We start from the raw sequence: 60,948 nt of genomic DNA, 5'->3' as shown, positions 1-60,948 counted from the left end.
ACAAAACACCAGGGTCTAAATGTATTTCAATTAAGTGTTTTATAGTTCACAATAAAATTAAAACTCTTACTAGAGGACACTGATACTTAGTGTTAAACATTATGTAAGATAACCATTACCTTCGAGTTTGGATCTCATAATGTTTTTAGTAAAGGTTGTACTTACTGCTCATATTTGTCACTGAATTAACAACGATGCATCTTCCATATGTAGATCTGATTTAATACATGGAACGCAATTTAATGACTTTAAATTGATTCAACTTAAATCATTCAGTAATTAAATGTTAAAATCAGATTTTTATTTTATATGCACATTAATCAATATAAAAGTGTAAATTAATAATTTCAGTCTTAATTTTTAATAACGGTTTTATTATATTTGAAGTTTGAAATACCCAGTGATATCCACACAAAGTTTTTTAGTTTCTCCATGTTTTGCTATTGTCGCAATGTCAGTTACACACAAATCTGAGTCAAAAGCCGTTACTTCTGTTGTTACGACTGCTGTATCAGGTATTTTCGGATTTAACTGGGGAGTCAAGCTAAAATAAATATCCACGCATTTTAAAACCATTTTAATTGTTTTAGTCTTTTTCTTCATTGGAATATAAAAAAAAATAGTTGATGTAACCATCTTTACTTATTTGGAAATCATATAATTTATACTGATTATGTTGTAAAACAATCAGTGTAAAAAATTATTGTAAATGAAATCTTCAGATGAGAAAAACAAACAACAATGTATATCGATTAAAAATGACTCGACTTTGTTTATAAAGTACCATGTGCCATTGTTGTCTTTTGTTGTATGCACAAGCACGTGACATGTAGTGTTCTCTAAACATTTGACAGAAGACGTATCTGGCAATGTTGGCTCCTGTATTTTCTGTACAATGAAGAATTATAAAAATATATTTTTTGTTTTTTTTGACCAAACACGTATAAAAAAAGCAGCGTAATTGCTCTGACTTACGAAATGATTCGAAGTGGACAAGGTTGTAACAGGTAATGTAAAGTTTACTTTGAAGCATATTTCATCACCCTTTTCTCTGCAAAAATAAAAAGCAGCATTCGATACTAGCGTTATTTATATATATTTATCACAATCAATAACTTCATAAAGACTGAGTATTCAGTTCACTCACCCTTTGTCATCGATGTGAGAACAAACTGTATGAAGACCTGAGGAACCTGTTATCTGTATATTGGTTTGATACGTATTGTTCGTTTTTCCCGGATAGTGGACAGTCTGTGGACAGTCTCTATAGGTTGACTGACCAGCGAGTTGTCAGAATCTACATTTGGACTAAAGTGAAATAAAATTGTTCATGTTAAATATGTCTATAAAGTATATATTATTAAATTTAATTTTGTTTCAATTAAAGGTATTATTTAACGTTGCATAATCACGTTTGTGAACATTTGTTTCCAAAAATAAAATTTTAAATAATTTTAACTTTATCAGACAAAATCTCACTTTATTCAAAGTCTCTCTTTATTCAGACTTCACTTTATTTATTCTAAAAAGTTTTATTGAGCACATACTTAGTACAACTAATTGGAATAAACATACATTTTCCCTGACTTTCCTATGATGATCAAAGGTATGTTGCATTTGGCGCCAGCAGGACACTGAATGACGTCAGGAAAAGCTGTGTCCGTGAATATAGGTTTTGTTGAAGGTTGCTACATAGGTTAAAAAAAATTTAAATACTTGGTTGTTTAATGTAAATTAAAATAAAAAGCAAGAACAAGTCATGTAGAAGCAGACTTTTAAAGGAAAAAAAATGCAACATAAAACTTACTGGTGTCGGTCCTGGGGCAGTAGGAAGAACATTGACATCTGAAAATAAGTCAGAATGAAACAGTTTATAGATTGCAATTTCTTTTTGTGTAAACGAATCACATTTGTGTGAAAATAATTTCGCCATTTTATACTAACTTGATTCACATTTTGCATCATTGAAACCTATTGGACAAATGCAAGTCGATGATTGAGAAGAAGGATCAGCTTCACATTTTCCCTCGTTTTGACAATGCATCTCCTGGCAAGGACCACCTTCCATGAAATGATATTCAAAAGTAAGCTAAATTCTGGTCTATTTATATATAAAGGCATAATTTACAAATGTACATGTTTACATCTAAAACGCTTACCAAATGTTTTATTGCTACTAGTGACCACTTGTATGAAATAACATCTCAAGTCTCCAGATTTGCTAAAATAAATAAGGAAGTTACGAAACTTGGGTAAAAAAATGCACACATAATTCACATGTACGTATAGAATTTATTTATTAATAACAAACCCTTGGTCTTCGACTTTGATACAAATTGTGTGGTTTCCAGGAATTTCCGGTTTTACTGATAAATCAACATGGCATGTGGAACCTTGAACATTTTGTGAATGGAATGCATGGATATTGGATATCGATGAAGATACAGTGTTAATAACCTCAGGACTGAAATTCAAGCAAAAATCATCACACAATAGTGAGATAAATCTAAAACATTTTTTCTGCATTTAAAATTGTAGGAGTATTGATTTAAAACAAATCAGGATTTCGTAAAACATAGAAAGAGAAATTTTGTCAAAAGAAGGTATAATTAAAATGTTTTAATATATATTTTTAAAGTTTGACACTTACCATTTATTTGAGCCATGAGCTGGTTTTGTGTAGAGAGAAATATGACAGCTATCTTTGCTAAATTCACACTGAAGTACAGTACCATTGGGAAATGACGGATGTGTAATTTCTGGGGAATTCTGTTTAAAAAAAAAACAAATAATCTAAAAAGATACCATTTTTTTTTAAGAATTAGAATATATTGATTCCGTGTATCAAAGGATCTATTATAAAGACTTACAGGGGATGGTGTCGATACTGCTGGCTGGGTTTCATTATGAACAACCACCTTGAGGCAAACTTCATCCACGTTTCTGTTTCAAATTGAATGTACAAAATAATTACCAGCCAAAAAATACACCGATTTCAGTTACTGCATATGGTAGTTTAAGTACACAGTAAAACTAAAATCGATTGTAACAAAACCGTATTTTCTAAGGAATAAAATAATCGTATGTAACTCACGTTTTTGAGTTCCGGGTTTGGAAACAAACGTTTCTATTTCCTAGAGACGATGGTGTAATGTGAAAGTGCGCTATCGTTTGATTTACAGGATTAGTTTGATGTTTCAATTCTGTTAAACCAGGGTTAATACCTTTGTCTACATGTCCAAACAGAATTGAACTTCTGCAGAAAAAAATATATAATTTTATTTATATTGCCAAGATTACGATTATTAAAACCGAGTTAAAATGAAAAATAAAAAAAATTAAAATCTAGAAAAAATCCATTGTCAAACAATATTGTGGGTCTTTTAAGAAATTGGGTTTTAAAGGGTGCAAAGAATATTATCATAACATAATTTATCTATAATTCGATCGGGTTTTAGCAATTCTTATCAATAATATTCTACGAATCTAGAAATGTAAGATTATTTACTATTCGGTATATCTAGAATTGATAAGTAAAAAAGTAAGAATATAGGTCAGTTAATGTTTATTCAGCATATTAAATATCATTGCATACTGATTGATGGGACTCCCATTCACTGGAAATGCTATTGAACAGTCTTCTTTCAATCGACACGTGATCTCTTTTGGCAGCATTGTATCGACGAATTTCGGAGATTCCTAGAAGAAATTAAAACAATCATTATTTAGTGGAATTTCAGGTTTAAAAAAGGATTGCAGTGAAACAAGAATGTACGAATTTTTTATTTACATTTGTTGAGTCGTTTGTCAGCCGAGGCATTGGAACAGGATTTGCTAGGATGAAAAATAATCACATGCTCAGTACTAAAATCTTTAAAATATTCGCAAAACGGAAAGATCTGCGAAATTTTATAATACAAAATCTTAACATAATTTTTTTTTTAATTTTGTTAATATCCTTATAAATAGCTAATGAAAATATATAGTCCGTGTTTTGAACAAAGCTCTTCCCCCAGACAATACCAGTGAGGGAAGGTCTAAGATGAACATATTTTGTCTTTTTTATTCAATCTTTATAACATCTTAGATGTACCTTTTATGCAAGGTTAGAAACTAATCCAATTGCAATATATATATCAAACATCATTTGCAATGTAATACACTAACCCGAGTTTTCACAGTGGTCTCCTTTGAATCCTAGTTTGCAGATGCAAATGAACCCATTTTTGTCCGATGATTTGCAATAACCATTTCCGTAACACGGGTTACTGTTACAGCTGGATTCTAAAAGTATATTCTAAAACTAGCATGATGTTGCAAATCATTCTATTTTAATTCATGTACATCTTAAACATTATGGAAATTCATTTTAAAATGAAGGTTTTTAAAACGTATTTTGTCAACTCACTTGTCATATTTCTCACTGAGTTCACTATGATGCATCTTTTATAAGAAGAACTAAAAAAAAAAAAAAAAATAACTAAAGTAGTTAATGCGTAAAATATATATATGCATTTTCAAAGTAAAATAATGGTAACAAAAAATGTATTTAGATTGACTAAGAATATTTTGGTTATTTTACCCTGTCACGTCCACACATAATTTCTTTGTTTCGCTTGGCTTGACAATTGTTGCAATGTCGGTAACGCATAAGTTTGGGTCAAACTGCGTTTCTTCTGTTGTTAAAACTGCCATACCAGGTGACAACGGAGAGAGCATGGGAACCAAACTTCAAATAACAAAACTTATTTCATACATTGCTGAATACAATTTTATGTTTAGGTATGGACATTTAGAAAGAGATTTTTTTAACCATTCATAAATATTTTCAAAAAATTTAAAGATATGTTTGTGCCTTTTTTAAATATTACCATTTGCCATTACTGCCTTTTGTTGTGTGTACAAGCACGTGACACGTAGTGTTCTCTAAACACTTTACAGACGACATATCTGGTATTGTCGGTTCCTCTATTTTCTGGAAAATTCATTTAAAAGGGTCAAAACTATTTTCAAAACTAGTTTTTAAGCAAATTCAATGACAATCTTAACAACTAGACTTACTAGTGGATTTGCAGACGACAGTGTTGAAACCGGTGATGTAAAGTTGACTTTAAAGCATATTTCATCGCCCTTTTCTCTGCATTTTTAAGCAAAATATTTCAAGCTTAAAATAAATTAACCACAAAAAGAATAAACACAATATAATATACATTTTCTTGTTCGAAATAAACCTACCCACTATCAACTATGTGAGTGCATACTGTATGAAGTCCCGTTGTACCCGTAACCTTAATGTTGGTTTGATACGTAGAGTTCTTTCCTGGATAATGGACAGTGACCATAGGCCGACTAATCAACAGACTGTCTGTACCAACGTGCGGGCTAGAGGAAACAAATTTGTACATATTAAGAACCAGAGAGTTTTGAGATTTAAAAGTTTCGATAAAATCCGAGTTATGGTTAGTACATCTTTCCTGGCTCTCCTCGGATAATGAGCGGTACACCACATGTAGAACCAGAAGGACATTGGATAATGTCAGGTATTGCTGTATCCGTAAATATGGGTTTTGTGATTGGTAGCTGGAAAAGAAAACACATTTATTCATTGATTAAACGACATTTTGTTCAAATAAATATGTAAATTTAAAGCAACGTGAGAATGATGTTAAAAAGTATGTTAATTTGCAACAATTAAAAAGATTAGTGTAGTGAACTACATGTACAGGACATATGACTAGTAAATAATTCTTACCACTGTTGATCCTGGGATGGGCGGAGAAAGACTGACATCTAAAAGAAATCATGACATTACCCAAAAAAACACACAATGGTAAGAATAGGCATGCAACATTTTTTATAGTAATAATAAATGGTCGCCCGGATAAACAAGGATTTTACACTTTTACACTTTCTCTTTAACGAACATTAAGTTGCTTTCTAATATTTTTTTTTACAAAAGAGTTACATTGATGACGAAGATATTTTCTTTTCTTTTCTTTTTTAATATCTTTGCACTCGATGACAGTGCACAATATTTGGAATTAGACAACAGTGCGCACCACTGACAAAAAGATTTTTCAAGTGTTTAATGTTTTTTCAAATACTTAAAAACTAGCAATTTGTTGCCATATGTTTGTACAATATCACTTACATGACGTCTTATCTAAAAATTTTGGGCTGTTGGATAAAAACAATGATATAACAGCATATACTTTTACATCTAAACCTGTGCAAGGTAAAAAGAAAATGGTATCCAGTTATTCTAGAGAGTTATTACTTATTCTTTAATAAAAAAATTTGCACGATAAAATTCCGCTGTTGGCTGTTTTGGCGTTATGCTAAATTGATCATGGATTTCCAAATACAAACTTGATAGACAATTTTCATCTGGATATCCTATAGGACAAATGCATGTTGCAGAATTGGAAACAGGATCTGCTTCACACTTTCCATTGTTGTAGCAATGTTTTTGCTGACATGGGCCTCCTTTCAAGAAATATGGAAAACATAAAAATTACGTTTATCTTCTGCAAAATAATGTGGTTTTGACAAAAATTATGACAAAGAACTTACCAAACGTTTCATTGCCAGGAGTAACAACTTGGATTTTATAACACCTTGTGTCCCCTTCATTGCTAAAAAGCGCCAGAATTGTATATATAATTGCAATTTAATACATGTAATTATAAACACATTGAAAACAATCGTTAAGTGATAAATCTCTTCACAAACCTTTGATCTTTGGCTTTTACACATAGAGTGTGATTTCCCGGTTTATTTGGTTTTATCGAAAGATCCACATGACATAATGGACCCTGTGGATTTTCTGAGGTAAACGCAAAAACACTGGAAAGGGAAGATGGTGCTGATTCTTGCACCTCGGGGCTGAAATAAATATAATAATCATCTAAAAGTAAGTAAAGAAAGTAAATGACCGTCTTCATGACAAAACATTTTCGCTCTGAATAATTATGTTAAGTAAAAAAAAAAATGAAAATATCAGTCGTGAATAAACCAATGGTATCTTTATAAAAATCAAACAATTCAATTCAAAATCTTTGAACAGACCATTTGCTGGAACCTTGCACTGGTTTTGTGTACAGAGGAATGTGACAGCTCCTTTCACCAAATACACATTGAAGAACAGTTCCATTAGGCAGTGAAGGTGCTGCAATTTCTGGGGAGATCTGTTAAAATGCATTACCGTTCACATTTGTTCAGTTCTAATATCATTCAATGTCAAACAAACTAAAAGTAAAGCTTTTGGTGACAATTTACAAATATTATTTGTTTTCTTATTATTAAGCATTATAAACGTACTTGGTTTGGCGTTGCTGTTGTTGTTAGAGATGCATTACGAATCACTACTTTGAGGCAGATTTCGTCAGTATTTCTATTATCAACAAAATATCCAACATGATAAAACTAATGAAATAATGATAAATATTTTATTGATGCCACTGGTTAAACTGGCAAATAAAATTCCAGAAATTCCTACTGTTTACACAAAGTGAAAATCAACAATGTTTAATATAAAAAGAAACTCACGTCGTAAAGTCACTCGTCTGAAAACAGACGTGTTTGTTCCCCGAGCTGATAGGCGTCATATGGAATTGTGCGATGGTCTGATTCAAAGGACTTGTTATATTTTCTAGCGTTATTGTTTCAGGAATGACGCCCTTATCCAAATGTCCAAATAAAACAGAACTCCTTGAAAGTTATGAAAAACAACAAGTACTTAAATACATCTATTTTCGACTCCCATAAAAAAATCATTTTACAATAAGAAATCAAACATCATCTTAAACTTTTAGCAAATTAAAAAACGAAAGAAAAATTTGCAACATCTTATAAAATATTAATGTTTCATAAATTGTTCACAAACTGGTTGAGATGATGTCCGGAAATTGGAAAGCTAATCGTACAGTCCTGGGATGTATAACATATCATTTCCTTTGGCAACATCGTATCAACAAATGTTGGACTTGGCTGAAAGCAACATTCTGTTATGTAGAATTATATACTTTTTCACAATTACATGTAATAAATTGATGAAGTCAGATATAAATATGTAAATATAATGCTTACTGATGTCGTTGTTGTATTTCGTCTTGGTATGGGTATTGGGTCAACTGAGTAAATCAAATATGTCAATTAAGTACACATACTGTTCATTAAAAGCAAAGCTATATATTTAATAAGTTAAGGTACTGGTCACACAACAAATAATTGAAGCTTATTAATTACAATTAGCATAATATAATTACAATTGATCACAGAACTCCAGGTTTTGACGTAACTGAGTCAATAGGATTTCTAATGTCTTCCATTAACATTTTTGTAGGAACAGTGAGGATAATTTTATACCTTTTGTTTCACAGGTTTTTCCCTCCCAGCCAGTGATACAGACACACGAGTACGTGACATAATCAGTAGTTTGGCAAATTCCACTCCCATGACATGGGTTGGGATTACATGGTGATGAACCTAATACAATACAAATACATGTTAAGACACTCGAGCGTAAATATACTAGCATTCATCTATTTTTTAAAAAAAAATTCAAAAAAATATTTTACAAACTTGTTAGGTTTTTGACTGGATTTACATCAATGCATCGTTTGTCAGTACTGTAAATAAAATTTTAAAGACACTTTAAAAAGAAATAATATTGTTCCATATCTGTAATTGACTGTTATGTGACTATATCGTAGTAGAGGTTTGTAAAGCTCATAAATATTTACTGGGGTATCATAAACATTGTCTTATCTTTTAATATCTTCACCTTATATTAAGAGCCATAAGTTCATTCATTTATATTTCTCGACAACGTGTAAATAATTTGCATTATAAAAAAGCAATTGATGAATTATCAAACACACGCAGATTCAAAATATTCCAAAATATGGGAAATAAGATAAAAAACAACCTGGACGTTTCTAGACAAATGGTTTTCTGTCCCACTGGTCTAGCCACAGTTGCAACATCTGTCACACACAGTGATTGGTTAAACGTTGTTTGTTCTGTGCTTAAAACTACAGTTCCGCTTGTCACTACTGATTGATGAGGAACTACGCTATAAGATTATCATAAAAAAATTAATAAGTTTTTTTAAGTGAAAATGTATTTGTTTTTTATTTAACATGTTAATTGCAAAACATTTCAACTCATTTTACTCACTCAAAACGGTTATGACTATCCTTTTGAACGTTTAAATGCCAATTCATTCACATTGAAAGAAAAATAACAAACTGCAATACTCGGGAAAATAGAAACTATGAATCTTTATTTTTTTCGTTTGACAGTTTACTTTTTAACGAGTTTTAAATATGACAGTTTTTGACTTTCTGTACTTACCAGCTACCATTTGCTGCCTTAAGTGTATGAAATAGCAGGTGACAAACTTGATTTTCTAAACACTTTACAGATGACTGATCCGGAATTGTAGGTTCTGTGATAATCTGAAATACAAAACAACAATTACATGTATAAATCTCTAACATATGAATTAAAAAGGTTGCACAGACAAAAATGAAAACTTGCTAAATTTTGCAACTACGTACGTAATTAATGTATCATAGCACTTAACATTACAATTAACATTCACTAATAACATCAATGTATGAAACAAATCAACATACCTTTAAATTATTGCCTGAAGTTTTATTTAAACTTGAAGCAGTGGTGTTGACTTGAAAGCAAATTTCATCTCCCTTTACTCTGTTTAGAGACACATTTTGTAAAATAATTACGTATTTTGACTGTTTAACTACTAAATGAGAATAGTAAGTTGTTAGATCTTTTCCCTATACACTGCTTTATTCAATAAAATATGTTCAAATGACTTATATATATATATATATATATATATATATATATATATATATAAAATTTGAAAAACGAAAGACAACACAGAGTTACTCTGTGTTGTCTTTCGTCTTTCGTTTTTCAAATTTTCTATATATAAAACCGGACACTGCGATATTTTTTGGATTTAACTATATATATATATATATATATATATATATATATATATATATATATATGTGTGTGTGTGTGTGTGTGTGTGTGTGTGTGTGTGTGTAATGTGATTATACTATACCCAATATGTGTGCAGACTTGATGCAGGCCCTCTTTGGTACTATGAACTTTTAATACGGTTTGGTAAGTAGTATTTGTAGATCCAGGAAAAGTAAATGTGTGTATAGGTTGCTCGATAAATGGACTGTTAGAGTTCACTTTTGGACTACAAAAACATTATGAGGAATACATGTAGTTATGTCACTTTAACAAACGCTGCAGTGACGAAATTATTATTTTATAATACGTGTTTGACATACATTTTAAAATACCGCCCAAATATAGTGTTACGAACTTACATGTATCGCTTAACAAGTGAAAAAATTATGATTCATAGAAACAATAGTATGTCACTATGGGTAATACTTACATATCTCCTGGTGGTCCAGAAATGATGAGGGGTATCCCGCATGTTGAGTTTATTGGGCATTGTATTACATTTGGAATCGCAGTATCTGTGAATTCTTTTTGAACAGGTGAGGGTGACTTAAAAGATTTCAGTACAAATATTTTACACACAAAATGTCACATAATTCTTTTATTTAATACATAAGCAAGTAAAGTATGAATATAGAGAGACTTGATATTTATAGAAGTTAGAAAAGATAATATTTATACTTTAAAAATTGCTTTTTAATTTTTACGTGTACTTCTTATAAACATTCATGTTTGAATAATTCCGTTAAAAAAATTCCTTATACGGGTATTTCAAATTAAAACGATATGAGTTGATGGATATCCTACTGAACAAATATATTACTTACAGTGGGACTCGTCGTAGATTGCGTTGGTTTTACTGGACCAACTGTAACAATTAAAACCATTTTACTTTTAAACGAGAACACTATTAATAAAAAGTAACATTCATGTAGAGACTTAAAGGCTTAAAATGTCTGACATGTTTCAATCTCATAACAAGAATCAGTTTAAAAATTATTATTATAATTATTTTTTTAAAACAAATTTTAGGTTTTCTTCACATGTATGTACTTTGTTATTAATAGTATATAATTAAAAGAACATTACATGTTCTGAAATAAAACTGTTCAAGTAGCAGTGTATCTGCTTTTTAGGAAGTCAAAAACTTTTTTAAATTAAATGATAAAGCTTTTCTTCATCATACATATAATATAAAAATTTCACCGACAGTTATAATTACGTAAAACCAGTTTGAGTCGACCGTTAGGCCTGATTCTCCCTCTAGTGTTCACAAACTTAACAATTTAGAAAATAAGCTTAACAGACATCATAACCATGCTAAAAGAAATTGCTATACAACCTTTAAGCCGCCTTTAAGTCACCTTTAAGCAAGTGCTTATAGGTCCTTAATGTCCAAACTTCTTTAAGCCACCTTTAAGCCACCTTTAAGCATCTTTAAGTGGCATTTACGCTCTCTTTACACTGCCTTTACACTGTCTTAAAATGGCCTTTAAGTCAATATTGATCAAGCTGAACAATAAAAACAAATATTAAATGCAAAAGCTCTTTTATAGAGATGGGAGGGTGTCATCTGAGTGATAATATAATTTCCAAGGAAGGGGGGGGGTGTTCCAGGCGGTTTTAATCGTCGTTCCATTAAACACAGATCGCTATCATCAGCACCGCTCCGATGGACACAGATTGCCGTTATAAAATTCTTTATAATTTTTTGGGGGTTTCAAAATTATTGTAGGGATGAGCGCAGTCTCTGTATCTTAATATGTGCATAAAACTAATTAAAGTATGTTTGTTTCCTATTATAAATTAATCGGTGAAAAAAAATCGATAATCGGTTTAAGGTTTGTATTTTTTTATTCAATTTTCATTATTTCTAACTCTAGATCTGCTAGATACATGTTAAAGATGAAAAGACTCTCAACTGCCTTTGTTATATCGGGCAGGATATTACTGCTTTGTTTGTCTAGACATAGTTTTGTTCGTTTGTGTATATCTAATTAGAGTCTATTGTTTGTCCACTTTAAGAAAACCCCCTGGAACTAACACAGAATATACAAGATATACACAACAGTTGTGTCGTGTGCCCAGGTGCATGTTTGTGTATATCTTATTAAAGTCTATTGTTTGTCCAACTTAAGAAAACCCCTGGAACTAACACAGAATATACAAGATATACACAACAGGTGTGTCGTGTGCCCAGGTGCACGTCAGGGTTTCTAAAGGCGTTGAATCTTAGTATGTACGAGTATACGATAAGTCTAGTGAATAAAAGATAATTTACATTTGTAATTCATTTTCAAAGTATTATTTCCTAGCTCTGGGTTTCAAAGATGTTACGTCTACAAATTAACGATACATGTATGTAAGAGTAAAATCTTGAGGCTAATTAATTAATGTACCGGTGATCATAAATAGGGGTTGATTATTTAAATATATGTATAAGGGTAAATATGTCAAATATACCCGGCCTGGCACATCATACAATTGTATGTACAAGTCATTTGCAATTGCCACATGCAGTAAATACGTCACCGGTAATTGGTAATTGTGTTTGTTATAGAATTGATAGTTTAAAAATCATGTACATACAATTACATGTAAATATTTAAACATATTGGAACGGCGCCGCGATCATAAAAACCGGGAAATTGCGGGAAATTGAACAGATACCCTAATAGTATCAATGCATTTAATAAAAGAAATGATTTCATTTTCTTTCTTACATTTTTATAGCTATAAATTAGACGAACGTATATCTACTCGATTTAAATTTATTAACTAAGAAAGCCTACTATAGTGAACCTAACGATTTCCATTTAGGTATAATATATTTTTGTTCACTGAAGATCAAGTTCCGTATTTCATTCTAAATACATGCATGCATGTAATTTATAAATTAGATATAATTGATTGTTACAAACTGAATGGTTTGTCAAAATCTTTTCAAGTAAACACATTCAATACAGTGATTCAATATCCACTGATATATAGGATATAAAAACGCTCATATAAATGTAAGTTGCCGTGGCGCAGGGGAGGGTGGTGATGCTAGTAAACTAAGGGTCCCGGGTTCAATTCTCGCCGTGGCCGATTTTTTTTTTTTTTTTTTTTTTCATTTTTCTTTCTAGAACAAAAACCGTTTTAATACCTTTTCTTTCATAAAGTTATTACATTTTGTTGGAAATTTAGCACAATATTGAATTAAATTTTTTTTAATGGCTTAAAGGTGGCTTAAAGGTAGCTCAAAGGTGGCTTAAAGGTGGCTTAAAGAAGTTTGGACATTAAGGACCTATAAGTTGTCCTTAAAGGTGGCTTAAAGGTGGCTTAAAGATAGTTTTTAAGCTGCCTTTAAGCCATCTTTACGCTTTCTTTAAGCCACCTTTAAGCAACACATATAGCTTAAAGGTGGCTTAAAGATCGTCTTTAAGCTACCTTTAAACACCTTTAAGCTATCTTTAAGGAGGACTTAAAGATGGTCATTCATCCTGTGTTTATTCATCATTTTGTCATAAAACTTACTTTTCTGACAGTTAGAATCGGATAAACCAACTGGGCACAAACAGATAGCTGTTTTTGCTGTTGGGTCCGCTTCACAATGTCCCTTGTTGTAACATGGGTGACTCTGACATGGACCGCCTTAAATTAGAATTCAATAAAGGAAACACCAAAATATTTGCACGAGTCGATATACAGCTTTAACCAACACACTATACTGATAATTGTTACAGTGTATTGATTCCTAAATTAAAAAGAAACTTTATTTCATTAATAAATATTCAGCAATGCGACTTTGTTGCCAGTAAGTTTAAAATAAAAAAACCTTAAATTTTTTTAACTCTCTATCTTACATTATGATTAAATTTTACACTTATCCCAAACCGAGTTCAAACCTACTTAATTTACAAAAAAAATATATCTTATTATTTGTTTTGTCGTTTTCACTAGAGCAAACAGTAAGAAAAAAGTACTAACAGATGAAATAAAGATATATGAGTACATGCTTTCTACCAATTAATTGAAAACAATATCTATGTTATTTTCAACTGACATCCTCTATTTATACCTGCTATTGAGTTAAATAAAAGTGAATATTCGACTTACCGTAGGTGATGTTTGTTTTGGTAACAACATTTACGGCATAGCACCGTTCATCGCCATCATGACTGAAAGAAATATTCATAAAATACCTTTTAATTTGCATTGATTTTGTTTTATTTAATTGAATTCTGTTTCGTATTTGTTTGAAGATCGATTTATATTTTTGATCGATTCAGAAGTGGATAATCTTGTATACGTATGTAATGCAAACGTTAAACGATTATAACAGTGTAGATTTGTACAGACCCGTTATCCTTTGCTTGAATACATAAAGTGTGATTCCCAGCAACTTCAGGTTTGAATGTTACGTCCACATGGCAAAGATTATTTGGTCCTATTGGATGATCCGACGTAAATGAATGAACCTTGGTTATTGTCGAAGAAACCATGTTCTTAATATCTGGACTAAAATTGTAAATTTTTGTTTATGAGTTTATGTATAAATTTTAACTAATGTTCTTCATTTCCTTTAAACGCGTTCAGTGTTTTAATGTTTTCCATTAAGTGTTTACATATTATATAAACTCTACATTTTATTGTATTTATCATATAAAAATTAGATCAAAACATATATGAAAATACAATCGTAAGTTTCATTTGATGAATTAACAGTTTTCTAGATAATGTAATATTTACCAGTAATTTGACGAAGGGGTCGGCTGAGTAACTAGGTGAAAGTGACAACTTTGGTGATCTGCTTCACATTGAATAACCGAGCCAGAGGGAAGGGATGGATCAACAATCTTCGGAGTCATCTATTATATGAAAACATATTTAGGTTTTATAATAAATTTATAAGATGTCGTTCGAAAAATTAAAATTCTTCATGTATTCACAGGTTTTGATACGATATATATGTATAATTATAATAGGGTTATTGATCGCAATTCAGGTATCTATGACTTTTAACATTACGTGTTTTGTACTCGTACTTTCTTTTGAAAAAGTTCCTAGCTCATTAGTTAGATAACCAATCATGGAAAATAATTTTGATACCTTTGAATATAAATACTTTTTTTATTTAACTCATGTTAACTAGATAAATAACCATGTTTTGTTGTAGCCACTATTGAAATAAAACCACTATTGAAATAAATTATTTCAATAGTGGTTGGGAATGCATTTCATTAGAAAAATCACTTTGCAACCATTATTGAAATAAAACCACTATTGAAATAAATTATTTCAATACTGGTTGGGAAAGTATTTCATCTGAAGAATCACTTTACAAACACTATTGAAATACAACCACTACTAAAATCAAATATTTAAATAGTATTCCGGGATGTATTCCATTTTGAAAATCAATTTACAGACACTGTTGAAGTACAACTACAATTAAAATTATTTTTGCAATCGTAGCTTAGAATGAATTTCTTCATTAATTTTTCTTTGAAATTACATTTTTTTCTTTACATTTCTCTTTCTACAAACATAGCATGTCCTATGATATTGTATATTATTTGCACAATTGTGAACATCTTGTTAATTGCCAGAACTTCTATTCAAACCCCCTGTATATTGAATAATTATTTATTGATAAATATTATCATAAATATCAGTATTAATATAAATTATTTCAATAGGGGTTTGGGGTTACTTCTCTACGACCACTATTGAAATTATTATTTCAATAGTGGTTAAGGATGCATTTCATTTCAACCACTATTGAAATGATTTATTTCAATAGTGGTTGGGGATACCTTTCATTTTAACCATTATCGAAACAAAGTATTTCAATAGTGGTTGATGATGCATTTCAGTTTTATGTCTATTATTATGTCTGTTTCCTTTCCTTTCCTTTCTGCTAGGGGAGTTTCTTAAGAAAAGAAGTATGTCTTATGAGATGATGAATTCCTTTTTGATTATGATGTTCTTTGATTTACCTCTGTATGGTCATGTTTCCCATAACACCTGTCATCTGGAACCGAAAGTGTTATACACAGTCGGAAAAATAGGCATTAAAATAACATCCTACCACTATTAAAATATTTTATTTCAATAATGGTTGTAATGAACCGCATCCTTAACCACAATTGAAATAAATTATTTCAATAGTGGTTGTAATGAAATGCATACCTAACCACTATTGAAATAATTTACTTCAATAGTGGTTATAATGAAACGCATACCCAACCACTCCTGAAATAATTCATTTCATTCAATATTGGTCTTAATGAAGAACATCCCCAACCATCATTGAAATTATTTATCTTAATAGTGATATTCATTATTACATAAATCTATAATGATATATAAGCTATAATTTATTTTTTAATATGCAGGGGTTTTGAATAGAAGTTCTGACAATTTACATCGTTGTCTTCTAGTACAAATAATTTACAATTTCCATAAAACATGATATATCTATAATAAGAAAAAGGACAAGAAAAAATATAAAAACAAGTCTATATGTTAATTTGCGAGGATTGGTTATTTCTGCACAACAGTGAAAATCCAAAAAAAAAAGTACATTTACATCATAGTCTTGATTACTATTACCATAAAATATGCAAGGCTTTAGTACCTTAATTGTGTATTTGCATTGTTTGTTAAATAAAAACATATGTATAAGCATGTTTATCTGCGAGAATTGGTTATTTACTTCTACACAGCAGTGAAAAGTGTACCATAATACAAAATATAAATTTAATAGTAGTTGAACCTTAATGGTGTCTGTAAAGTAGTTCTTATCATGAAATACATCCCCAACCTTTATTAAATCATTACTTCAAAAGTGGTTGTATTTCAATAGTGGTTGCAAAGTGATTTTTCTAATGAAATACGTCCCCAACCACTATTGAAATAATTTATTTCAATAGTGGTTTTATTTCAATAGTGGTTGCAAGGTGATTTTTCTAATGAAATACATTCCCAACCACTATTGAAATAATTTATTTCAATAGTAGTTTTATTTCAATAGTGGTTGCAACATGTTTTATAAGTCACTCACTTATAAGAAATACTAGTATATTTCAAACAGATCTTTAAACAAATGATACCTCATGTGCATCTAATACGCAGGTTGCTTAAAGCGTAATGACAATGTATCAGTTCTAAAAGTTTACACGTTTATAATTGTAAATTGTGCGGAGTGTTTTTTTGTGAAGACGGTATGTTAAAATATGAATAAATTGAATGCTAGTAAATTAAAAGTAATGAAAACTCAAACTTACTGTTGGTGTATTAACAGTCGTCATCAGAGCTATAATAAATAATGAAAAAAAACCATAAATCTAACAATCAAACTTTAGAGATATCGTTAATTTATTTACATATTAATTAATTTAAATCAATCTTTTACCTGTTTTATTCGCCACCACTATTTTAACACAAAGTTCGTCTGTATTTCTGAAAATAAATATCAAAGACATTAGATACAAAACCAAACTTTATAAGTATTCTTGTGCGTATGCATGTGTATACTCATTCAACTTTATATTTTTATTTTTCGTTAATATAAAATACAAATTGATTTAGTGAATAAGTTGACATCAATATAAAACCTCTGAGGTTAACCTACATCTGAAGATTCGAAGATTGAACGCAGACATATTTGTTTTCGGCGTTTGTTGCTTTCAAATGAAAGTATGCTAGTGTTTGATTCGTGGGATCAGTGATGTTCTCTGTGATGATTGGTCCAGGAACCACCCCTTTGTCAAAGTGTCCAAATAACAACGTGCTTCTGAAAAGGGATTGCCGAAAACAAAGACAAAAACCCATTAATTAGTAATTGAAACATTATCAAGAAAAGCTCATAAAAGTTCTGTATTCTGCTGATACATTAAAATCAAATATGCAATTAAATTTGCATGAAGTCTTACTGGTTCATAGGAAATCCATGCACGGGTATCGTTATGATACAGTCTCTCGAAACGGTACATTTTATTTCTTTTGGCAACACTGAATCCACAAACTTAGGCAACAGCTAAAGAGTAACAAGAAAACCTTTTTCATATCTTCCGGAGTATTATAAAAAAAAATATAAATTTCAAAATTTGTTATATTCATCCTAATGGTTAACAACATACACTACAGCCAACGCGGATCCCGTATTTTCCCGCGATACCGTGATGGTGTTTTAATCTTTTCCGCGATACACCGTCGCGGTATTGTCATCGCGGTGATCGCGGGGTCACGATTTTACCGCGATGGTGTAAGACACCGTAACAGGCGTGTTATCTGTATTAGGGATTAAACCAAGAAGGAGAAAACAAGCGCTGTTTTAACTATTGTTAGAATTTAGATATAAATATTATTAGAAGAAAATTCATTATTCTCTTTGAATTATTTTTAACAAAAACTTCGAGAAAACTATTGCTTCATGTATTTTGTTAATGTTGTTCAAGAGTCCCAAACATAGCAATGTATTACAAAATCATGCATCTACGTGTACTTGAAAATTAGTAATATTTTTGCATATGATGAGTTGAAAATATGCCACAGATTTAAAGAAGACAAATATTCCGCGATGTACTATTATAAGGTCGCTACCGTAGGCATCAACGCAACGTGTGTGTTTTCCCACAATCTTACTCTTATTTAACTCATTAAATATTTTCCGGCCTCTCTCTCTCTCTCTCTCTCGTTTTAAATAAATACGATTATACACTGTATGTACATTTAGGACGATCGATGTTAATTATAGTCTAGGCAACGGTATGGTCAATCATGGACAATTATCACCTTGCAGGACAAGTGTTACCTGAAGGAAATCCCGTAACATGGGTCCCGCGTCTAATGCCTTGAGCCATTTAAATGACAAAGTAGGTGTTAAACTTAGGTAACGCTTGCATATTCCGGCCACTTGGAGTATCGAGAGTAAAAGAACAACAGATTATGAATAACTGGGACTGCAGTTTTACTCGAGGGATCAAAGGTTTTGAGAGATCAAGAGGGTAGATTTACTTGGTAATATTAGTGGTTGGAGGACATGGACCAGAGACTCACTTCGAGCAAATAATGCATAATTCAGACAGGTACATTGACAATCAGTCATCCCTGTGTTTACGGGTGTGTAACTATTACATAACACTTCCTGACCATGGCAGCACCCGTGCTCTGACCACGTGCCGTGAAGAATTTTATTGAATGTTGAGACACTCTCCCCCCCCTCTCTCTCTCTATCATTTCAAATAACTAATGTTTTATGTGAACTGCTAAAGTATGTAGTTCATGTAGCCGTAACGGCATTCTGATTGAAATGCACATAATAGTACACGTTTTCGTAACGGGCGTTTTTAGAAAAATCATACCAGGGACGTAGATATAAAAGTCCCTGATCATAGGCGCCTTCTATCTTTACTGCATGAGATAAAATAATGCCTGATTCAGACAGGTATATAGAAAATGACAAGTACAGCACAATTTATAGAAAAGTTATCCCTGTGTTTACGGGTGTGTATAACTATTACATAACACTTCCTGTCTGTGACAGCACCCGTGCTCTGACCACGTGCCGTGAGAAGTTGAGACAACTCTCTCTCTCTCTCTCTCTCTCTCTCTCTCTCCAAAATCAAAATATATAAAATTCTAAGAAAATTGAAATTTAAAACTTTCTTAATTTTTACATGGCTAGAGGAATAAATGATATACCACATATCGCGTAAAGAAGATTTTTTTGTACTTATGAACACAAACACACATCTTTGTTCATTTGATTCCCATAATGATTCAAAACTTACATTCATTCAAACAATCACATTTTTACCATTTTAAAAAATACAAATACTAGATGTGTATATAAAATTTACTTTAGCTGTGTTTTCAATTACTCTCTCCATTCCTGATTAACCCTGATTATAGTCTGTTCGTTAATTGTACTTCAATCGAGTGTACGGTATATCATTAAAAGGTAATTTTATGGATGTATTTTGTAAATACTGTGTTATGAATACGCAGAATAAGTTCCTTTAATTTAAATTAAAAACAAATTTTCATTTGTTTGAAATTAAATTATTCTATCAAGAAAATTTTGCTGTTTGAAAGAACGGACTATTACTTCAATTTAGCGGACCCCTAGTCACACTAATTGCTGCAGGTCACCCACCCCAAAATTCGATATACACATACGTAATGTTACGCAATTTACCCCCCTCTGTTGGTCAACTGACACTGCGAAATTTTAACATGTGATGGATACCCCAGAATAAATGATCATTCATATTTTTAAATCCCGGGTTTTGAACGACAAATATATAAATATTGGGCGACCCACCGAACATCATACTTTTGCTAGATCGGATAGGAAAGTCAAATTTTAAATACACATGATTTTAACATTAGCATTTTCGTAAACTGATTGAACCTTTTTTTTTATTTAAAAACGTTTGATAAACAAGTTATACAACTTATATTAATAGCTTTCGTTGGCACGGATGTTAATGCGAGGAGGTCATCGATGTGGAAGAAAGCCGGAGTGCCCGGAGAAAACCCACGTGTCCAAGCGGGCAACCAGCATGTCTATTCAACTAATGTCGATCGCGGGGATAGAACTCGGGTTGCAGTGGTGATAAACGAGTGCACTTTAAAACATTCAATATCTACATGTATTTTGTTATTCATTAAACGAATTGTATTTAAGAGAAATGACCAAGTGTAAGGTATGTTTTAAAGGTAAGAGTTAAATATAATTAATTGATAACCAAGAATTGTCAGCGATGAACGTGCCAAGATTAATTTATATGTAAGGCCATCGAGTAAACAAAATAGTATACAAAATTCTGTATTAGCATAATTACACCTTCTTTTTATTTCTCCCACTTTTTAAAAATAATAATAAATTGTAACAATCAGCTCCTTTTATAAAATAAAGGAATATGAATTAATATTCATTAAATCTCTCAATCATATTTCCCGTATGAGAAGATATTGGGGCAGGTAACTCGCGTTAAAAAACAACAATAGTTTTCACCTGGGACTGGTTTCACAGTACCGCGATGGTGTGGCCAAGGTGAGAAGCCGTACCGCGAGGATGCGCGGTTTTACCTGAGCTACCTGTGCTTAACCGCGATCAATTTCATACCACGAGGACTCGCGGTAAATACGCAAACCGCGTTGGCCGTAGTGTACTGTATACAGGGAAATATTCGCCCCCATTTTATTTTCGCCCCTTTCGTCTTCGTTGTCAGGACGAATTTAAGACTGGGTAAATTGTATGTTTTCTATGTTACAAATAACATCTCTGTAAACACAACTGCAACAGGGCGAATTCAAGACTGTGAGAAACCGTTTGCAAGTGTAGAATAGCGAAAATAACACGGGGCGAAAATAACCCTGTACAAAAAATTGCAAGAGTTGTAAAACAGGTAACTTACATTTGATGTGTTTGTATTATTTTTCTCTCTTGGAATTGGTGTTGGCTTAGCTATAAAGAGTTAAATATTTAATATCTTTAACAGCAATATAGCTAAACTACATATCAAATTATAGCATAAAATTGTATTTCGAATCACAACGTGCCCATGAGCCACATCGGTCACGCGAACAACAGTTCCTTGGAACACTCTATTTCGTAGTACATTCTATTTCTATTTTAAACTTTCAACCCCTTTCTGTGACTTTAAAATTTTAAATCTACATGAGGGTATTTACGTGGTGATCTGACAAATCAAAGCATTGTATTTCTCAAGAAGACGACTTTTAAACATTTTCCATATTTATTTCTACGTTAAACTTTGAACCCGTGTTGGGTCCCCAGTATTAGTACAGAAGTCACTATTTCAAAAATATTGAATCTATATTATCCAAGATTGCATGAATACTAATCTCACAAACTGTAGCAGTGTAATTTTCGAGAAGAACGCAGCAATGTCAAGGCGTCCCGATGCTAAAATACGGCTGGAAAACGATATTATTTGAATCATCGCGAAATTACTTTGACCGGGAGTATTTTTAAAAATCTTTGTTACATTTAATGAGACCGATGTTAAACATTATATTTGATGCATTTTTGTGACGTCATATGTTCTTTGTAATCACGTGACGGGCGAATCCTAATATTGCAAGTGATCTATTTGAATCGCATCGGCGCAGGTGATTAATGACATTAAATCATACATATTATTAAGAAAAAGCTTTTGTTAAGTCATATACTTTGAAGTTCTTGCTTGGGAAAGAAATAGATACTTCGTTTATGGAAGATATTGTTAAAACAGTCCACAAAATCATCATTTTAAATAATGCACATTTTTTCTAATCAAAAGCGATTTACAAAATATTGGGGTAAAAAAGTTGGTTTCCCAAGCGCAATTCACATTGGTACGTATATTCTCTACCAATTTTACGTAAAATATTCTAAACTTGTTTTGATCTTTCACCTGCGCCAAGCTGGTTTTACATGCATTAACATTTCTTCATTCAGTTGTTTACACCTAGCAGGGAGAGTCTCCAAACCACTAGTTTATAAATAGTCTTTTACTTAAAACAAAGCTTTAAAACTGCCAATTGTTTGATACTGGTTTTTAATATGAATGAATTCTGTACGTCTAGCATTAACGGCAGCATCTATGTAAAGGAAACATGCGGTTTAAAAGTGGCTTGATATAATTCACTTTTAACGTCTAGATACATTCTCTGAGAACTATCGACAGAAATGCAGATAATGACGTCAAAGTTAATTATGACGTCATATCGTATAAAGTACAGACAAGTGACTTTCTACACATCGCTGTAAAATCCATCGGGAAGCCTTAACATGCCCGCCAAGAAGTTTAAAAATTTTCCCTATTGACTTCAATGTTAAACTTTGAACCCCTCCTGAGGCCCCACTATTAGTCCAGGGGTCAAGATTTTACCAATTTAGAATCTACAATAGCCAAGGATGCTTGCATAGTAATCTCACAAACTGTTGCACTGTAGTTCTTGAGAAGAAGATTTTCAAACATGTCACCAATATATTTCTAAGTTAACTTTGAACCCCATTGGAGCCCCAGTATTAGTTTGGGGGTCACGGCTTCTAGAATTAAGAATCTTTACAATTTGAAGATGCTTGGATATTGAACTCACAAATGGATGCATTGCAGTTCTCGAGATGAAGATTTTTTAAACTTGTTTTCTTTTTATTTTTATGTTAAACTTTGAACCCCTCTTGGGGCCAAAGTATTAGCCCATGGGGTAACGATTTTACCAATTTAGAATCTACAATAGCCAAGGATGCTTGAAAAGAAGTAACGGTACCGGTTGCATTATAGTTCTTGAAAACAAGAGGTCCAATCGCTCACCTGAGCAACACTGGCTTTATATGGGCGTTCAAAGGATATTGTGCCATGTGGCTCCTCAGTAGATTAACCGAAAATGAATATCCGAATTTTCACTAATTTTTGCATATACTTAATCTCTGACATATTTACCTTAATGGAATACAATTTTCACCGAAAATAAGATCATATGCAATATAAAAAACTAAATTTTCAGTTGGTGTTCACGGTTAACTTCCAGTTCCCTTTATTTTAGCCCCCCCCCCCATCACTTTATAAAACGATTAAAATACATGAGAGCATAAAGGTACATTTTCTCCCTCCACTATTTACTAGTTATTGTATTTTTAAAAAATTCTATATGTGAAAGAAGAAAAGTGTACCTCAATGCACCAGAATGAATGCGCTCAATTCCTCAAATTAAAAACATTGAAAAATTTAATTGGCCTTCTCCATTATAGACGATTGTCATTTACCAGGCATTTAAAATTTATTTCGTATGACGTTTCATATCCTTACTCACTTGATTGAAGAATAAACTTAACTGAAAAATGATGTCACATATGTAAAAGAGCTAAAATTCAAATTTCGTTCCCTTACTCACTTGATTGAAGAATAAAATTAACTGAAAAATGTTACATATGTTAAAGAGCTATAATTCAAATTTCGACCCCTATTGTGACCCCACCTTACCCCCGGGGATCATGATTTGAAAAAAATTGAATCTACACTACCTGAAGATGCTTCCACACAAGTTACAGCTTTTCTGGCTAACTAGAAGATTTTTTATGATTTTTCTCTATACATTTGTATCTAAAAATTTGATCCCCTATTGGGGCCCACCGTACCCCCGGGGATCATGGTTTAGACAAGATTGAATCTACGCTACTTGAGGATGTTTCCACACAAGTTACAGTTTTTCTGTCCAATTGATTTTTGAGAAGAATATTCTTAAAGATATTTCTCTGTATATTTCACCTCAGGTGAGCTAAAAATTATTTATGTTTCTGCTACATGTACACACACTTAGTATTTCCATCAGCAATATTAATCTCCGTTTAGACTGAATAGACAAGAGAAAATACTGGCAACTAGCCTAAAACACATTGCAGTAATCAACTATTACGTAAAGACCATTCCGTATTGCCATTTTAATTTGTATTTTAGTTGTTAAAGTACCGTACCTGTTAATGTTTCTTATTTTCCGCAAGTAACAGTCAGCTGTCTTACTTTCCGGTGTCTATATTTGATTGATACGTAAAAATTACAAAATACAGGCGATAGTTTTCCCCAGTTACAAACCGTTATTCATGAAAACGAAACGAAAATCAGAACAAGCTAAAACCACCGTCAACGGTGAAAATGTCAACGCATTGGAATATTTAATCTCAATTTACTTCACAAAATCGGCATTAATGTATCTTGCATGTTTCAAATATTCCTTCTGCACGCAAACTGCTCCACAACAACTAAATTCATTTTTGTCTGATTGACCCATTTCTCATACGTTCAAAATGGCCGCTTCAAAGAGGTTTTTGAGATATGGAATACCGAACCCGAAATAAAACTGATTGACCCCTATTTCCTCTGTCTTATTATTATTTTCGTAAATTACTCAAATTTGAAACAGAATAAGCCCTTAATTTTGGCAATTTATATTTTGCTTCCCATAAGGATAATTTATGCTAAACTACGTCGAATTTGACTCAGTAGTTCTTGAGTAGAAGATTTTTAAAAATGCACCCCCCTTTTTCTACAGTTTCAAGGTTTTCTCTGCTTTGAATAAAGATCGGTCTTTCATTTCTGCAATTTATATTTGCCTCACCATAAGAATGCTTTGTGCTTAATTTGGTTGAAATTGGCCAAGCGGTTTTAGAGAAGAAGTTCAAAATGTAAAAAGTTTACAGACGGACAGACAGACAGACGGACGGACGGACAGAGAAGATTTTTAAAGACAGACTCCTTATTATAATTGTTTTATCTCCCTTTTAGAAAAGATTTAGTCGTTTATTTTAACAATTTAAAATCCTCTTTCCATAGGAATGCTTTTTACCACGTTTGGTTAATTTTAGCTTAGTGGTTTTAGAGAAGAAGTAAAAAATGTGAAAGTTTACAAACGGACGAACGGACAGACGGACGAACGGAAAACGGATGATCAGAAAAGCTCATTTGAACTTTCGGTTCAGGTGAGCGAATTATTTACCTGTGTATTCACAATTGTGGCCAATAAACCCCAATTTACACATGCATTTGTATTCTTTTTCATTTATTCGTTGACAAAAACCGTTCCCATTGCAGGAATTGGCATTACAAGGTGATCCTGAAATTATGAAAAGTTATCAGTGCCATTTAAATATATTTCTAAATTTAGAAAAAAGTTAAATCATGATTAAGAGCAAATACATATAGAGCTTAAAAATCTAATCTTTTACAATATAGAAAGTAATAAAATCATTTCAATGGAGTCGATAGAAATAAAATTATTTATAAAATGTCTTTACAATAATTCTGCTTTAAATTTTCAAATGTGATGACTTTTCGTCTAGCCTGAATGTGTTTGCTTTAATGCTGTTATGAGGTTGGTACTTAAAACAATATGGCGCTGTCACTGATTTAATTGTTAAAATGATTACTTAAAACAAATTGTTTATGCTTTTTCTTCTGCTACTATACATTAGATGACACGATTTATACATAAACTAATAATCCATCATCAAATGTCAACGATTTTTTATTCTAAAAACAGAACCAATTTTTAATTTCTTTGTCATACTTTCAAACTGATAATTTTAATAATAATACCACTTACCTAGCACGTGTTTGCTTACGGTAATTGTCACACATCTTTTTTCTCTGTCAGAACTATCAAAAATGAAAGGAATCAGACGGCAACGAAATTGATAATAGAATATTTAATGACAGACTTTGTAGCAAAGATTTTGCCATACCTAATTGTAGGGCCGTCAATCTGAACACAGACACTCTTGTTGAGGTCTTCTTTATGAGTCCGAACAACAACATCAGCCAAGCAATGGTTTCCTAACAGGTAGGTACTCAATACTCGCGCATCAGGAATAATTGGCGTTACTTTCGCATGCAAACTGAAAAATACAGGAACTCAAAGAACTTTTGAATGAATGAAAAAAAATATAAGATGAAGTTCTTTGTTAATGCAAGCAAATGTAACTTTAAAAATACTACCAGCCACCAGTGCTGTAGTTGTTCAGATGTAAAATCAAATGACAGGCCGAGTCTTCTTCACATTTCACCGATGATCCGTCCGGAATCGATGGTTCCCGTATTTTCTAATGATATTCAATAGCACAAAAACAATTTTTGTAAAAATTGAAGGTGAATTTTCTTTTCACAACCAGATTATTTTGATTTATTATTATTATTTTTATTGTCCTATTCTATTATTATTCATTTTTATTTTTATTTTGATTATTAAAATGTGCAGAAATACAAATAACTGATGACAACTTACAAATGCAGGATTGCGATTATTTTCACGAGAGGGCGGTTGATACCCTACATCAGTAACATTTATCTTAAAGCAAAGCTCGTCCTCTTTATTTCTGAAAAAATTAAAATATTTATTTATATATCTTTTCTTTTGATTACATGAAGTATGGATTGCAAGCTAAAGTAATTGAAAGATAATGAAAATACGGACCTGTTCTTCACTGTGTTTATGCAAACGTTCTGTATGCCCGTTTCGTTACTTTGAAATTTAACCCCAACAATGTAGCTTCCATTTGTTGATGGAATTTTATGCGACTCTATTGGCGTCTTTATGATAGGAGAATCAGTCTGTACTAGTGGCCTAATGACATAGAATGTAAGAAGTCATCATTGATTTTAATCTTGATGAAAGTTTTGTTTAAAATGCAAAACAGTTCTTGGTTTTAACAATATTCAAAGGTTTAACCTTTGATCATCTGCGTTGCCATGAGAGCTTCCAAGGCACAAATTACATTTAATTGACTGAATCAAAATAGGCAAAATCTTATTGATAAAATCATTCGTTTCGGATCAGGTAAAAAGCATACTAGGAAATTGGTTTTACGTAAATTTTGTTTTTAAATAATATTTATTCATATGCAAAACATTGATTGCAAACGTTTATGCTGTTCTTGTTTGTTTTTTAAAGCACGCAGTATTATTATCACATTTAATTTTTGGATATATATTAGTAAATATAGTTTAATTTGTTCAAGTATAATTGTATACATGAACATCAAATTGATTGACGCAATTATAGACATTGTAAAGTCCAAATATTATTTTTCATTACCAAGAATATACAATCAATATTCACCGCTTGTATGGGTTTCCCTTCAAAAAGAGACTGATTCCACATTCTGTGTTCACTTTACAAGGAAGAATGTTAGGTATCGCTGTATCTATAAACTTTGGACTAGCTTCAGGATCCTGAATATGGAACAACAGAGCGCAATTTCAGCAATAAATATGCATTACATCAAGGTATTCTTAATCTTTATTAAGTAAACCTGTTCTTATTTGAAAAAGTGTAAATGTCTCATAAGAATAATTTGGTTATCAGGCATACCATTTCCAAACACGATAACCATTCTTTATTATTACTCTTTTAAAAAATTCTTGTTCCAAAGATTAAAACAGTTAAACAGTTAAGAGCCCCTTTTTCTCAATCTGTCTTTTTACTAAACATTCCTTAAAAAAAAAAAGAATATTTTAATGAAAGCAAAAATTACAGCGAAATAAAAAAATATAAAATGTTTACAAATAGACAGACGTTTGGTTGATAAAATTGATTTAAAAACCATTAAAACTTTAATCTTCGGGGAGCTTATGAAAGCCAAATCAATAATTTGTTTTTGTATAAGTAAATTAACTGTTTATACATTAAAATTATTCAACATACAGGTTTTGTAAAGTTCTTTCAGATATTCTTATATACAGCTGCTACAGTTTCATCTTACTAGCATATAGAAAGAATTAAATGAAATACATACAGGTGAAGAATATTGTGTATGATTTGTAGGCAAACTTCCTCCTTCTGAAATTTAAAAATACTTTAATCAAGGTTCAATAATCAAAATAAACATATTGCTTTACCAAACTTTATTTTATAGCATTTTTACTCAATGACATTGATATTTGCATGTCTTTTTATAGAATCGTTGAGAAAAAGGATTTTTGAGTACTGTAAATTCCTTATTTTACGCGAGTACTTAATTTCGCGATTGAACCGTTTTTCATCAAGAAGCGAGAAAAAAAAAATCGCGAGTGTCGAATTTTTATCATTGTTTCTTATAATAAACATATATCCGAAAAATAAAAGCGAGATTTTAAAATTCGCGAGATGTGCTTCTCGCGATTTTACGTGGATATTAATTCCTCACGTTTAATTAGGAATCTACAGTATTAAAGTCGTCCTATAAGAGTAAGAATCACTGATAAAACTATGCACGACGGATACTGGATTGTTTATATGTACAGTAAGACCTCTACAGCAGTAAAAACACGAATACTTTGTTTTCGAGTTCTGTACAATACTCAGTATGTGGATTAAAAGACTCGAAATCTCGAAGTATTTCGAAGAATGCTTATGTTTTTATTTCAGTTTTAAGTCAAACATTTCTACAATTTAAGAAGTATTTACTCAACCACAAGAAACATTGAATTTACATCTCTTGAATAAAGAAATGATTTCAAAAATTATGTAACATTTTCATTGTCCAGAAAACTAACTGAACCTACCCAGAGAACAGAGAGGACCCGTATGACCTCCCATACAGACACAGGACGTGTTGCCTTGCACATCTCCCTCGCAATACCCAGAATTCAAGCAAGAGATATATTCACATGATGAGCCTGAAACCAAACGAGTATATTCATAATAGTACTCGAGTTTATATGGTTAAAAACAATTTTAATTCAAAATACGACATACCCTGAGTTTCGTTGTTGACAAAAAATTTAAAGCATCGCCTCTCTCCATCACTACTGTAATCAAAGAATGAAAGTATATGTATTTGTAAATCTTATACAGCGTACAAAAGGCAAACGAACAAACAAGTGAACAAAATAGCTGTAAACATCTAAAAATAAAATGTTTTACTTTTTATCAGATATCGCCAGACATAGGTGATCCGTTTGATTACTTTTCTTTGCATTCGAATTCACTATCACGTCAGTCTTGCAGATTCCATTCGAGTCTGGTACCAACGAATTAATAATATGAACACTACCTGGTAATTCTTCTGCGAATACCTTGGAACTAAAAAAAAAATTAAGATAACGTTTTATTTCAATTTTAATTTGGGATACTCAGTCATACATGTTCAAGTTTCTAAATAGCGAAATGATTTTCTAGTGAAATTTAATAATCTACATATTTTTCACATTTAAAATATTGGTAATGTGATTTCATGCATCATTGACAAAAATGAAAGAATAAAATATCTACTTTACGTTAATGTTAACGTTTTACCAATTTCCAGTTTTTGCTTTGTGTTCTAGCAATATATGGCAATCTTTATTGACATTGCAATGAAACTCTGTGTTAGGAAGTGGGAGGTCTTCAAAATGAGGTTTACTCTAAAAAAAAAAATTTGAACCATTATAATAAACGGTTGAAAATTGCGAAATTTAATATGATTAATAGAGTTTTCAAAATCATACCCTATCTATGGCTCCAAGGGTACCGTTCGAGTCTGAAAAATATAAAAGAAAAGATTAATGCCAGTTGTAATTTTATTCTCTAATGATAAAATATTTCCGATTTTGCAATAATCATACCAACCTTTATCAATTATTTGAATAGTCATGCAGTGCTCCATTGCTTTGGACGACCTGAAATTATTTAAATTGCATGCTTTGTTTACAATATTCATAGGTTTAATTTTTTAAACATTCAAAGTGTTAAAAAGTATTTATGACCCATATTTGTTAAAATTTTGTTGTTTATAATGTACAAAAGTAAATACCGTTGAAACTGCAGGCAAGCATAATATGAACCATTTTCTCTTCCCATAACTTCAACTTCCATAATTCTCATTTCTGTTGGCAGCTTTGCAGGCTGATAAAATTTCCTTACTTCCATTGCCAGCTCGTTGGATACATAGCCAAAATTCAGATCTCTTTAGAATAAAAATTAAATGCTTAAACGCTTATGAATATCATTACAGAGTGACATTTTTTTCTTAGCAGGTGTTTGTGTTGCAGCTAGTTTCCTTACCTTACATTTAGGTTTCCAGTAATGGTCACAGGAAATATGCATGTAACTAATCGCTCGCAGATCAAAAATGTAGGAACAGCAAAACTTTCAAACACAGAAGAGGACGTATTTGTCACTTGATTACCTACTGTATTGAATACAATATGCATTCGTCAGAACATTTTGTTTCAAGATTAAATTTGTTAAGAAATTTAATTATAAAAGTTCAATTATTCCACTTACACGATTGGCAGTTTTTGCCTGATGTTGTAATTGGACATTTACAAGTGGCTTTAAGGTCTTTAGTCTCGCAGAATCCACCATTTTCGCACAGGAATCCAACACACAATGTCTTTTCTTTAAAAAAAAATACTCGATATAGCTATGCTCAAAGTTTACCTCTTATATTAACGTATAGTTTACCTCTTATATTAACCTATAGCTGTCATTTATTGTTATAAAGATTAGACTCATTACGTAAGGTTTAACGCTCTGCAACAAATTGTAATCCAGTTACTTATGAAAAATAACCTCTTGAAATAATTTGATATTCATACAAAGATTTTCACCGCAAGATGGTGTTATTTCAAAATCCCTCAAGTTGGTAATTTTTTTTTAATAATAAGTGATAATTTTTCGAAGTATTAAAAACATACTTCAAGTCAGATGCCATTAAGATATATTATACTGCATGTTTAAGGAGTTTTCAGATGTAGCATTTTATTAATCGAAAATTTTTTTGTTGTGCAGTCCATGTCTTTTTTCATCGACTTCATCGTTTATATTTAATTGCAGTATATATACTACATAATTCGTATTTTTTTATACATGTTTTTTACGATGCGATTCCTACCTGGTTCCTTATACGTGACGCCAAAGCACCGTTTTTCACCTGGAACGCTGTAACATGATAACACTTTGTATATAAAACTCTTTTTCACATAGCTGTTTTTGTTCATAATTAAGATATCACTGGATATTAATATAAGACAAAATATAAAATGCTAAGTATCAAGTCCTAGTAGATGTGCACTACCTTGGAAAAGACACGTCAAAGCAATACAGATCGCTGCTGTTGTGGTTTGATGATGGTTTAATGGCGACATCAGCTGTGCAATTATTTCCAATTGCCTTAAAATTTGTGTTCAAGTTGAACACATGTGTGAAATCGGAGTTTCCCTTCGTTTGTTGTATTTCTGGACTTTAAACAACAAAATTGTTTTAGATTAGTTGATTTTCTTTGGTTAAATTTTTAAGATGTACAGCAACTTGCATGGAATAAAAAATTATACAGTATCTGTTTGATAATGTGCAGTACATGCATACCAGCCTTCATTGAGACCAGGTGATAGACTTAAAACAATGTGACATGTCTTTGACGCTGGGCAGGCAACTTCTGTGTTGTTTGGCAAAGTTGGAGTTTGAAAATGTGGCTGAAATATTTGATGATGTAATATAAATATCACATAAATAAATGTATGCGACACTATGATTATTTTGATTTTAGATTTTATAAAATTCTGCATACCAGGTTTTTATTGGATGTGGTCTTTGTTTCTGAAATTAAAAGTAGGCAAAAGTTTAAGATCACAGTCATTCACATCAGCTGACTCCCTTGTAACTTTTTTTCTGTTTTAATATTTCATTTTAATAATATAATCCTATGTTTTGTATAATGACACCGCCAGCAAAAAAATTCATTGTTCTATTGAACTTTGTCAAAAGAGGCATAAGAACTGTATTTCCTTAAAATTGCAGAACAAATTGATAAAATAAACAGAAAATGATTCAAATATAAGATAAATAATTAAGTAAAAGATTTGCTTACTATTGTTTTCCACAACAACATTAATACACCGTTCATCTGTTGTTAGTCTAAAATATTAAAGATAGAGTAAACTATCAAGAACATTTACAACATTCCGGTTATATTGTTACAATACTTCTATAATACATTAAAGTATTTTTATCTTTTTATCACTTTTTTATTGAAAAACATTAATATTGAATGCCATTTGCTTTAAGATATTTTTTGTATAATAGTGACAATAATGCCGAAATAATTACTTCCTATCAGGTGATGTTTGAATGCACACAACATGAGTTCCAATCATGTTTGGAGTCACAGTAAAATGACCCAGATATGAATTTAAAGATAAATGTTCAGTGTACAAAACAGGCGTTGTAATAGTAATGTCGCCGCTATAGTGTCCAAGTTTTACGTCTGGTCTGAAATGAAATAAGGTAACCATTGAACGAGACTTATCTTTTCTAACAAATCATATTTCATTCATTAACTTCAAAATATACACACCTTGAACTGCCATTTGTGCTGACGGAAAATGGAATGTCACATTTTTCCTTTAAGTGGCACATTATTTTTTCAGGCATTGCCAAGTCAGTCAAAATCTAGAAAATAAACAAGGATTTGAATGAAATCAGAATCAAATATATATGCTTAAAGAGCAATAAGCTGAATCAATGAAATAAAAAGACAGTAACTGTTCTTCTTATGAGGTAAATATTGTTAACTTACAGTGCTATGAACATTGGTCATTAACGAAACACCTCTTTCTGAAATTATCAATTTTTAAAATTAATAATATTATCATTTAGCTTCTAAATTTGATATTTACATTTTTGATTTCATTGTATTATATTTGATTGCTTTTATTTTTAACAAAAACAAAAAAAAAATCTCACAGTTGCGTCCAGAAAAGCCGAGCACGCATATACATTCCCCCGATAGCGTGTTACTGTCGCAGAAACCTCCATTCTTACACTTCACGTTAATACATGCACTCTTTACTGCAAGATATCAAGTATCACAAACGTGATTCAAATAAAAAAAAAAGAATTCTAAAAAATCAATTTCAAAGAGCAATGGTGAAAAACGAGATCTGGCTTTACCTGATAAAGTAGAGACAATTTTGAGCTGGTAGCACCGCGTCTCCCTCGTTTTTCTAAAAATTCATCATATTTTGAACAAAAGCACTATATCAAATAGTGCCATTTTTACACATATTATGTTCAAAAAACAATAATTCACATTTGCTTTATAGTTTCCATTGTGATGATATTTAACTTTATGAGACTATTTACATGTAATGCAAATAAAAATATGTCAGGCAATTTATACGAAACTTATTTTTCATAGAAATAACGATTTACTTATTTTTCATAGAAATAACGATATACATAAACTAGAAATAAAAATCGCATACTCCTTTGAATTACTCGATTCCAAAACTGAAAAACAGAGTTCTGTCACCCCGGTGTTGGGTATCTGAATGCCGACGTCACTCATACAGGGGTTTACTGACTTTGGTTCTTGAAACACGTAAACGCCTTCCTCAAAATTCATATTACTTTTTACAAATGGACTGCAAAAAGAATGGTAATTGTAAACTAGATTATTTGAAAAAAATAATTCTTAGTTTCATCACTGAATTTTCAACTCAATGAAAGATTTTCTCATTGTGAAGCTAAATGCATAGAAATTTGTTTAAATGTTATAGAACACTTATATATATGGAAAAAAAATTAACCAAACATATCTTAATTTTAACAATGAAGAAATATCGATTAATGGAAACTATAGAGCTTACCATGAATTAACGCCAAGTTTATTTGATGTCCACAGACTTAGGTGACAGGGGCGACCGACTTCACATTCCATCTCTGTGTTATTCGATGGCGTAGGGGGTATAAAGTGTGCAAACAACTAGAATTTTAAAACAATGTTAAAAATATTAATTTTTTTTCTTTTATATATTTACAGAAATAATTAAGACGATTTGGAAATAATATTTCAATTTAGGGACAATTTACCTGAGTTTTATGTTCGAATCCTAAAATCAAACAGAAATTATATAAGTGATAAAGATTGTTTCAAGATGCAAAATTATCGACTTACAAATAAGTAATTCCATTAAGTAAATGACTACCTTTGACAACTGTTATGTTAAAACATGCCTCGTCAGATGTCAATCTAAAGTAAAACACAATGATTATTAGTTTTCATTCGGTTGACACTAATTTGTTTAAAATAAAACATCTAAAAAGACCTACTATCAAAATCAAGTAGATTGATTGTCGAAAAATCAATAAGTTTGCCATATGATATATTGTTACTCGATAAAACTTTTATAAACACCTCTGTTCATTGTAAATTTGTAAGCAGACTTTTTTTTGTCCTGTTGTTTCAGCTTTTACAATAGTTGTAGTCTGGTACACTTGTGTGCTGTTGTGATGTTTATCAAACTTGATCTCTTCGATTTTTATTCCTGGTGCCAGGTAACCTGGTCTTAATAAAGGACTGTAACGACAAAGCAGTTGTTTAAAACATATAACTAAAGTGTCAGCTTCTACAATCAAGCAGAATGAATAGTTATTTTCACCTGAGAATGAGATTTTTAAAACATTTTTCATCGATTGAAAGCAAAATATATGCATTTTCTGATGAATTTCAAGTTATTCGAGTTCATGATCAGGACAATATTATAGTTATACCACTGCATCATGGTAGCAATTTTAGCTTCCACTCACTTTTTTGACGGACTACCGGTGACAGTATGAGGTATTTTACATGGATTGGAAACATAACATGTTATATTTGTGGGGTAAACGGCATCTGTGAATTTCGCCTAAGGTGAACATGAATAGAGATAATAAATTAAGAGACTAAAATGTTTACGTCATAATAACATACTTATGACCAAAAAAGTTTAGATATAGATGCATATTACGAGGAAAAGATTTTGTATTTTGCTTTTCATCTGATTTACCTTTATATATAAAATTAAATACATATAAATGTATGACAAATTTACTCACCCCATTATGTTGTACATCGGTAATATTTTCAGCTGATTCTAAATGGGATGAAATGAAAATAAAAAATACAAATAATGTATGTTAACACAACAATAATATGTATATGTATCTACATATCAGTATCTTTGCACATTCTTAAACCTAGTAATTTCTCTAAAAACCTAAGATTTTGTTACCGTGTGTACAATTTGGTCCACTGAACCCCGTCTGACAAAAACATGTCTCATGTTTGCCATTCGTGAAACAAAATGCTCCGTTTTTACACTGAGTGTTAACTGAGGGGCATGGACCTATAATGAATCAGTGAATGTTTATTGTTTTAAAAAACAGTATGAATGGAATAGATGATGAAAAATAATATGATACAAATTCTAAACGGGGTCAAAACATCGCAACAGTTTACTCGGGTACTATAATTGTATATCATACTAGAGAAAAATATCTTTGAATTCTATTTAAATTGTTCAATAGTTAAAGCAAAAAACAAAACCATTTTTATTTCAATAAGTATGTAAACTATTAAATTAAATTAAGATGTAATCTGGATTTCCTTGTTAAACACATAGAGATAAAAGATTTATTTCAAAATCTTGTTCTTCGTTGCAAACCTTTGGTACAATTATCTCCGTAGTAGCCTGCCATACAGATGCAAAACGGCATTCCATCTTTATGGAGACATAAACCACCATTTTCACATGGATTTGGATCGCAAACACCTACAAACATGTTCTTAATTATGATATATATTAAAGTTTGTTTTCGCCATGCAGCGAGATTATTTTCTTAATACGAAAGTGGAATTTTAATTTAAGGGGATGATAGACCTAATTTTATATCATTTTACCAAAAAAACTTCACCTTACCTTCAATATTTTTAACGACATCTACAAAGTAACACCTCGATTCTCCATTTTTCCTGTGAATAAATTATGGTCTTAAAAATTCCAAACAACAGGTAGTTTTTTGAGTAAAAGATATTTTGAAATGAAATTACCATGATTTTAAACAGACTTGGTGCTTTCCTTCCGAATCAACATCTGTGAAAACAACATCCGTCACACACTTATTATTCATCTCCTTTGTTGGAAACGCTTTTCCGCCAAGTGAGTTTGTTACAAGAACCTGCTCACTGAAACAATATATTGTTTAAATCTTACACGTAAGTAAAAATGATGCAATGTTAGATTCTGAAGTATAACAGTACCTTTATGAAGAGATAGCGATTAATTAAATGTATGTTTTATAAACTGAGTTTTTAGCTCACCTGAGCTGTAAGCTCAAGTGAGCTATTCTGATCACATTTTGTCCGTCGTCCGTCCGTCCGTCTGTAAACTTTTTACATTTTGAACTTCTTCTCTAAAACCGCTTATCCAATTTCAACCAAATTTGGCACAAAGCATCCTTATGGGAGGGCGAATATAAAATGCAGAAATAAAAGTCCGATCTGTATCAAAAGCGGAGAAAACCTTGAAACTTTAGAAAAAGGGGGGTGCATTTTTAAAAATCTTCTTCTCAAGAACTACTGAATCCAATTCAACGTAGTTTAGCATACATTATCCTTATGGGAAGGAAAATATAAATTGCAAAAATTAAGTGATAATTCTGTTTCAAATCTGAGTTATTACGAAAATAATAATAAAGGAAAGGCGTGTTTCAATCGGGTTCGGCATCCGGTAAAATGGGTAGGCAAGACTTGGCCTGGGCAAAACAAAAGATTGGCAGTTATTAATGTGCCAATCTTATTAAAATTGCAGGATATTTGATGGACCTGTATATTTGTATTCGCTGTAAATATTGCTGCAAAATAATGCGTATTTGGAATTGACGATTGCCGATCTGCCCCGGCTTTTATTTTGTTACGGCCCGGGTTAGCATACCCATTTTACCAAGACTCGTATTCCATACTTCTAAAACGAGGTTTTTTGTTTAAGCAGCCATGACAATATACGAAAAAGGGTCGATCTGACAATGATGAATTTGCTTGTTGTGCAACAGTTCACGTATAAAGGGAAATTTTTGAAACATGCAAAATATATTGGTGCCGATTTTGTGAAGTAAATTGAGGCCAAATATTTCAATGCGTTGACAGTTTTCACACATGACGTTGGTGTTAGCTTGTTCTGATTTTCGTTTCGTTTTCATTTTTTATGCTTTGTAACCTGGGAACTATCGTCTGTTTTTCGTGATTTTTACGTATCAAATCAAACAGAGACTTCGGTAAATCAAACAGTTAACTGTTTACCTGCGCAAATGAAGCAAACTATGATGTATCAAAAAAGTACTGAAATACAATTCATTCATCGGTAATTCGGCATTATCTTTTGCGTAATGGTAGATTAATGCAATAGGTTTTGTTAAGATGCTCGGCATTTTCTCGAGTTAATTTAGTTTAAATAGAGTTTGATACCGCTGACGGAAATATGTAGGTACATGTATATATACATGTATATATATGATTCATTTCAAAAAAATAGATTGTGTTCTTTGTTATAGTGCATGTTTCTTGTGTTTAATTGTTTACAATTTCTATTTACTAACCATATTTGAGTGTTAAGCTTCGAATTATAAGGAAGATACAGAGATTTGCTCACAATTCTATGTTTGTACACAAATCTTAAAAACTAAAGATTAAAAAAGTAAAAAATTTGTCAATATTTTTAAAGAAAATTGTCAAAGTCTGTTCTTCGAAAAACCAATTTGAACAACTTATTGTATTGTAAACTTAACCTTTTTTCGTCATTATTACTCCTACTGTACATGTGATCCTTGACAGTGTTTGTGTACATTTGTATAAACTGATTTTGAACCTCAAATACCAGTGAACTGGTCTTGAGTGAATAAAAGAATTGAAAAGCTTAGGCCATTCTTTTTTTCCATTTTAAATGCTGAATAGGAAATACCAAGTTAAAAAATGTAATAAACTCATGTGAACAAAATATTACTCAAACCTACGCGAACTGTGAGCTCTGTATCTTGCTTATAATTCTACGATTGACGCTGAAATTTTGGTCGAACATTAGAAATTCTTTATGAATTAGAATATGTTAAATACTTGTACAAATAAAATAAAAGAATGATATTCTGTATATACCTACTCTCTGGGGCCCCCTCTTTATACAATAAATAATGTGAAATCTACATCAATTTTGATAGTTTTTCCGACACGAGTAAATAAAAACGACATCTTTAAAATAGTTTCCATAGTTCTGACACATTTCTGTTGCGGGGATAAAGTAATTATTGCTATTCCTAAGAAAATATCAAAATTATCCTGGTTTGTACGCGAGGTAAATAACAGTCAACTTATTTATAATGGAGAAGACAAATTAAATTTTTGAATTTTTTTTATTTGAGGAATTGAGCACATTGAGGTACAATTTTCTATTTCACATCTATACATGTAGGATTTTTAAAATAAAAAACAATAACTATTATATATTTTTTTGAAAATACAATAACTAATAAGAAGTTGATGAAAAAAATGTACCTATATGCTCTCATATATTTTGATCGCTTTACAAAGTGGGGGGGGGGGGGGGGCAGAACGAAAATATAGGGAATTGGAAGTTAACAACTTAACAGTGTACCCCTACCAAATTTTTAGTTTAATATCTTGCGTGGGATTTTCTTATTCTTGTAAAAAATAGTATTTCATGAAGGTACAATGTCAAAGATTACGTGTATGCAAAAATAAGTGTAAAATTCGAATACTTTACAATATTTATTTTTTGTTATTCTACCGTGAGACCATATGGCACAATATCTTTTGAACGCCATTGTTGCTCAGGTGAGCGATGTGGCCCCATGGGCCTCTTGTTAAAATATTTCATTTACTGTAAACTGATCACATTTAAGCCGAAATGAACCAATTTATATTAGAATAAGTTTAGTTATTATGGCCATAATGTTTGCTCACTGTACTTTGTTTAGTATATGTCAACAGTTTACAGTGTATATTAAGATGATACATTGAGTTGTACGTACATTATGTTATCTTATTAAGGTCTTCCGTTTCCAACGGAAGACCTTATAGTGATTGTAATGTTTCTTCTTCTTATCTCCCCCCCCCCTTTTTTTTGTCCACAAGATTTCTCAAAGATGGCTGGATAGTTTTTCTTGAAATTTTCAGGACTGATAGAGAATGATAATATCTCCAGGAGTTTTTTTTTCTTCATTTTTTCATAATTCCGCTCCGGTCGTCCGTTTCCTGTCCCGCGGCAAAAAGCTATGGACAATGAGATCTCAGAAACGATAAAGACTTGAACCTCCAAACTTTGAGGGATGATAGACCTATAGTTGTAGATGTGTTTAAATTAGTTTGTTTTGTTCGTCCTAACTGCTGGTCGTCACCGGAAGCACTTCAAAAATTATGTTTTTACGCATTTTATTTGTTTAACACAGAATTGAAATATAAGTTAAAGTATAAACGCTTTCATATGTCATCTATCCGATGATTAATAAACAAAAAAAATTACTTACGGTGAGATATCTCAATTATCTCAGGTAGTCTTTTTAAAACAAATATTATTACAGCGAGGTCTTATAAAATGTAAGTGACCAAGACACAAAACTTACATGGATGATAGACATTTGATAGAATATGTGTTTCACCGCTCTCATTTTGTCAACCGTCACTTCCGGTTCACACCGGAAGAGTTCAAACAATTCAAGTTGCTTAATAGTTTAACTGTTTTTGTTTGACAATGTAAGACAAATTGATAGACAATAAAGTCCTGTTGTGTAATGTCTAAGAAACACTAACTTTCGTTTTCATCGAACACTTCCGTTTGCTTTTCCTGTCCCGAGACAAAAAACCTTGATTCCTAGAGATCTCAAAAACGGTAACGACTTGAACAATCAAACTTTGTGGGATGATAGACCTATGTATGTACATGTGTTTGCACTATTTTTTCTTGTTCGGCGTAACTTCCGGTCGTCACCGGAAGCAAGCAAATAAATTTTACTTCCGGTGAGATATCTCAAATATCTCGATATAGCTTTCCTTTTTACAAATTTGATGTCCGCGAGATTTTTGTCACTGAAAGTGATTGAGACACGAAGCTATCACGATTGATAGAAATTTGATTGGGGATGTGTTTAACAAGTTTAATTTTGTCAACTGTCACTTCCGGTTTATACCGGAAGGGTTCAAACAAATCTTGTTTTTAACAAGTTTAACTGACTTTCTTGGGTGTTTCATCATGCCTGATAAACAGTGATGTACGCTAAGCAAATGTACGAGAAATACCAGCTTTTGTTTTTATTTATTACTTCCGTTTGTCTGTTTCCGGTCCCGAGACAAAAAATATTGTTTCAAAGAGATCTTAGATTTGGCAGAGACGTGAACAACCAACCTTGAGAAAAGATTGACTTAAGATTGTACAAATGGTTAACATGTTTGTTAAGTTCGGCGTTACTTCCGGTCGTCACAGACAGTACTTCAAAAATTGATTTCTTTTTCATTCTCGTTGTTTTACATGTAAGTAACGTCTGGATATATCATTCACAATAATTATCATATCCACTTTTTTTTCTATGTGAGAGAATTAAATGTCTTACAGTTAAATTGATACATGTATATCAAAACGGAAGACCTTTTTGTTGCTTTTGCAACAAGAGTCTAGTTAAGGTCTTCCGTTTCCAACGGAAGACCTTATAGTGATTGTTAGGTTTTTTCTTTCTTATTAAGATCTTCCGTTTCCAACGGAAGACCTTATTGTTTTCGTTCGGTTTCTTTTTCCCTATTCTTATTTTTCTTACAAATTTTGTGTACACGATTTCTCAGAAACTACCCGGTCGATTTACGTGAAACTTTCAGATCTGATAGATATTGCTCTGAACCTTATTGGCATTTTTTTTTAATTGTGACGTCACTTCCGGGTTTGAGATATTACCAATTCAACGATTTTTAGAGGGTCGGCTTGTCCACGAAGGTTCTCATAAACTAAAAAAGATATTGAGTTCAAAATTTCAGGAATGATAGTCAACAGAATGTAGATTTGTAATAGGGCATTTATAATTTTTCAGCGCAAAAAGCGCCGAAGCTCGTCAGGGCTCCAAAAATGAGATAAGAAAAGCGTTGTGATTTTGCAAGGTTTTCTTAGTTTATCGTTTTTTCCTGGAAATATTTTGTTACAACATGTAGAACAAAAAAGATTTATGTTTAAAAGATTTTTCGTTTGACATCAAGAAAAAGGGGCTGGCCCCTCAAATTAGGGACCTAGAATTCTTAAATGTAATCGCTCTTTAACTCAAAAACGGTTAAGATTTCAATATGGCTGTCGCTGCAAAAGTTGTTTATTATAATCTTATTTATGTCGTAACAATAATATTTTGTTCGGGTATTGCGTAATATGAGAGTAAAAAGCTAGACTTGTTACGATGTATTTGTGTTTGATTTGACAAATAAACGGGGTATTTGTGGATGTGAAATCATCCATGCAGTTTTGCTGGTACATGTACCATGCTTTTCATAGGTTTGTGTAAAACATTTTGGCTTTTTATGAATAATTAATATCAATAAAGTTTAAATATTCCAAAATGCAGGATGTTAAGAGGTGAAGAGGTATCCAAGAAATCTACAAAATTTAACCAGTACAAAAATATTGTGATATCACAATACTTGATAGAGCTTAGAAAGTAGGAAAAGGATGGGGGCGGGGAATAGTTTCAGTTGTAAGTTTGGAATATGTGTGGAAAAAAGGAGTTGATAAAATTTGTGGTTGAATTTTTAAACAAGCTTTGATAAAAATAAGTAATGCTTGTCCAAGATGCTGTCGGCCAAGATGTGATATATAAACTAACTTAATTGTAATATTTAGATACCTATAAATACGTTAATCTAAAGCATTTAAACAATAGTTTTTGTAAAACTTCCAGTAGAATACACTTCTTCAGGGTTTAATAAATTCACATTCACACGTAAGTTTTCATACAAAATATCATACCAGTGATTATTGAAGAAGGTGTAGACTACAACGTGACAATATTTTCCAAGCTGACATCTAAATGTTGTGTTCTTTTCTGGGGTTGGTGCTATAAAGTCCCAATGCTAAAAATATTTTTTTAAAATCTTATTAAAGATCTTGAATAAAAAACATTATCAATTAAAAATTATTGATTATAACTTATTAAAAAGACAATACATGTAATTGTGTTTAGGTTACATACTTGTTTTGGCATCATGTGTGGTGGAGATGCTGCAAAGATAATGAAAAAAAACCCATAGTTTGATGCTAACTTTGGTTGAATAAAGCATAATTCAAGTATTCAACTGTCATATATTCTATTTCAAAATGCTTATGATTCTGTTAAATGTTTATGTTACCTGTAACTTAAGATAATACATGTTATATTTCTTTTTTCAAAAAAACTTTGAACTCTTGTGTCGGTAAGAAATAAAAACATGGATAAATAAAACAAATACATGTAAAATGCAAATCTAAGAGCGTGATTTAGTGTAGGGGTTAATTACTTTGAATGGTTAATAGATACTATTAGATACATTGATATTTTGGTCGATCACTTACAATTACAACAACATTGATTTTATATAGGGGGACGTGCGGCCATCTTGTACATTTGACGATAAGAATATAAACATTTCTTGAACTGAATTGGAGTTTTTTTTTAGCCCGAAACTGCCCAAAAATGTTGCCAAAAGATATAAAAGCAATAAATATGAAATCCTACATGTCATTTTGTTGGAAAGTATGCATACAAGAACATGACAATGCCTTTCTATCACTCAGAGCAGATGTCGAACTGCGCAGCTACAGACTTATTTTGAAGATTTAAAAATCTGATAAAAATATGAAGGGGGTTCTTTAATGTCCTTTCTACAACCATTTGTTAAGATCAAATCAACTATAATTTCTATCAAATACTTTGTAAATGTAATTGATTACGCTAAATTACAATTACTTTTTCAAATACTCCTATTCTGGTAAGAATATCATGAAATTTTTATAAAAACAATTTTCTTTAAAAATGAATTAGATTCCTTATTTGGGAGGGAATGAAGAAAAAATTCGAATGAATGAAATAATGAACGAATGCTACATACGCAGTGCTTCAAAATCCACTGAAAAGCATCGAGATGCTATTTCTGATGTTAAGCTATAATAAACAAAATAATTACGTAGCTACATGAAAAAAATTATTTGATAAATAATAATAATTATATGATGAACTTGATCAGGATTGGCCTTATCATAATCAGGATCAAATCAGATTTACAAATTAACATTATTTCTTTAATTTTAAATTATATATCCTATTATTTACCTTGCTTGCAAACAAAATTCATATATACTACCACTTCTAGTATCATATGTTTGGGATAATTTCACTGGCGTCATGTATATATTATTTACACCTTGCAGTGTGAATTTTTCACTCTGCAAAGTGGTTACGTCTAAATCAGTGTTGCTTGAAATGCTTTTAACGGATGGTGTAGAACTATAAAAGAAATGTAACATTAATTCATATGTAGTTCAATAAAATACCATTGAATTTAAGGGATATGATATTAAAAACAAAATATAAAATTGTAATATTGCATAATTTATTCAAAAGATAGTTTGAATAGTTTGATATTTTTTTCTCAAAATGTAATACAATTGAATATGAAGATAAACTACATCAACACATGGAGTTAACCTGACCGAAGAGTTAAGGAAACAAAAAATATAAACTAGATGCTGTCATTAGACAGTAATACCCGCACCAAGTGTTTGCCCCTAAATAACACTGTTTTGTACCAGTTTAATTAAAAATGAAGGCCACATGCAAGCTCCGGTAATACATTTAAAAATTATAATTTTCATAACTGAAGGATGAAATCCTTTCCCATATGATAATACACATGAGCAGCACTTTATGTGTAATTTGGGGTTGAACTGTTTGCAGTGAATTTTCAGTTAATCAATAATCTTAACATTTCATGTCATAGAAAGTATAATGGTCTATATAATTATTATAAACATAATTAAAAATTAAATTATGCCCCCTCCCCGTGGCGGTTGCCGGTTTTAGATTTGCTTCTGTGTGCCTACATGTGCATCATCGTATGCACAGATTTAGAGAAGGTGTGTGAGTGAGGGATCCAGACCCCCCCCCCCCCCCATGAAAATTTATTTATATCAATAGTAAAATTACCAAAAATACACCTTGGACCCCGATGCTCTTACAGACATGTAAACGCTCTAACCCATTGCACTTCAATGTTAGGTAACATTATTTTGGGGGTAAATATTTAATTAATATTCATATTTTATTGTTTATGTCAATAGGAAGCATACATCACAATATGCAGGTGTCCTGCACCACCTTAAAGCTGTTATTTACCTGATAAAATAGTGCAAGGGGTTTTGAAGAATAAGTCATAAAAATACATGCATGTTACAAATAACTGATCTTTGTCTGAAGTCACGTACACAGCACAGGTCTGCAGGTCTCATTAGCGGGTACTAGTTTTACCCAGCTTTTCGATTAGATGATTTCACGTGTATACATACAATTATGTATGTGTTTTCCATATGTAGAAAAGGATTAGTTAAGATCAGCTAAAGGAATTAATTATTGTGCTTTAATTGGATTATCATTATGATGTTGACCAATATAGGTCCTAAATAACCATAATCAGCATAATACATGTAGTAGCAGTAGCACAATATAATGAGATGCCAGCATACATAAGTTTTACTTTCACTTTCTAAATGTGATCTCCCTTTGACAGCATACTGTATCATCACCTTTTAATATTTAAATAAGCTTATCATCGTTACCTATCCTATTGGATTGAAGTTTCTGTCATCTTAATTGCAAAAGTTATTTTTTTTCATTTGTCAGACTTACACTATTGAGTTGACCCCATATTGACCCTGTATAAACAATTTCGTATTAAATTTGTGTATTACATGTAAGTAAGTGTAGACACTTTTCATTTTTATATGAGTTATAATAGGAAAGAAGGAGTATTTCTTTTTTAATGTATTATAATACATCAAATACAACGTAGGTCATGACGTTATGGGACTGTTCTGACCCCACGAAACAGGAAAATACAAAATATCTTTTAATGTCATTATGATGCATCAAATGGCGTAAAGTACATTAATGACCCCCAGGTGTTGTCTTTAACCCCCCTCCCCTTTATGAAATAGGAAATGATGATTCGCTGTATATTTTGTAACTTCTGAGATCCTCATCCCTAAAATTTATATAATTTATTTTTGCTCTATGTGTCATTGCGCGTCAAATTGTATATAGTATATGCCCCCTTGGAGACACTCTGACGTTCTAGAACTAGAAATAATCAGATCTTATTCATATGTAGTGTTTGATCCATGTGGGTAATTCCTAGACTGATGATGACACTGCTTTGCTTAGGGGACTTTACAATTGCCCCAAATAGGCGAATACACATGCATATAACATTTTGTTTATAAATCTTAAAAATTGAATTAAGAAATTTTCAAAATGTTAATGTGCACCAGGAGAGAAAAAGCAATCAAGAAATAATTTAAAGTTTGCTACTGTACACATGTAAGAATGTATTAAGGTAAAGAATACTGAATCTTTAGAACCAGGTTAGATTGGTGGGGGGGGGGGGGATCTGGAGTATAAACATTTATAATTTGAATCAATTATTGTTATTCATTTTAACTTGTCAATGAATATTAGTTATTGATCCCAAGGTAGAAATATGACCTCTCATCATATCTCAACAGATCATTTGTCAATTATGCAAGGTGTAAACAAAGTATTTTTTTTAAGAATAACATTTCTTACCAGTTTATAAAAGTGTTTAGACACTCAAATTATACATGTATTTTGATTTTAATCGATCATTCGACAAGTAAGGGGGGGGGCAGTTTATATTTGAGTTTGTTTGGGGGGGGGGGGTCCAAGTCATATATTTGACAATTTTTTTAATGTAATTTAAAATAAGACTAAGCCATACTATAGTCATGAACATGAATAGTATTGAACAGAACACAAACTAAAACATGTATATATACATAGGAAGTATTACAAAACATAGATGATTGATCTATATCTGGGTTCTTAAATTAATTCCTATATCATGTACATATTATTAATATTATTGTTTCTTTGTTCAAGGCATTACAGATGGTATGTAGGTCATGATCCCAAGTGCTCTTCCTGAAATTATCAAATATCATGAAAACCATTGAGATTCCCACCTTAATCCAATGATATTATTCCTCCTTAGGTCATGCAGGCGCATCAGATCATTATGGCATGTAAGTCATGACACTAAGGGGTCATTCTGACCCCCTTAGAATCAGAAATTGTCAATTATCTTTAAATTATTGATGTTTGATGATCCTATCTCTATTTAATCTTTATCATTAAGTCTCCCGAATGAAATTTGGGGACTTATTGTTTCTGTACGGTTATTAATACATGTATTATTATTCTTCGTCTTCTTGATTTTCTTCTCTCCCGCTCTGAACTTGTTTCTCTGAAATGGCTGAACAGAATTGTACAAAACTCTAGGATATGATAGGCCTGCATATCTAGTTGTGCACCCTGGTTTGATTTTTCTCATTTTGTGTTAGACAACCACTTTTCGGGGGGGGGGGGTCAAAAGGGTGTGGGGTCTAACATTGAACCTTGTAGGAAAAATCGTAAACTCTATTGTAAATGGTAACTTGAAAACGGACAAAGATAATGATATAGGGTTTTCTTAATCATATATTGACTGTTACTGGCAATATATAGGGTTTATTAGATCTGACCCCTGGAGTCATCCCCATCCCCCAGGAATTTGAAATTACCATATATCTCAGAAACTGTTATAATCATGACCCCTAAACCATATATATTCATGTTTCTGATGTCAGGGGGCATCAAATGTTAGGTATGGCATGGGCCCTGTGGGTGGTCCTGACCCCCTCGAACAGCAAGTCCTTAATATCTTCAAAACAGTTGAAATCCCCACCCTTAAACTATATATATTCTTGTTCCTTGTGTAAAGGGTCATCAAACGGTATGTAGTTCATGGGCCCCGGGGGGTGGTCGTGACCCCCCTCGAACAGGAAGTGCACGAATATCTCGAAAACGTTTGAGATCCCCAACCCTTAACCATATATATTCTTGATCCTTAAAGGGCATCAAAGGTATGTAGGTAATGAGCCTCAGGGTTAATTTTTTTTTAAACCGTAATGCACATCTATGGAGTTCTAGGATCTGGGTTTTTTTTAGTGATAAACGTCAATTTTCTGCTACTTTTTGACTCCCTGGATGAAATTAAAATTTTTAAAACCTTACTGCACATCTATGGAACAGTTCCTATCATATTCCAAGATATGATGTGTCTATCCATTAAATCATAAGAGGAGCTCTTGGATCTATGGTTTTTTTTTCGTGATAGACGTCAGTTTTCTGCTACTTTTTGACTCCCTGGATGAAATTTAGATTTTTAAAATCTTATTGCACATCTATAGGACAGCCCCAATTATATCCCAAGAGATGACGTAGCTACTCCAAAAGTTGTAAGAGGAGTTCTGTGAACAATACTTTTTTTGCAAAAAAAACGTCATTTTTTGTTGCCCACTGATTCCCTTAAAAAAAAAAATCTGGAACCTGATCACACTTCAATATGATACCCCCAATCATATTCTAGGAGATCATTTGGCTACTGCAAAAAAAATGACGTTTTTTTAAAACCAGTTTTTTTGTAAAAAAAAAAAAAAAAAAAAAAAAAAAAAAAGTATAAAAAATAGAAAAGTCATTTTTCAGCCATTAAATGACCCCCAGGACAAAATTGAAAATTCCGAAACCTTAGGAGGAGTTCGAGGAAGAAGGTTTTTTGTGAAAAAAACGTCATTTTTTTACCAATTATTTGACCCCCAGGACTAACAGAATTTTTGAAACCTTTTTACAAAACAACATATCCCAAATCAAACTCCAAGAGTTCAGTTTGCTGGTTTATAAGATGTAAGAGCAGTTTGAGAAAGTAAAACGTGACAGACGGACGGACGGACGGACGGAACAGGGTAACAACAATATACCCGAACTTTCTTTAAAAAGTGCGGGTATAACAAGAAAACATTAGATTAAAAGGATTAATATATAGGCCACGTCTCTATAACTTTATCCCTTTGTTTGAAATTAAGCCAGACAAATTGATGTCATGGGACAAAAAGAGTGAGTTATTACCTAGCTTGGATATACACTGGAAATTCACAAATAGGAGCAATCGCTGGACTTATTCGTACATTACATGATATAACGCTGTCTTTTTCTGGGGAAGGAGGAACAAACATCAGCTTAGAAAACAAACAAAATTTGAAATTAATTTCTGCCAAGATACAATATGCTTCATTATTTGACTTAATTTAAATTAAATGTTTCTTTTTTTAATCTTAGCATGCAGTTAAAAAAATTTTTTTTTATAACTTTAATAGATGTCTCATGTGTTACATTATATTTTGTATTGGTTCTGGATAATAACTCTTTAAAACTGAAATTAATTTGATAAAATAAATCGTTTTTCAAAACGTATTAATGCATGTCCATACAAAACCCACATTGTATTTTCAAACTCAGTTTTCTTGCATCTGATGTAAAAAAAAAAAAAAGAAACTTGCTTTGTGACGATAAAAGACAAGGTTTACCCTAACCTTGTAATATAACCTGGCATATTAATTAGTTCTTGATGATGTCAAAAAGAATATGCGTTACACTTGAAAAGCTGTGTTCCGTATCCCAAGCAAACTCTTTTTATGAACACGTTTTTAGATTTCTCCATCCATGATAGTTTTATGGTTTAATCCATGTAATTGTTATTAAAATTTGATGATTAATATGTAATTTAAACATTCAAACTGAACTAAAATATTGGTTGCAAATATTTTGAACGCTGAAAGAGCTTATACAGTAGGCCATCGTAGCAATTACAGCGACAACTGCGCCATGGTAATTATCGCATAAAATATTTACAGATTTTCATGTATAAAACAATTCGTAGCGAAATTAATCACAATCCTTTTTTGTGATTTTTTTCAAACATTTTAAGGCCGTTTGAACTTGCAATAATGTGTATTATAACATTTATCGTGTATTTTGATTCAATTTTTAGCCTAAAGAATAGTTCAGAGAGAGGCACAGTCTACGTATATCCTCTCCTCTTTAAATCAGATCAAGTTACATAACAATTGATTAGTATATAATGTATGAAATATATATATACATATATATATACATATATATATATATATATATATATATATATATATATATATATATATATATATATATATATATAAGTTTTGATCATTTTTCTTATCTCGTGATTCCAACTAAAATAACTCTTCAAATTGTTAAATGTAATTGTCATTTATCTTAACATAACTTAAATTGGTCAATATAATTGTAATTTAAATTTACATAAATTAAAATGTGATTAAAGATTTTTAAAGATTTTTCACAATTATTTTGTTTAAATTCACCACCATCACCCACCCCATCCCTTCCCCGGGAACAATGTTTACCGTTATATATTTAAACAATTACTATATCTTTCCAAATCCAATTCTTTAATCATCTTTTATGAAAATAATTTTAAATAAGCAGCAATACAATAACGCATATATTATTTACTGATATAAAACAAAATAATAAAACAATTTGAATTCAAACAAATTTGTGACGAACATACATAAGCAATAATGTAATATTTAATAAAACGCAATTTGCATTTACCTTATTTTCAACAACAATGCTTTCACAAGATGATCCATTTAAACCAACTGGACAAATACACATTCGTTGTCCAGACTTTATCAAGCAGATTCCTTCATTTTGGCACAAACTGTTTGATGTTCCTAAAAATTATGACTTAAAAAGTATAACGAGCGTCCAAATTAACGTTAGGTCCAAAAGTTAGTTACTAATCTACATGTACTTACCATTACAGTTGTTATTAACTGATGTTGGCATGCCTAAAACATAAATTGTAACAGGGTACATGTAACAATCCTAATGACACAATAACATTTCATACAGATTAAAAATCTAAATTTACTTCATATCACAAAAGGAATTGAAAAAATACATAACGTAAAACACTTTAAAAAATTCAATATTTATACTGCATTTTTCTAAAAGAAATCATTTTAAACAGTTCTGACGTCTTTTGCATTAGAGATTTTGTAGGTTTTATGAAGTACCTATTTTGTTTCATTTTTTATTTTTTTTCCCAACGAATCCAATGATAACATCGAAAGATAACCCAATTACTAGTATATCGTCTTTTTACCAAAACGGAAACCCAGTGATACCGTATTGAACCTTTATGATATTAAAAACTACCATAATAGAACTTCTTCGAACCCCGAAGATGTGACTTTTATAATGTAAAATGTATTTTCTTAAAACAAAAATACCTCGACAACACTTCAATTTATCCTGACTTTACAAAATATGATCAATTATCGCTCTTTTCTAAAGTATATTAATTCAAAATATTCAAATGATAGAATGTTATAATCAATAACTGAAGAGAGTTTTGCATAAGCAACACATGTTCTCTATTGACATTCACAATTCATTTGAAAGATGTTAGTTTTTTTCCCTCATTTACCACCATGACTTTAGTATTTGAGCAGCGATTGAGCTTATAAAACTTATAAAACATATTAAATTAAATTATATTTTGTTATCTATCAATATAAAGAATTTATCTCTTTTGAATATGTATATCATATTTAAATGACAATTTGTACATACTAGTGCAAAATGCCCCTGTATATCCATCCGTACAGTTACATGATGATGTATCACCGTCTATACAGATGCCGTGATCTCCACAAGGATCATTAAGGCATTTGTCAACCTCTGTAAAATATTTTTACTGAATAAATAACAAAGAAAGCTATGTATCTCGCTCATAAACCGACAACTGACTCTAAAATTTGGGCTGACTTCTAGAAATACCTTACTAAAACATAAGTAATCACAGATATCAAATCTCACCGAGACGGAACATCACCTTTATAAAATCACCTTTAACATATTATATGAAAATCATAGTTAATGATCCTTGAAATTCATGGATACTGTAGTGTGTTTCGACAATGTAACATTGTAACATTTTGTATTAAATTGTATGATGTAATATGATATCATGTTATAAATTATTATGTTAAATGATATGATTTTTTTTGTATCATAATATACCATATATGATACATAATATGATATTGTATATGATAATTTGATACAATATTGTATATGACACAATATAATTTGATGCAATATTGTATATGATACAATATAATTTGATGTTATATTGTATCATATTATATGATACAATATCATTTCATATGATATAATAATATATTTTTCATTGTCATTTGATACAATATTATTTGATACAATAATAAATAGTATAATACAATACAATATCATAGCATATTGTATCATGATACCATATATATAATTATAGTTTTTACAATATTGTATCATATTATACCATACTATATATTACGATATCATAATTTTTTTTACAAAAACCAACTGTCAACCATCTCAAAAATCCATAAAACGAAATACAAATTCAAAACAGTGCAACACGGACCTCTAAAAAAGATAGAGGTAGGATCAGGAAGAGTGAGAATAATGTGATACAATACTATATTATATAATACAATGTAATAATTTACTTTGTCGTATTATAGTTTACAATATTTTATGTAACAGTATCACTTGATACATTATTATATCATTATAGACAATAAGTTTGATACAATGTTACATTGTACTATATACTTGTTTTGATTTTATGATATTAAATGATATAATATTGTATCATATTATACAATAGTGGATCATATCATACAATGTAGATTATAACATGTTTGATAAAAAATCATGTTATATCATTCAAACAAACACATCTATTAAGCAAGTATGAGTTGGGTAGGAGTTTTTTTTAGCATCCTTGATAATGGAGATCGGGGGTCTGTATCTGAAAGTACCTACAGTACAAGCAACGCGGATCCCGTATTGGCCCGCGTTACCGTCACGGTATTTTTATCGTTCCCGCGATACACCATCGCGGTTTTTGATCGCGGTATGGATTGCGACCGTGATGACACCGCGACGGTGTGATTTACCGTTATTCCTGCTGCCGCTTGTTTTTGTTACTTTACCTGTACTGTACATTACAGGCAATGCAGGTCGCGTAAATCCACGTCAAAAATGCGACTTCAGATTTAAGCATAACAGCTGCATTGTAAATAAATTGTGGTCCATATTATTATAAAATTAATAAATTATATTTATGAAATAGAATTTCATGAAATCGGAAACTACATTCGAATTACAACATAACATGATTATTATGCTGTTAAATTTTGTGATGTGTAAATAAGAACACATATCTTTGTATTTGACGTGCTTATTTCAGTTATTATTTCTATTAGTTGATAATCCTGTTTTTATAACAATCTTAAAATTAAATATTTTCATAAAATGAACTCGTATCAATGCAGAGCAATTTTATCTTCTCATTTTATAAGTTGACACGCATAGCGCCGTAAACTGTCAATACATGACTTGTGTATGTTTTAAATTGAGAAATGAACAAATGTCGGGAATCAACTAAGAAATCTATTTTTCCATTCAATAATAAAATTATCATTCATATATAAAGTTGGTGCTGCGTTAAAGCACATGGAATCATAACGTGTATCAGTATGCGTTTCCTGTGTATACATATAAAGTTTAAGTCACAATCATTTTCTGTGTATACATGTAGTGATTAACAAACTCAGGGTAGAAAACGACATGCCCTTGGGGGTTTTCACACCTATTCACGACAAAAGAAAAAGTCTATATCGCGTACGGCTTCGTCTAATCGCACAACACCTTACGAGAGAGAGAGAGAGAGAGAGAGAGAGAGAGAGAGAGAGAGAGAGAGAGAGAGACGTTTAGGCGTAATTTAACGTTCACTTATGTGAAATATACTAATATCCAATACTAAATATTCAATCAGATCAACCCGCTAGCTCTACCACGTGTTTCCTCCATGATAAAGTTTCGTTCTATAAGTTTTATTCTTAATAAAGAAAATAAGAAGTATGTTTAACAGTTAAGTTTTTTTACAATGTTCGTGATGCATGATATACTGTGTTTGGAAAGTTTAATTCGTTGTGTTTTTTCCCTATCTCTTTTAGTTTATAATGGAGGTTTTTTGCGGGAAGGAACATCTTCAACACGTTTAGCGGTTAAAGAATGCAGTAAAATGAATCAATTATTTGATATAACTATTAGTAAAATTGTTTGATATGCATGTAGAATTCTTCTTGGTCAATCGTTACACAGATTATCTACCTGCCTCATTCCTGTGTATTCTGTGCGTTCAAGCGTAGAGTGATTTCCTGTCAGTGCGACGGTTTCACACCTTTGTGTAAAACAATTGGGACTAAAGTCAAATAAAGTTAACTTCGACAGTCATAAAGCGGTGGGGGGGGGGGGGGGGGGGTAAGGTTACGATAACGGGAGCGGGTTTACATACACTGTATTTGTAGTAGCTTTATATTCAATAAGATTACATGTACATGCCCACATAAAATGATATCAGTACATTTACTGAAATGTTTAAATGTTTTTTTATCGGCATGAAATGCAAAACTTTCAAAACATGTTCTTAATTTCTTTGAAATGTGTAAGAACATAAGAACGGTTTAACAACATTTCCTTCTCAATTTTTTTTATCTAGTTATTCTGTTAAGAGAGAGAGAGAGAAAGAGGAGGGCTCAGTCGCGAGCGAACGCTAACCTCCGTCACTGCGGGTAGCTGGTACACCATCACGACACCATGACATGGGATACCCACAATATCTTTCGATTACATAGTTTTATGCAACTCTGGGTATCTCTAAGGCTCCTTACTCTCTCAGTCAGACTGAGTCTTGAAGAACACACGGCTTCGCACTTAAAGATTGTCGTCGCAAACGTAACGCACTAGAAAGTGGGAATCCTCGCGCTATGACAAACGACGAGCCATATATGTATCTAAAGTAACGCAACACAATTTCACTTAAACGTGAATTCACAAAAAATATCCTTTACACGTAGAAGACCTTGTAAGAAATGAACGGAACATGCTAAAAATACCGGGTTGGTAATTTTATAGGAAGCCCTCATTTTTAATCATTTGCTCGTCATTAGTTGACACGCATGGACTTCAAAACAAACAATACAAATTTAGGCGGACCAATTTATTGTTAAGAAAACACAATCACACTGCGTACATATTTATAATTTTATTGGCAATTAAAATCATTTCATGATAATTTTTAATTTAACGACCTTCTTAAAATATGATAATGGATTCGAAAATATTTTATTTGCAATTGCTGCACGAGTATTAAATTAAATACTTTTATAATTTATTTAATAGCTATGAAATAAAAAAAATAGTAAAACAGACTCCAAGTATTTCGATATAATCTCTGTCAAAATCTGGTTAAATATCGTCATTAAATATTAAGAAACATTCAATTTATTTGTCATTCGGGGAGATAACTCCCGCTTGTATACGATACTTTTCCATCGATAATTTTACCGTGGCGGGGACAGGTAGATGATGAGTTTACCGTGATGGGAACGCGGTATACTTGTCTCACCTGGCCGATCACCTCGATGTGTTTATACTGTGACGGGGCGTGGGAAACACGGGATCCGCGTTGCCTGTACTGTATGCGATTAACTTATATTAAATCTAAATCAACCATGCAAGTTTGAAATATATAGTACTTTTATCTATTCAACATGTAATATGTTTTAAATAAAAACCTCTTTCAGCATCTGAAACTTAAAGCTCTGATTCAGCACCCTTGTCTGTGGACTGCATCAGAATCGCAAGATGCATTTTCTAATAAAATTAGACAAAGGCTGAACCAATAAAACCTAAGATTTGTCTAATAAAGGACATCTGCTCTAAAAACTTTAACCAGCTCTAAAACCTAAAAACCTCATCCAGCATCCAAAACTTATGGCTCAGATTCAGCATTCAATCCTGTCAAGTGCATAACTACCATAAGACACACCATCCAGGCAACATTTAGTTAATTTAGCACCAGTTCTAACTAAGATATAATGGCTATCAAAGGGCACCTTCTCATAAAACTTTAACCAGCTCAAAAAACTTTAACCTCATTCAGCATCCAAAACCTATCGCTCAGATTCAGCATTCAAGCTTGTCAAGTGCTTAAGTATCATAAGACGCACCATCCATGCAAGATTTGTGAAGTTGGGATCAGTTAAACCCGAGATATGATCAACAGAGGGCATCTGTTCCAAAAACTTTAACCACCTTAAAAACCTTAACCTCATTCATCATCTGAAACTCATGTTTCAGATTCAGCATTCAAGCCTGTCAAGTGTATCAGTATCATAAGACGCACCATCCATACAAGTTTGGTGAAGTTAGGACCAATAGTAACTTAGAGAATGCTATCAAAGGGCACCTGCACCAATAGTTTTACCTGCTCTAAAAACCTTAAACCCCTCCAGCATCTGAGATTCATGGCCCAGATTCAGCATCCAAGCCTGTCAAGCCCATAGTAAGGTCCAGATGCATGATCCATGCAAGTTTGGTGACGATAGGACAAGTAATAACTTACAATACATACAGGACCTGCAACAAAAATCTTAACCAGGTCCGGACGCCGACGCCGTGGATATAGCATAATAATTAATAGCTTAATATACTATAAGCCCCCTTCCCCCATCCGACGTCGTCTCGGTGAGCTAAAAATTGTAAACATTAAAACAGAAAAATATATTTCAACCAAAACGTGACCATGTCCCTTTAACGAAACATCTCCTATGATAAGGAGTATAAATCACTGTAAGTTTGCACATAAAGCCCCTTTAAAATTTATTTGTTTTCTATCTTGCGCTCTGTATTCAAACTTCTTATAAAAAAAATCATTTCGAAAGTAAGTAAAAGTTAAACAGAAAGAATGTGTGAAAAAAATACTGGATTTTAAAAAAGATTGCCCAGATTATTCTAAAAAAACATTTTTACTAAATTTTGATATGTAGACTATGAAAAAGAATATCAGATTCAATAAATAACTGTTTTAATGAAAATGTATACAGAAGTAGATCAGATTAGGGTTAAAACTACTTACTATTTTCACATATGATGCCAGTATAATTTGTGTCACACAAACAGAAAAAAGATCCCCCGTGTTTAGTAACACAAGTTGCGCTGTTTAGACAGGGATTCATAGCTCGGCATACATTGGGTGGCGCTAAAATGAAAAAAAAGGTTTGTTGATGAATGGTTTTCTATTGTGTCAGCATGCATATTAAATAAACATGAATACTAGCTACCATATTTGATGACCCCATTGCGTTAACGTTCGTGCTCACGAGCAAGGATGGGGTCAATTTCAAAAGAAAGTAATTTATTAAATTACAATTACTTGCTTAAATCCTTCAATTAAATTACCATTACAAGAGTTTTCAAAGGTGATTATTTGATTACAATTACTTTAAAGAGGTAATTAATTTAGTTACAAGTTACATTTGTCATAAAAATTTACTAAAACCATGGTTTGGCTACAACACACAAACATATAAGGAGGTATAACTTCGATGTGAATAAAACTTCGTAATAATCAAAATACGTTCACTGTTGTACGATTTGCTAACTATCCTGATAGGTTACAATTTTTGAAAAAAGAATATTGCAAATGATATTTAAATACCGAGATACACTGAACAGCTGACATGCTATACATTCTACGTTCTCTTTTAAGTTTTAAGGACACACACACGATTTTCCTTAGTTTTATGTAATTTATATTTTCTTCATTTGCAAATAAACATTTTATTGCCTCAAAATTCAGGTGCATTACCAGAGCATTTTGGATTTAGAATATTTTAAATTGGTCTTTAATATCATGCAAAATGCATTTAAATGCTTATTCATAAGATCATCGTACAGATTTTCAATTGAAACTGAAATCTACATCCAACTAGAAAAATGCTATATAAAATGAACATGTATTTTTGGAATTACATAGTGGAAATGTTCACATTGCGGATATTATAAAAAGAGAAATAATGGAAATTAGGTCGTGTCTGACCCTAAACACATTTTAGTGTAAAGAACGAATCAAATGGTCGTTCAGTTAACGTACAACAAACCGTGTACAGTAGCTATAGTCAAACCATGGCTCACACAATGAGCCCAGCTAAATGATTAAATTTAACGCATACGGAGGACAAAAAGCATCAGGTTAAAGAGCTGTCTGAAGGTTTATTCCAATTAGATTAATTCACTTCGTCTTTCAAGCCATACCAATATTGCATGTTCTGCCTGTAAACCCTTTATTGCAGTGGCAAAAAAAATTATTGTGGTCTTCCGATGGAAAACAAAGTCCACCATTGTTGCAGGGGCTGGTCTCGCATGGATCTGAAAATGGTTAATTGAATTAACCGTTTAGTATTAAACACCAACAGACACTGGCTTTGTGTTGTATTTTATTGAATGATATATCACTGGAAATAGAATTTTTGTTTTTAAGTGTGTTAATCTAAAATTAACATGTTTCCAAACAATGGCAAACTTAAAGCATTAATTTTCACGTCTTAGTATTTATTTATTATAAAATAAATACTAATTTCTGATCTTCTATATTTTTTTCATAAGTTGCATTATCCATTTCTCGGCTATATCTGTTTACGATGTATTATGAATATCAAATTATTTCGAAGAAAAACTTATTAACTTGGAAAAGTTCCGAATAAAAGTAGATACCTTTCTTCAGGACATTAGCAAAAAGACACTGCACTGTGCTCGAATCCCTACAAATATTTTTGATGGCTTGAAAATGTGACTAATAATTCAATTCGTGAGTAACAACAGTTCAGATTGCCCGCCTAAGGGTTTAAAAACTAGATATTAAAACAGCTCGTTGTGCAATATTGTATATGTACAATAAATTAAGTTTTTAAAGTTTTGTACACGCTTGTGTACTGTATTGTTCTTGCTGTGATCCAAAAAAAATACTGAACATCTAAAAACTAACCATAACACAGGAAAAAATAACGCAACTACATATACTATATATCCAGTGATATTTACTATTATATTACGATGTGTAATTGAATTACCACTTTACGCGACTTATCCTTGATACCAACTCTCAGAGATCATGACATGTCTTATTTTTAGAAATTTCATAAACTTAAGTAAACTCTTTCCTGCAAAGATCATAAGATATGGTCTCTGCCTTTGTCTCGGTAAAATTTAACGTTAACAAGACTGTCTTTTACAAGCGTCCCATGTAATACTTCGTTATTTTGAACAATAATGTCCAATCCCGAAGAATATCTGGCCTATGTGTGGTACTAGATTAACCATATCTAACATATAGCAATACAGAAAAGACTGAATGTATATAAAAATATTACAAACATTTTACATATTTATCAGGTATAATTATTTATCACGTAAAACAAACAAAAACTGAAACATGCTCTTTTCCATTATCTGTTGATTGTAATCTATTTAACAACAAAGAAACACCCAAAACACAAATTATTATATAAAGACATACGCATCCGAAGCCTCAAAGCAGATTTTACGAACTCCGCCCGCTGGTTCTTTTAACTGAATTTCAACCATTTTTGCTCCTGGTCCGTAGGTACTATTAACTGGCCTTATCACACTAACTACTACCGCAGAAGGGGCGTCTGTTGACTGAATGCTGATGTTTGTTATTCCTCTAAAAGCATAAAGTAAGTTAGTGCATATGAGATTTTAGTCGAGCGCAACGGAAACCACTTACATCGCTACCGTAAGAGCCTACTATTCTGTAAAGGGTAGAAAAAGGCTCAAACTTAAAAAGACAATGTCAAGGCATTAAAACAATTCCTGCCATACCCTACACTGTTAAATTAATTCAAATACTGAACCATCACACAAGCACAATAATAACTTTTAAAGTGGCATGGTCACGATTTTGGTAAAAAATTATTTTCCTGTTTTAATGTTCACAATGCATTTCTTATAGTAAACCAAAAATTGAATTTCCGTCGTAGAATTATAAGCAGGATACAGCGCTAACAATTCTTTCCTATGTAAACAAAGCTTTGGTCATGTATTTGTTTGTATTTTGAATGCTGAAGTGAATATTCCAATTGTAGAGCTTAAATGAATGTAAGAACATAAGGAACTGTTTATTTCTGCTTATAATGAATATAAAGGTAAATCGTAAAATGAACGAATATAAACAAAAACATGGCACGAGCCCTGTCTACATGCGAGCTCTGTATCATGCTTATATCTCTACGACTGACTCTAAACTTTTGGTTGATCTTAAGAAATGCATTTCTAAGGCATTGAAGATTAAATAAAAAATGGAAAAAAAATGACCACAAATCGTGAACATGCCCCTTTAATACATACAACACACATACACTTCACAGAAATCTCACTCTGAGTTGAGCTTTAACAACAACAATGATGTTGTGTCTATAGCGGATAATATGTATCATTTTCAAAAATCATACCCTTTTGTCGATGACGCTGCATAAATCGGAAATTTGCAAAAGGAGTGTTCTGGAAAAACAATTTCTCCAGGCTGAGGAAAAAAGACGAAGTATGGCCGTGCCTACAAAATTAAGGATACGAAATCAAAATAAATTTGGTAACATTGTACATATACACGTCTTAAGACATTTAGCGTAAGGTCGTCAATTAAAGAATTACCTGAAGGGGCGTTTGAGGGTGTGGTGTGTACGCTGCAAATTATCAAACATTTGTGAGTATATGTTCTGACAAAAATATGCAAAGGTAAATGAAGTGAAATCGATTAATGTATTCATTTTACTAAAAGTATACTTCGCACATGAAAATTGTTATAAAAAAGAAAACATACTGATTAGCAATTTTAGTGATGTAAAACTTTAAATGTACACAAAAACATACGTTTTATGAGGATCGTAAAACAGTGAAGATTAATGGATTCAAACCTAAACAAATAAAACAGTATAAAAGTTAACGAAAGACAAGATGTAAATAAACCTTAACAGTCATATGCTATGAAGCATTATTCCAAAACAGGGAATTTCTGAACAATTGAACATTTAAAAAAAGATGGTATTGCTTTAATAGAGTTCTTTCATTGGTCTATATATCATTTACATGATGTTCATTTGTGACACACAATAAGCAAGAGACGTTTGTCAAAAACGTAAGCCCCCATCACATACATTATAGGGTGCACAGGCATTTGTTATGGGCAGTAGACATGGAAATGAAATTGGCCTTATGAACGGAAATTACAATTACTGGGATTTCAAAGGAAATAACTCTTTTAAAAATTGCTCGATCGTACCCTAAATCAAACATGAACTAGATATTCTTATGACAAATCTGTATTCAAATTTCATTTCATTATGAACGGAAACAGTTGATGGACCGATAGGCAGACAAACAGCAGCAAAGAAGTATGTCCTTCTTTCTTCAAAGGGGAGCAGAATAAGTTAAGCAATTTCATTCTAAACCCTTTTAAAATGTTTAAAACTTTGTTTA

The 60,948-nt window shown here is 31.6% G+C and overlaps 3 protein-coding genes and 1 long non-coding RNA gene across 4 annotated transcripts in view; all 4 read right to left on the bottom strand.

Annotated features, from left to right (window-relative positions):
• Positions 1-1,196: 1,196 nt before the first annotated feature.
• Positions 1,197-33,084, bottom strand: LOC105340624 (uncharacterized). The gene is made up of 69 exons (XM_066088276.1): positions 33,053-33,084; positions 32,831-32,925; positions 32,584-32,745; positions 32,345-32,391; positions 32,045-32,073; positions 31,843-31,949; positions 31,553-31,717; positions 31,370-31,416; positions 30,760-30,873; positions 30,538-30,664; positions 30,287-30,439; positions 30,103-30,152; positions 29,982-30,013; positions 29,791-29,897; positions 29,419-29,577; positions 29,251-29,303; positions 29,058-29,171; positions 28,310-28,353; positions 27,634-27,746; positions 26,989-27,138; positions 26,800-26,890; positions 26,514-26,617; positions 26,261-26,413; positions 26,122-26,174; positions 25,516-25,632; positions 21,432-21,481; positions 17,940-18,043; positions 17,639-17,800; positions 17,420-17,466; positions 17,292-17,320; positions 14,752-14,870; positions 14,362-14,520; positions 14,119-14,180; positions 13,537-13,653; positions 10,845-10,885; positions 10,451-10,566; positions 10,103-10,246; positions 9,642-9,720; positions 9,358-9,461; positions 8,930-9,076; positions 8,584-8,630; positions 8,368-8,487; positions 8,089-8,132; positions 7,886-7,989; positions 7,549-7,710; positions 7,321-7,393; positions 7,069-7,187; positions 6,733-6,885; positions 6,574-6,635; positions 6,370-6,486; positions 5,753-5,790; positions 5,468-5,580; positions 5,236-5,382; positions 5,062-5,137; positions 4,872-4,975; positions 4,583-4,729; positions 4,409-4,458; positions 4,168-4,284; positions 3,791-3,834; positions 3,596-3,699; positions 3,095-3,256; positions 2,871-2,943; positions 2,651-2,769; positions 2,312-2,464; positions 2,160-2,221; positions 1,945-2,061; positions 1,808-1,845; positions 1,576-1,688; positions 1,197-1,308 (listed from the first exon to the last, which is right to left on the bottom strand). Exons 1-69 carry the CDS (start codon positions 33,071-33,073, stop codon positions 1,197-1,199), a joined length of 6,777 nt encoding a protein of 2,258 aa, XP_065944348.1. The 5' UTR covers positions 33,074-33,084.
• Positions 33,085-33,148: 64 nt separating this feature from the next.
• LOC136276384 (sushi, nidogen and EGF-like domain-containing protein 1) lies at positions 33,149-42,395 on the bottom strand. Its single transcript, XM_066088275.1, has 14 exons — positions 42,300-42,395; positions 36,347-36,481; positions 36,216-36,268; positions 35,961-36,068; positions 35,529-35,642; positions 35,353-35,390; positions 35,065-35,162; positions 34,673-34,834; positions 34,464-34,507; positions 34,348-34,367; positions 34,125-34,240; positions 33,741-33,899; positions 33,427-33,479; positions 33,149-33,324 (listed from the first exon to the last, which is right to left on the bottom strand). Exons 2-14 carry the CDS (start codon positions 36,424-36,426, stop codon positions 33,149-33,151), a joined length of 1,221 nt encoding a protein of 406 aa, XP_065944347.1. The 5' UTR covers positions 36,427-36,481; positions 42,300-42,395.
• A 15,288-nt stretch (positions 42,396-57,683) lies between these two features.
• LOC136276431 (uncharacterized) lies at positions 57,684-59,130 on the bottom strand. Its single transcript, XR_010714859.1, has 3 exons — positions 58,970-59,130; positions 58,168-58,214; positions 57,684-57,822 (listed from the first exon to the last, which is right to left on the bottom strand). It is a non-coding gene; the product is annotated as an uncharacterized lncRNA (long non-coding RNA).
• A 74-nt stretch (positions 59,131-59,204) lies between these two features.
• LOC136276383 (uncharacterized) overlaps positions 59,205-60,948 on the bottom strand; it is a 13,425-nt gene continuing 11,681 nt past the window's right edge. Inside the window, exons 9-11 of the mRNA XM_066088274.1 lie at positions 60,343-60,386; positions 60,124-60,155; positions 59,205-59,225 (exon numbers count right to left, since the gene is read on the bottom strand). Of these exons, the coding sequence (XP_065944346.1) occupies positions 59,205-59,225; positions 60,124-60,155; positions 60,343-60,386 (97 nt within the window). The remainder of the gene's footprint in view (positions 59,226-60,123; positions 60,156-60,342; positions 60,387-60,948) is intronic.

Source organism: Magallana gigas, chromosome 6, assembly GCF_963853765.1.
Source record: "Magallana gigas chromosome 6, xbMagGiga1.1, whole genome shotgun sequence".
Taxonomy (NCBI): domain Eukaryota; kingdom Metazoa; phylum Mollusca; class Bivalvia; order Ostreida; family Ostreidae; genus Magallana; species Magallana gigas.
Note: the sequence above shows the minus strand (reverse complement) of the source record. Positions and strands in the feature narration are given on the sequence as shown.

Coding starts and splice junctions, on each gene's coding strand:
- LOC105340624 (XM_066088276.1), bottom strand. CDS start 33,073: ATGACCAATGTTCATAGCACT. Junction 9,077..9,357: donor AAGGCAGCAAATGGTAGCTG/GTAAGTACAGAA, acceptor ATAATCTTATAG/CGTAGTTCCTCATCAATCAG. Junction 2,222..2,311: donor ATCAAAGTCGAAGACCAAGG/GTTTGTTATTAA, acceptor TATTTATTTTAG/CAAATCTGGAGACTTGAGAT.
- LOC136276384 (XM_066088275.1), bottom strand. CDS start 36,426: ATGAATAATAAGTGTGTGACGGATGTTGTTTTCACAGATGTTGATTCG. Junction 34,368..34,463: donor TAACATAACAGTTGTCAAAG/GTAGTCATTTAC, acceptor GTTTGATTTTAG/GATTCGAACATAAAACTCAG. Junction 33,900..34,124: donor AAACTTGGCGTTAATTCATG/GTAAGCTCTATA, acceptor TTCTTTTTGCAG/TCCATTTGTAAAAAGTAATA.